This window comes from Cryptomeria japonica, chromosome 8 (assembly GCF_030272615.1).
Source record: "Cryptomeria japonica chromosome 8, Sugi_1.0, whole genome shotgun sequence".
NCBI classification, from domain to species: domain Eukaryota; kingdom Viridiplantae; phylum Streptophyta; class Pinopsida; order Cupressales; family Cupressaceae; genus Cryptomeria; species Cryptomeria japonica.
In genome coordinates, this window is record NC_081412.1 from 180,925,481 (window position 1) to 180,997,569 (window position 72,089).

At 36.3% G+C, this 72,089-nt stretch overlaps 2 protein-coding genes across 2 annotated transcripts; both read right to left on the reverse strand.

Moving 5' to 3' along the window:
- Positions 1 to 20,877: 20,877 nt before the first annotated feature.
- Positions 20,878 to 21,896, reverse strand: LOC131048404 (uncharacterized). Its single transcript, XM_057982357.2, has one exon. The coding sequence runs from the start codon at positions 21,799 to 21,801 to the stop codon at positions 21,070 to 21,072; it is 732 nt and encodes a 243-aa protein (XP_057838340.1). The 5' UTR covers positions 21,802 to 21,896; the 3' UTR covers positions 20,878 to 21,069.
- Positions 21,897 to 27,086: 5,190 nt separating this feature from the next.
- On the reverse strand, positions 27,087 to 27,680 carry LOC131857587 (uncharacterized). The gene has a single exon (XM_059210271.1). The coding sequence runs from the start codon at positions 27,678 to 27,680 to the stop codon at positions 27,087 to 27,089; it is 594 nt and encodes a 197-aa protein (XP_059066254.1).
- Positions 27,681 to 72,089: the final 44,409 nt, after the last annotated feature.

Here is a 72,089-nt window from a genome sequence, read left to right on the forward strand (position 1 = left end):
AAAATTAAACATAATGCTGATGGTAGTATTGAAAAATATAAGGCTAGATTTGTAGCTCGTTGTTTTTCTCAAAAGGAAGGCATAGACTATGAAGAAACATTTGCTCATGTTGCTAGATATACCTCTATTAGAACTATAATAGCTATTGCTGCTGCTAGGGGTTGGAAACTACATCAGATGGATGTTAAGACTGCCTTCCTCAATGATGTCATTGAGGAAGAAGTTTATATTGAGCAACCTGAGGGTTATGAGATTCAGGATAGATTAACTCATATGTGCAGGTTAAAGAAAGCTCTGTATGGTCTTAAACAAGCTCCTCGTGCTTGGTATGAAAGAATTGATAAATACTTGCTAAGTCTAGGCTTTTGTAAAAATGATGCTGACTCTAACATATACTTTAAGGTAGCCAATGATGAAATGCTAATTCTAGTTCTTTATGTGGATGACTTATTCCTTACTGGTAAAGATGAACTTATTATTAGCTGCAAGAAAGAATTAGCTTTAGAATTTGAAATGAAAGACATAGGTCTAATGCATTATTTTCTAGGTCTAGAAGTATGGCAAAGATCTAACGAAATTTTTCTAAGTCAAGGAAAGTATACCATTGACATTTTGAAAAGATTTATAATGATGGATTGTAAACCCATGTCTACCCCTATGGAATCTAACTTAAAGAAGTTAAATGTTTCTGCAGCTAACTCTGAATTTGCAGATCCATCCAAGTACCGGCAGTTGATTGGATCACTGATGTATCTAGTTAACACTAGACCAGACATATGTTTTGTTGTAAATGCTCTCAGCCAGTTCATGAGCATGCCCAAACATGTTCATCTTGTTGCAGCCAAGCATATCCTAAGATACTTGCGAGGCACAATTGGTTTTGGGCTGAAGTATCAACTCAACACTCCAATAACCTTGGAAGGTTATTCAGATGCAGACTGGGCTGGAAGCGTCAAAGACAGGAAAAGCACCTCTGGTATCTGTTTTAGCTTGGGATCCGGAGTAATCTCTTGGGCTTGCAGGAAACAATCTTCAATGGCATTGAGTACTGTTGAAGCTAAGTATATAGCAGCAAGTGTAGCTTCCAGAGAAGTAGTGTGGCTTCGTAAGCTTCTTGCTGGGCTGTTTGGTCAGCCATGGGATCCTACAGTTATTCACTGTGATAACCAAAGTTGTATTAAAATGTCTATCAATCTAGTATTTCATGATAGGTCAAAACATGTGAAAACCCATTATCATTTCATTCGAGATATGGTGCAAAGAGGTGCTATTTAGCTGAAGTATGTCAGCACTGATGAGCAGGTTGCAGATATTCTTACTAAGCCTCTATCCAAAGTGAAGTTTGTATACTTTAGGGAGAGACTTGGTATTGTGGAAAATGAAACCCTAATTGAGAGGGAGTCTCAATCTCTGTGATACTTTGTATTGTATTAAACCACCCTCTGCGGGCAATGTAAGGTGGTATTGTAAACTTCTCAGGGAGAAGTTTAATTATTAACCATCCTCTGCGGGCAATGTAAGATGGTATTGTAAATGTTAACCACCCTCTGCGGGCAATGTAAGGTGGTATTGTAAACTTCTCAAGGAGAAGTGTAATTATTAACCATCCTCTGCGGGCAATGTAAGATGGTATTGTAAATGTTAAACCATCCTCTGTGGGCAACATAAGATGGTATTGTAAAACTTCTCAGGGAGAAGTGTAATTGTTAAACCATCCTCTGTGGGCAATGTACGATGGTATTAGTGTAATTGATTGACCATCCTCTGCGGGCAATGTAAGATGGTCGAAAAGATCCTCTCCACCCTCTGCGGGCAATGTAAGGTGGATCCAGTCTATGCTTGTGTGCAAGCTGGAAGATTGTATTATGTAAATCCATTCCTTGCTTGTGTATGCAAGATGGAAGATTATAGTTATGTTCTTCTCCCTAATTAAGAGGGAGTGTTGATATTAATTAGGGAAAGGGCGGATTCAAATTGCCTTAGGCAACATTGGAATCCGCCTGGCCCCTCTTCCCCCTAACGTGGCCCTATCCCCCACGCTATAACAAACAAACACTCAGCGCACTATCCAATAGGGCCGACCCTATTAACAAGGCAAATAAAGGAAATAATTAAAAATTTAATTATTTAAAAGGCCGACCTAGTTGAGGAGTTCGCTCCATATAAATAAGAGATCAAGATTCATTTGTAAATCAATTAATCTGATCTGCTTCTTCATGCGAAACCTATATGCCAAAAGCGAACTCCAAGAAGTCATAAGAGATCTGCACTTAAAGCAATCTGCATAGTGAAGGTGGTGCGAAATACATGATAGTGAAGGTGGTGCGAACTACATGATAGCTACAGCAACATACATAGAAGAAGGTGCGAAATCATGACAGCAACAATGACATACCTCTACCATTAGAAGGAGGTGCGAAATCCATCACAAGGAATCAGTGAACTTCTTAAAAGTCTGCAATTTAGGTTAAGACGACCTCAGCATCCATCAAGTAAATGTTGAAGGCAGCCACCGTGATCTATCATACCTCCAGTGACAACAAAAATCTGAACCTACAAAAGCACATGAGATAAGTGTTGTATTGTTTGCATAACTATAATCCATAATCAGATCTGAGGATCTTTTATGGCTGGGTTTTTCCTCCTAGGAGGTTTTCCCAGGGTAATTGTGTCTTGTCTCTATTTCTTTATTTTCCTTGCTGTGTTAAATCTGAAACTATAAATCTCTAAATCTAAATGAATCTAATTAGTAAGTAAATTCTGATTTTCTGAGTCTTAGTTAATCTGAAAGTGCTAAAATTAACAATTCCAAGGTTTCTTTTGTCAAGTCTTGACGTGTGGATAAGCTCAATGGGCGTTGTGATTTGCTGGTAATACACAAAGGGACTTACGCTTGGATTGTTCAATTCACAATGAAGGTTTAGGCAATGAAGCTCTATCATGTGGGACTTGGATCATGGAAAAATTGAAAAGGAGACAAGGGTTTAGAAGTTCTAATCTATTCCTAGGAATTCAAGGGACGGTATTGATTAGGTGAACTCAATAAACCAAACTTTGTTCTGCCTCACTTAAGACAACTTACACAAAGTGGATGCAATCTTCAAGGGATGTGCTTATGATCGAAAGTTTAAGCATGCACAAAATGGAAAGCTCAGACTAACTTTGCACAGTGAATGAAAATCATCCATTCACCAAAAGTATGAGCGGAGATACACCATAAACCAATACTTATCAAATCTTTCATTCAATCTAACAACATGAAATAAATTCTAAACTGATGTGTTGAAGAAATTGAAAACCTTGCTTAATCACTCAAACAATAGGGATTACAAAGCCTTAAGAGAAAGCACACATGTAATATATTATCTAAAAAATGACCTTCATGCAACAATGTTTCAAAAACCTCACCACACTCCAAATGAGAGGAGGAAACCTTATATAGGTACACAGAAAGTTGAATGGCCGAGATCGAACAATGATCAAGGGCCCAGATTGAAAGATCAAAACCCTAATTAGGGTTTCCAAAAACTAACTACCCCTCGACCAATGAGAAAAATTACTATTGGGGACACTTGTCCTTCTTGCTAAATATGAACTAACAATAAAAATAGAAGGTTGTTGCATTGTGAAGTGTGCCCTCTAGAAGCTTAAGTGGATAAGTTGGGTCCATTGAACCTGGACATGCTGACTTGGAACAATCTGATTGGTTGGAAGATGACGAGGCGCCACCTCAACGTGTTGGATATCTTCCCTGAATTCTCCAATTTGTGTGAAGAAATTGTCTAAGTATGGAAATTTGTTTCTTCTTGTCACCATCTGATTCTGATTGGGAGCTTGTCTTTGACTCTTCAGGAGATGAAATCCTTCAAAATGTTGTCCTGATTGCTTCCATAGGTTTGGAATTGTGGATGAAATTTCCCCAAGAAGTCTGAAATTCTTTTCATCAAGTCTGAAGACTTTTCTTTCTTGGTGCCTTGAGATTCTTTCAAGTGCCTTGAATTTGGAGAAGAATTCCTCTGTTCTTTCGCCACAATGAAGTATTTCTCATACTTAGCCAAATTTTGGCCATCTTAATGCTCAGACGAACCTTGCTCGTGGTCCTGTCTTCAACTCCTCTGCGTTTCCTACGATGATCCTGCCTTCAACTGCCATTATGATCTGCAAAACCAAAAGAAATTAAGTTAAGCTTCTACCTTTGAGTGTAAATTTTGAAGATTATCAGCTAAGTGTATCACAATTTTACTCTTTCTCCAACACTTTAGCACTTTAAAGGGGGTCTTTCAGTACTTGGATATTCTGAAAATCTCAAGAAAATCCCTTGAATATAACCAAACTCAGGAAGCTGCATGTCTGATTAAAATCGAAAATCAGAACTAAGTCCAAGACAACTTGATTGAGATCATACTGACTTATTCACAAGGCAGAAAATGAGAAAGAAGATAAGGATAATCTGTTGGATTCATTCTTTCTTTTTAAAACTTTGAAGAAAAACCAGGTTGAGAACCCAATACTCTGCCCATAGAATCCATTTTCACCTTTGTGTAATTTTTGTGCCGTAGATCAGTAATCAGATTTATGTCCTTTAATTATGCCCCAGTTTGTTAATCAGATTTGTAACATTTTAGTAAACCATAATTCAGTAAACTCATAAATGAAGGAAGTAAACAAGAGACAAACACAAATACCCTAGGAAAACCTCCAAGGAGGAAAAACCCAGCATTAAAGACCCACAGGTCAGATTATATATTCTCCCTTAATATCACAAATACAATACTTAGCTTCCTTTTCAGATCTGATCCCTTTTGTATGACAGATCTGCACTTCTAAGCTCTTCAAGTCTGCACCAAAACGGCCTATGTCCTCTTGGACAAGTTCGCACAAGCCTAGACAAGTTTGCACCCTCCTTGTGTAAATTCGCACCTTTTACATGCAGAGCTGATTCGCTGAATGCTTGAATGAGTGAATTGTATTTGCAAGATGTCTTTATTTATATGTGTCTTAGCTTTTATTAATTCAAGTCGGCCTCCTCCTTTTTTGGCACCAATATATTTATTGTGGCGTGGAGTATTTAGGGTGGCGTGCAAGTTTAGGGCTGGGCTCAATCTTGGGGGCACGTTACCCTTTAGGATAGGGCCCAGTCCTAAATGAGTTCGGATGTTGCCTTAAGGCAATCCGAACCCATATTGACCTAGTTACAAACAACACTTTGGAAGAATGAGGAAGAAGGGAAAAGAAGCTGCCAAGGAGGTAAAATCAGAAGTTTAACTCAGAAAATCTGTGAATTTGCTCTTCAAACAATCAAGAATCTTCTCCAATCTGTGTGTAAACTTATTGAAAATCTCAGAACTGCACATAATCTTCCTCAAAAACCCTTTCAACCTGCACAAAACCTCTCAGAAACTCTCTCCTCTTGCTATCCAAAACTCGAACTTCATGTGAAAAAATGAAAGAATGAAGTGTATTTGTATTTTGTATTGGAGTTCGAATTCTTCACAGAAGATCTTCTAAAATTTGTTTATTCATTCGCCAGCAACCTCTCGTATTTTCATTCATACATTGAACTTGGACATTCAGTTAATGAGCTTGATTTGAATCACTTAAAAAGTTTCCATTTTGAGTTTTGAGTTGAGTTGAATCACTTAAGAAAGTTCTGATTTCTAAAATGAAAGTTTCTATTTTGAATTTCAGTCTGCACATCGAACTTAATCTTCAAATTTCCATGTTGAAAAAACTTTCTAAATTTGCCTTAGTTTGAACTTGATCAAGATCTTTGCTGACAGTATGAGGGAATATTCTTTTACTCCAAATTTAGCATGTTTCTTTGAGGGCGGACTTGGTTGATTTCATAACCCAAACTTTGCTGATCAGATTTATCAACGTAGGGCGGGCTTTGGGGAATACTTTCCCAGCCAAGGCGGAGTTGAGCAAAACCTTTCCATATTGCAAGTATAGGGGTGGACTTGGCAACTTTCTTTCCCAAATGAGGGCAGACTTCATAGCTTTCATTCCCTTCACCAAGTTGATGAAGTGCTGATGTAGGACGGACTTAGTCCATCCTTTGCACCTCTTTGCTTGTTGCCTCTTTAACCATTAGGCGGACTTGATCACACCTTTGCACCATATTCAATCTTCTTCAAGGCGGATTTAGTCATGTCTTTGCCCTTACCACATGGCGGACTTTCTTAACTTCATGCACCTTATACTCAATCAAGGGTGGACATGGTGAATGTTGGGAACCAAGGAGAGTGGACTTCATAAACTTCATGCCACATTGCTTGCTTGCTAGGCGGACTTGTCTTGACTTTGGAACCTTTCCCAAGCTAGGGCAGGGTTTGTCATCTTTGCTCCCTTCATGACTCATCAAACACTTCTCAATAGGGTGGACTTGGCTAATTCTATGCACCATCTTCAAGGCGGACTTCAACATGGACAGGAACCATGGAGAGCGGACTTGGTAAACTTCATGCTCTTCAAACACTTGCTAATTCCTCCTTAGGTGGATTTCCTTAACTTGATGCATCTCATACAAAGGCGAACTTGAGGGGAGTTAAGAACCTTTCACTAGCATGGCGGACTTCATCACTTCCTTGCACCTTCTTGTTCATAGTGGAACCATAGTGGGCAGACTTGGTAAACTTCATGCTCTTCAAACACTACTTCCAAGGCGAACTTCCTTGACTTTGTGCACCAACTCATGGCCGACTTGATGAATTTCAGGAACCACAGGATCAAACTTTAAAATCTTCATAACTTGTGCAATTCTTGCCGGATCATCTTGAAATTTGAAAACTATACTTCATTCATCCATCGAATTCCTCAAAGTCCCCAAAATTTAGGAAATTGGCTTTTTGATCAACACTCGAATTTTGGAGGATTTTAACGATTGTTTTCAGTGCATCTCAGTGCTAACAGTGCAAACCCTAGATCAAAATCAAAAGCAAGGTTTCCCTAAAATATAGGAAAAACTTTCTAAAAATAGTCATTTCAGGGATCGTGCTCAAAATGCCAAAAATGAAACTTCCTAAAAAATAGGAAAAAGCAAAAAGCATAGAAAGTTGTCGAAATTAGCTCAAATCAATTGCGATCTTCATCCTTTGGGCTTTCTAGACACAATGACGATGTCTAGACTCTGTTCTAACCATGGCTTGCACACACTGACTCATAATGTTCAAAACTCAAGTCGTTCAAAACTGACAAACTTTGGCAACACTGATGCCAGAAGGTCACAAGGCCCTAACAAAAACCCTAGAAAGCGGGAAAAAGGGAGGGTCCCCATTCTCAATGGGGCTATGTGTGAAAAAGGTCACAACAAGTAGCATTGAGCTCCACAGAAGCCGAGTATATTGCAGCATGTGTGGGAGCACGAGAAGCAATGTGGCTTCGGAAGCTTCTTGCAGGATTGTTTGGACAATCCTTAGAGCCTACAATTATCCATTGTGATAATCAAAGTTGTGTACAGCTTTGTGTCAATCCTGTGTTTCATGACAGAACGAAGCATGTGGAGATCAAGTATCACTATGTTAGAGACATGGTGGAAAGGAATGCTATTCAGTTGAGATGCATTAATACTGATGAGCAAACGGCAAACATTCTCACCAAGCCTCTCTCCAGAATAAAGTTTATGTACTTTCGAGGTAAGATTGGTATGGTGGAGAATGAAGCCCTAGCTGAGATTGAGTCTCAGCTTCATCGATTTGTTTATATATATACTAATGTATTCTTCTCTTCAAAAGATGTTTAAAGTGTAAACTCTTGTTAATGCATTTCTCTTTGAGAAAGACTTGAGGTGTAAGCCCTTATCTCCACCCTCTGATATGGTTCATGGTGGATGCCATGTGTGTGACGCCATGACAACACCACGTGAGAGAGTCTGTGGTGATTTTCTTGTACTTGTGTGTTTACCCTCTGGATGAGCCATGGTGAATATCATTGTGAGGTGATGATCTCACAATGATGAACACTTGTGCATCTTACCATCATTGTGAGGTGACGATCTAACAATAATGGTTGATATCTTTGAGGTGATATCTATGGATAAGCCATAATGGAGCCATAATGGTGGATATCACATAGAGGTGATATCTTTCCTTTCCACATATGGATGTAGCCATTGTGGTCAATCATCACAATAAGGTGATGTAACTTGTAAACATTAAGAAGGATTTCTCCCTAGCTAAGAGGGAGCGTTGATTATATAGCTTTAGTCCGAATCCGATAAGGCTGACTATGCAGATCAAATGTGTAAGTGGCCTATCGGCCTTACACATTTGATTATATCAATCAATCTGCATTCACCCTTAATATTATTATTAAATCCGATTATATATTATCGGGGTTTCTATGATTAAATTTGCCTTAACCGAAACTTACTATTATCGAGTATGTTACTTATCGGGTTGATTATTATTATTCTCAGGTTTGTATGAATCGGTTTGTACAACCGATCATGATTATAGAAAGATGTCTTATGTTATGAAGGGTCACGGTCTCTAGAAGGATGCCATTTGAATTCAATATACTATTATACGTCTCTCCCTCAGTTGGTGATGAGCGAATAACACACAAGCATCCGTGAATATATAGATCGTGGGAAATTGATATAGTGCAGTCTGTGAACATATACTGATCATGGCATATAGATAGATATTGCAGATTGTTACCTTCAGTATATCGTGGAAGATAGATATTCAGTGAATTCAGAATCACGCATACAACATATCGTGGATTATACACTCAGTGAATTCAGAATTACACACAGCAAATTAGAAGGATTCAATTGATATCATCTATTGATATCAGATTGTGATCAAGGTGTAAACAAAATTAAAATTGCCTACCATTCAAATCTGATCGAAACTTAACACTTGCAAGATTACTTCTATATTTAACAAATATTTGAAGGACCCAATCCTAGATCTTAATGATCACCTCAGGTTGTGCAACTGTTTAAATTGGAAAATAAACAGCACAATAATTCAATGATCTAAACAATTTGATCCAAGTACCTATAAAAGTAAACCTGGATTAATCTTTAATCTATTTAAATCCGCAGTATATACTGTTTGTAAATTATGGTCAAAATGTGAGTGGTAACCCACTAAATCTACCAAAAGAAAAAACAAAGCATGTAAATGGTGGCACAGCTTTTTAACGCCATTTTTTAAATTTGCTACCATTATGAGTACATTTATTGATGCATATAACTGGAAAAACATGTCACGTTATTTTATAGGATATAACACAAGTCCTTGAATTTTAAGGTTCAGACTTTCTTAGAAACATACTTCTATATACTATGCACTCTAGTCATTTTGAGATACTTCCTGTTCCCCTCAAATCTTCCAAAAGCAATACATTAGTTTATACATTTGACTTGCAACTTAATCAGATATGAACATTTTTTTCCTGATAAGATCTTTTTAGGAAAACCTACAGCAAGAAGGCACAACGACTGGGCTACTAGTACATGTAAAGTTTAAGGGGCACCCTCATTAACATAATGAACGGTGCAAATCTTATCAAAAGATGTTGCTTGCAAAATTAAATCACACAAATCCACCTCCAGACAAGGGAAAACTATGCAGATGTCTGAACAATTAAAAAATCCACAATGCATGACAAATTTGGTCTAAATTATGCAATGCTTGCCCTTCATCATCATTGCAATCAATAAGAATTTTGAAGGCTGTAACATATTGAAGATGATCTTTGGTCCAAAGATAAAGTTCCATGAAAAACCAATACTTAACTATTAAATGGCACAAGGAATCAGGAAAACAGTAACCATTCTTAACAAATGGTACTTAATAACACGGAACAATAAATGCCTTCACAGAGTTTTTAAAAAGAACAAAACTTTAGCATTGACAGACAGAGAGAAAGGAAAATTGAGTTCTTACTCAGACGGACACTTTAAATTCATGACATAAAAAAAGATACAGATACCTTGTATAAAACAATTAAACAAAAAACAGAAGAAAGCATGGTCCTACACTAAATGCTATAAGCCGAGAACAATGATTGAAGCAAGCAGCCAACCCAAGAACTAAATGTGTTTTGGATGACTTTTACACTTCGATAGAAAAAATATAGTACAAAGGCAGACTGAATGTTTTTGGTTTAGGATTGGGGTAATATAAAAATTAAGAAGTTGAATTTTAAACCACGATGAGGGTTTTCCTTTTAATTTATATCCTAATGAGCATTTAGAGGTAAAAAACACAAGGCTGCCCCTAAAATAGTGGGCCATGCTTTATGACAGAGTGACCTCCTATTTTAGGGCCAGCTATTTGTTTTTTATATAAACACTCTTCAGTTAAAGTAAAATATTCGAAGGACCCAATCCTAGATCTTAATGATCACCTCAGATTGTGCAACTGTTTAAATTGGAAAATAAACAGCACAATAATGCATTGATCTAAACAAATAGATCCAAGACATAAAAAAAGATGCAGATACCTTGTATAAAACAATTAAACAAAAAACAGAAGAAAGGATGTTCCTACACTAAATGCTATAAGCCGAGAACAATGATTGAAGCAAGGAGCCAACCCAAGAACCTAAATGTGTTTTGGATCACTCTTCAGTGAAAGTAAAATAGCTTTTAAAAGTTCTTATAATTTTATACAATTAGGGTATAATCAATAATGTTTATTTTTATCTATATGCAACTATATTTGACATAAAATAATTAAATTAGTTTTTCTTACTCTATTTCTAACTTTTACAAATAGTATATCGGTTTTGAGTTCCCAACTTTTTACCGAGTTTTTCCTATTTTAAGACCAGGTAATTGAATTTCATTTATACTTTCATGACATCGTGTCAATGCCCTGTAAATGGGAGGCTACCATGCATTGAATAGCAATTTATGCTAGCTCCTCATGTGGATCTTTGGAAGAACATTTTTACGATGACAATTCACATAATGTACAGTTAAACAAACTTGAATTGCCCCTTCAAATTATAAAATCTCAATCAGTATGCTTTACACTATTAAATACACCAGTGAGAACTATATATTATGTTTGATGTTAATTCATATGAAGCTTGAAAGACTGTGGTTTAGAGGAGATTATGCTTAGAACACAAATGCCACCCTATGCTTGAAGGAATGTCTTAGTTCAAAGTTCAGCAAAGGGGCCAACACACCACAAACTGTTTGATTTGCCAAGTGAATCTGCTGTTTCTAGAATTACCCCTGATCGAACTAACAGGAAAGCTGAATAATCTCGATTCTCACCTATTACTACCTTGCAAAAGGGCTGCCCCTATTTATCTGGCATCAACTGTAATTCCAATAAGAGTTTTATAACCATTTTACGTATTGCAACAAGAATGTGTTGAAAAAACAGGCCTATTTATTCCAGGATGAAAGCAGATAAATATGAAAAACAAAAGATATGAACAAGGAAACAACTTGAAACATACAAGTTTCAAACTTTCAGCTGACTAATGAAGGCTTACGCTTTGACATTTCAGTAAACGAGTAAAATGATCCAGCATACCTTAAATACTAAAATGTGCAGAAATAACAATGGAGCATCAATAGTTAGAACCAAGGTTGAAAAACTCGGACTCGCCAACGACTCGGCAAGCCCAAATTTTTTTTAAAACTCGGGACTCGCCAAAACTCGGAGAAAAACTCGGCAATAACTCAGCAACTTTATCAAACATTTGAAAATACATTTTTTTTTAATATTCTTAAAAAACACATTTACACCCTAAAGTTTAAACTTTAAACAATTCCTAGCTGTATTACTAATTTCCTTACATTTCTAAATGCTGCATTATTAGGAATCAGGATTATCTTAAATTCTTAATATTTCTACAATATATATATTTAATTTAATCTACTTTTTTTTTATATAAATTGTTCTTATAATTTAATCTCTACTCTTTTTCATAGATTGTTTTTTATATATACATGTAAAATACAACAATTTAGTAAAATAAAATTTACATTGTTCTATAACTATTATTAAAAAGAATATAGATTATTGTATAATTGTATTTGATATCGCAATGTGTCTGGGCATGAAACTTGTTAATATAGCCTATAGAAATTTTCCCTTCTCGGTATTTTGTGAATTTAGCCTAAAATAACATATACAAATCTGAAATGTACACAAAACGATGAGCCCATAAACCGTGCATTTTTGTTAAACATGTAGCAAGTAATATGCGAAAGCTATGAACTCTACAAATCCTAAAGCGTTAATGTAAACTAACTGAAATTTTACAGTGGGAAAGAGTTTAACTTTTAATATAGATCAATAAAAATTTGTTTGAAATCTATTGGAAATCGATTAAAACTATTCGCGTCAGCGACCGTGCAAATCCTATTGTCGTGCCCTATTCGCGTCGGCAACAATGCAAATCCTTTCCTCATCGCAACAAAAGACAAAAATATGAAATCAAAATTAGGTTTTTGACAGTTTTAGTAACCTTCATTACTTTTTAGCGCCCATTTTTCCCATGAGTTTTTGCGATTTTTGGCGATTTTCTGGGGTTCTACTCGCTGCATATTTTTACAAAACTCGATGCCGAGTTTAACCATGAGTGACTCGTGGCCAACTAGGGCTTGCGAGTACTCGCGAGTCTTTTAAAAGCACAGAGTTTTTCACTTAGAACCATTCCTTGGAAGGAAAGGCTTATTAAAAAATTTAAAATCCCATTCCTTGAGAGGCAAGGTGTGATCAACCTACTTCTTAAGAAACAAGAGGTAACCTAAACAGCATTTGCTTCAACCTAGGAAAGACAAAAACTGAAAACATAAGACCTTAAAAACCTGCCATCCTTGTAATTAAAAATGAAACATGACCTGATCTATATTTTTCTATAGTCCAAGACTCCAAAAATTATAAAAAAATGTCATGTCCCCTTTCCAAAAATAGAACTTACTATTTATAGTAAGCCCGGTTGTCCAGAAATAGTAGATCGGGGCCTACAGTTAAATCGAGAAATTTTGTCCTTCATGCTTAAAACATTAAAATATTATTTATTAATTTAAAATTAAATAATATTTGAATTATTTTGGAGGCAAAAGATGGATTGGGAAATTAGAAAGTACATTTTAGCATGTTAAGTGGCAATTGGTAAATTTTGACGAAACGGGCAAGTGGCAAGTTGCAACCAGGAAAGTTGGGAGGTGAAAGACAAGTGGAGGAGGTACATTCTTGGAAATGCAAGGAATCTCCCCTCTTGGTCTAGGTTTTGGTTATTGTTATTATTTAAAAAGGTTTTGGTGTTAATGTTATAGCTATGGTTGGATTCCTTAAGGCCGACATAGCAAATGAAAATGTGTAAGTGGCCTATCGGCCTTACACATTTAATAAGTTCGATGTCTATATTATGCCGACTTTGTATTTGTCAATTAAACAACATATAAACCCGCCACCCTTGAATTCCTAATGAAGATACGTGTTAATTAATATTATAGCCGACCCTTGGAGAAGTCCTGTTGGCTGAATGCACACATGATCGGGTATATATATAGTTTGTCTCTCTCTCTCTCTCAAGGATTATCGAATCAATTATACATCAAGCAGATCGAAGATTATATTCTTCAGCAGATCGTGTATCATCCTCTAGCATATCGTGTATTATCTTCAGCATATCAGGTTTCTTCTTCAGCAAGTTGTAATCTCACATAAAGGCAGATCGAACCTATATCATTCTTTGGAAGTTTGGACTGCATCTATTAGTCATATAGCTTCAAAGTGTGAAGCAGACTTTGTAAAGACATATTACTATTCTGTTTAATATACTAAAAGACTTTTGTTGCTGGGTTTTTCACCTTCAAGAGGAAGGTTTTCCCAGGGTATATACTGTGCGATTGTGTTTGAATTACTGTCTATCTAATCTGATCATTAAAACTTAACATGGTATCAGAGCCATGGTGAAGTAGATCGTGAGCAGATTTCCCTATAACTGTGAAGTTCTCCTTCATCTCTCTCCTTCAAGAAGAATCATCAAAGCCTCGAAAATGGTGAACGGTCTTAAAGTCAAGGATAGGCTTGAAGGCGCATCAAACTTCACTTCACGGAAGTTTAGAGTGCTTATTGCACTTGAAGAAAATGATCTTCTTCAGTTTTTGGAGGAAAAAGACTTATCCAAGCCAGAAGATCAAGAGGAGAAACTCCAATTCAAGAAGAATGATATAAAAGCGAAAAAGATATTGATTGTCTCCGTGAGGGATCACTTAGTACCTCTCATTTCCAAGATGACAACTGCAAGAGACATGTTCAAGACCTTGGAAGCCCTATATGAGATCAACAACACAAGTAGGGCTCTAGCATCAAGGCAACAACTTCATCAAGTCAAGATGGCGAAAGGAGAATCAGTCATGCCATTCTTCATGAAGATCTCCGAACAAAGGGATCAACTAAGCGCTATTGGAGATCTAGTGGTTGATAAAGACCTTGTCATGTTGGCATTGAATGGCCTTCCTCATTATTGGGAACCATTTATTCAAAGTATAAGTGGGAGATCCATATTGCCTAAGTTTGATTGTCTTCGTGCGGATTGCATTCAAGAAGAATCTAGATTGGCTGCCAGAAGAATTGTCAAAAGTTCTCAAAACGAAGACACTCATGTTCTTGCCACTCAATCCACTAAGAAAGGAAGAAATTGGAAGAAGGGCAACTTCAAAAGGAATAGAGATCAAAGATCAGATTATGCACCTGATTCAAAGAAGAAGAAGAAGGATCTCTCTCACATCCAGTGCTTTAGATGTAACAAGTTTGGTCACTATGCAAGGGACTGTTTGACAAGACCTAAGCAACAAATGGCAAACATTAATGAAGTCTCAACTCAAAAGGAAGCAGAAGACAACTCTAATGGATTCCTCTTCATATTTGTCTTATCAAGTAACGTTCCCACAAATAGTGACACTTGGCTAATTGATAGTGGAGCTTCTCAACACATCACAGGCTATCGAGAACATCTTTCAGATTTGGTGGAAAGGGAGTTTAATCTCCTAGTGATCATTGGAGATGATGCACGATATTCAATGAAAGGATTTGGTGCTACATCACTCAACCTAGAATCTAGAATTTCTCTTCATCTAAGTGATGTACTATTCGTGCCAGGAATCAAGAGAAATCTTGTGTCCATTTCAGCCTTGGAGGATAAAGGTTATCAAATAGTTTTTTCAGAAGGAAGAGTTCTTGCATGGCCAAAGAACTCCAACATCAAGATTGCTCGTGTGATTGGAAATCGGCATGAGAGTTTGTATAAGCTTTCCACTCATCCAATTCAAGCTCTCCTACATGACTCTTTCAGTTCCAACAAACTATGGCATAGAAAACTTGGGCATCTACACTTCAGGGCTCTTCCATCATTGGAGAAAATGGTTAAAGGTATTCCTAAACTTAGTCATGTACATGATGGTACTTGTAAAGGCTGTGATATGGGTAAAAATATTAAGAGTCCATTTCATAGCAGTGAAAGTAGGTCAAAAGAAGTTTTAGATCTTGTACATTCTGATTTATGTGAACGTCAATAGAATCCTAAGTGGATTTTTGTATTATGTAACTTTCATAGATGACTACTCTAGGAAGACTTGGATTTATTTCTTAAGGTCTAAAGAGTCTGATGTTTATTTCTTAAGGTCTAAAGAGTCTGATGAAGTCCTAGGTAGATTTAAAGAGTTTAAGGCTCAAGTAGAAAACTTATCTGGAAAGAGAATTAAAGTTTTAAGGTCTAATAATGGAGGTGAGTACACCTCTGGTAGCTTTTGTGATTTATGTATTGAGAGGGATCAAGAGGGAGTTTTGTGTCCCTTACAACCCACAGCAAAATGGGGTCGCAAAAAAAAAGAACAGATCTATTGTTGAAGCTGCAAAAGCCATGATCCATGATCAAAACCTTCAAACCTTTCTTTGGGCAAAAGCTTCTAGAACAACAGTGTATGTTCAGAATAGATGTCCTCATCGGATATTACAAAATATGACTCCAGAAGAAGCCTTTTCAGGGATTAAATCTGATGTCAGTCACTTGAGGATCTTTGGTTGTCCAATGTATGTTCATATACCCAAAGACAAAAGAACCAAGTTGGAACCTTCTGGCAAGAGAGGAATATTTGTAAGTTACAGTGAAACCTCTAAAGCCTTCAGAATTTACATTCTCGGTCAGAAGCAAATAGAAGTGAGCAGAGATGTTACATTCGAGGAAGATGTTGCATACAAAAAATCTAAGGGTTCATGCATGGAGATAGATGATGAAAATCATGAGACTCCTCAAGACATGGGCATTGATCATACTCCTGAGAGTCAGAGGGAGACCACTGAACCTGTAGTAGATGATGATCTAATTGAACCTTTGGATCCTACTGATGGGCCTAGAGATATTGTTGTGAATCGAAAGAGACCTCTTTGGGCAAGGAACACTATGCAGGAGGCAGAAAAGTTTGCAGCTCCTAGAGGCACATTCAGAGAAAGTAAAAGACCACAGAGATTCTCTAGCTATGTTGCATTGATGTGTAATCTAATTGAGACTGAACCTTCCAGTGTTGAGGAAGCCTCAAAACAACAAGTATGGAAAGATGCTATGGATGAAGAATATCAATCCATTATTAAGAATGACGTTTGGGATATTGTACCTAGACCTAAAGGAAAGTCAGTGGTATCTTCCAAATGGTTGTACAAGATTAAGCATACAACTGATGGAAGCATTGAGAAGTACAGGGCTAGATTTGTGGTTCGTGGTTTCTCTTAGCAAGAAGGAATAGACTATGAAGAAACATTTGCCCCTGTTGCTCGCTATACTTCCATCAGGACCATCATTGCCATTGTAGCAGCTAAGGGATGGAAGCTACATCAGATGGATGTGAAGACATCTTTTCTCAATGGTGTGATTGAGGAAGAGGTCTACATTGAGCAACCTGAAGAGTTTGTGATTCATGGGAAAGAGTCTCATGTATGCAAATTGAAGAAACCATTATATGGTCTTAAACAGGCTCCTCGTGCATGGTATGAAAGAATTGACAGATACTTGGTGAGTTTGGGTTTCTACAAGAATGATGTTGATCCAAATCTTTACTTCAAGGTATTCAATGGTGAAGTTTTAATCTTGGTGCTATATGTTGATGACTTATTTCTTACTGGGGAAGATCATCTCATCCATAGATGCAAGGAGGAGTTGACTTCAGAATTTGAGATGAAAGACCTAGGACTCATGCATTTCTTTCTAGGTTTGGAAGTATGGCAGAGGCCTAATGAGATTATCCTGAGTCAAGGAAAATACACCATTGACATCTTGAAGAGATTTGGAATGTTAGATTGCAAATCTATGTTCACACCGATGGAAACTAACTTGAAGAAATTGAGGGAATCTGCATCTAGTTCAGAATCTTGTGGATCCTACTATGTATAGGCAGTTGATTGGATCCTTGATGTATCTAGTTAACACTAGACCGGATATTTGCTATGCAATGAGTGCACTTAGTCAGTTCATGTATGAACCAAGGCGGATACATCTAGTTGCAGCCAAGCATATCTTGAGATACTTGTGTGGCACAATTGGATATGGCTTGAAATACTCTTCCAGTGTGGATTTGAAACTGCATGGCTATTTTGATTCTGATTGGGCAAGGAGTGTTACTGATCGGAAGAGCACCTCTGGTTGTTGCTTCAGTTTGGGATCTGCTATGATCTCCTGGTGTAGCAGGAAGCAGTCTTCAATGGCACTAAGCACCACAGAGGCAGAATACATTGCAACATGTGTGGCAACTCACGAAGCAATGTGGCTTCAAAAGCTCCTTGCAGGATTTTTTGGACAATCGTTGGAGCCTACAGTTCTTCATTGTGATAACCAAAGCTGTGTGAAGCTATCTGTCAATCCAATATTCCATGACAGAACAAAACATGTTGAGATCCAATACCACTACATCGGAGATATGGTACAGAGGAATGTTGTTCAATTGAGATACATTTGTACTAAGGAACGGACAGCTGACATTCTCACCGAGCCTCTTGCCAAAGTGAAGTTTGTGCATTTTCAAGACAAGCTTGGAGTTGTGGAGAATGAAGCACTTGCTGAGAGGGAGTCTCAGTATCAGTAATTTCTTGAGATGTACTATAATGCATTCTTCTCTATGAGAGAGAAGTTTGAGGTGCAAGCCCTTGTTAATGCATTCTTCTCTGCGAGAGAGAAGTTTGAGGTTCAAGCCCTTGTTCCACCCTCTAGGAGTAGCCATGGTGGATGTCATGTGAGAGACTCCATGACTTAGCACTTGTGTTTATTCACCCTCTAGGAGTAGCCATGGTGAACGTCATGATGAGATGACGACATCACGTTGAGTGATTCCGTGATGAGCACTTGTGCTCATTTGCATTTTCATCATGGGTGTAGCCATGATGGTCCCACCCTCTGTGAGTAGCCATGGTGGATGTCACTATGTGACTCTGATATCAAGAAGGATTCCTCCCTAGCAAAGGTTTTGGTGTTAATGTTATAGCTATGGTCGGATTCCTTAAGGCCGACATAGCAAATGAAAATGTGTAAGTGACCTGTCGGTCTTACACATTTAATAAGTTCGATGTCTATATTATGCCGACTTTGTATTTGTCAATTAAACAACATATAAACCTGCCACCCTTGAGACGTGTTGATTATAATGTAAATAATTCCTAATGAAGAGACGTGTTAATTAATATTATAGCCGCCCCTTGGAGAAGTCGTGTTGGTTGAATGCACACATGATCAGGTATATATATAGTTTGTCTCTCTCTCTAAAGGATTATCGAATCAATTATACATCAAGCAGATAGAAGATTATATTCTTCAGCAGATCGTGTATCATCCTCCAGCATATTGTGTATTATCTTCAGCATATCGGGTTTCTTCTTCGGCAAGTTCTAATCTCACATAAAGGCAGATCGAACCTATATCATTCTTTGGAAGTTTGGACTGCATCTATTAGTCATATAGCTTCAAAGTGTGAAGCAGACTTTGTAAAGACATATTACTATTCTGTCTAATATACTACAAGACTTTTGTTGCTGGGTTTTTCACCTTCAAGAGGAAGGTTTTCCCAGGGTATATACTGTGCAATTGTGTTTTAATTACTGTCTATCTAATCTGATCATTAAAAGTTAACATTTGGTAGCATTTTGGCATTCATTCACTTGATATTTTGCTAATTGTTTGCTGTTTTTCAGAGGCTGTCAAACCCGTGGAGGGGGAGACTGAATAATGGGAGTTTGAAGGTTTCCGGGAAGGCTAAGGACGGGAGTTTGAGGCTCTTCCAGGTGCAAGCTCATACAGAGTTTGCCATTGTGCAGATTGGTATTAATTCATCACTTTATTTCAGCATTTTATGTAAGGGTTTGGTTGTGGGTTTGTGTGAGTTGTGTGAGTGTGTGTTTCCAGATTTTGTAGAAGCTTTAATGACAGCAATAGAGTCATACACTGCAGTTATGTTGTATTTGAATCAGATATTATATGTTTCATAACTTGGTCTTGGTTTGGGTGCAATTTCTATGCATTATGTGTTGCCAATTAGCTCCAGAAATTGTAAGATTTCAGTGATTTGCATTTCTGAGTTAGAATAAACCCTTGGCAGCCTTGAGGCCGTGGATTTACTGTTATTAGAGCTTTTTTATCATGTGTTTTTCTGTTAAGAACGATTATTAAGCACTTTGGGAATTTATTTGGAAGCTGCAGTGGTTTCTCTCTATGTTTGAGCTCCATATTTGGGGTTCTATTTGATATATTTTGCAGCAGGAGTTTATTACAGTTATCAGATGTATTTAGCAGAAAATACGATGTGAAAACAATGTCAAAATCAGTAATACACATTTAACATTGGCCTCATTAAGTTTCAGACCCATTTGGTGGTGTTTTGATGTACATTTAGGTATACCCGATTTCACTGTTTTTCTATTCTTTGCAAACCTGTGATAGAAGTTAAGGAATCTCTTTGAATCTGATTCAATATTTTATCAAGGGTTATTACAAAAAAACCCAGCATACATGCAAAGAACTCCTATGTAACATTTAAATTTCCAGAAAACAAAAATATACCCCATGCATGCTAAGTTTTTAGCACAAAAACAAGACTCCATATGGGTGAATCATTCAAAACAACTTAATCAAGAGAAGATCTTGGTTTCAAACATAGAAGCTTCTAACCCCATCTAAATGCTTAAATTTTACAAAATTGCTAAGCATACCAAACGCCACCAAAACCATTTAAATTAGTCCAAATTTCTGAATTCTAGGGAACAAGTAACCATCTCACGTTTTAAAGGCAAAAGATAACCAATATAGCATTTCATTTGACATCAGAAAGACAAAAAATTAGAAGTGTACCGTTCTTGCAACAAACATCTGTGATATGGACTATGCATAGCAAGTTGAAGCAAAAAAACATAAGATTCAAATAACAAAACATCTCCACGGACAACAAAAACAAAAACAAATAAGTGCATAAACTAAAAACTAAGCTGCTTCTGGTTGCCTTCACATTTTCTTGGTAGAGAAATTATTATTTAAAGCTCTTGCGCAAAAACAAATAAGTCTCTAACGCCATCAAAATGCTGAAAATTTACCAAATATAATATACATACCAAAACACTTGAAACTAATACAAATCACAATATTTAATAGCACTACAAAGAACTAAACCAGAAACACAGACACCCACAAGCAAAATACTTAGATACTTTTGGTTGTCTTCTCAATATTTTGGGGTGAGGAACTGTCGCAAAACTCGATTATTACATTTAAATTTCCAAGGAAAAAAATGGCCAAAAAACAAAATTTCATATGGGTAAATCAATGATAACAATTTAATTTAGCGAGGATCTAGGCTAAAAAGCAAAGAAGCTTCTGACCCCATCAAAATATAGAAAATTTGCCAAAAATGTTAAGCACATTAAACCCTACCAAAACCCTTGAAATTATTTCAAATCATATAATCTCAAAACTCCTGATAATATAAGTGAGAAAAACATAAAGCCTGCCTTACGCCTAAAAACTTGGCTGCTATTCAGCTTCTTCATTAAATCCAAATTATAAAATCTCTTTGCTCTTCAGAAACACAAAAATCCAGATGCAAAAAACTTAGCTGTTGCTTTTAGGTGACTTCTCTTTTTTCTTGGTATCCACAGCATCAGTTACAAGAGAAATTGGCCTGTGTTCAATAACCTCATCCACAAGCCCAAATTCCTTGGCCTCGTCGGGAGACATAAACATGTCCCTCTCCATGCACTTCTCAATCCTATCAATCTCCTGGCCGGTATGTTTGGCATACAAACCATTGAGCCTCTCTCTGGTTTTAAGGATTTCTTTAGCCTGGATGGCAATGTCAGAAGCCTGGCCACTTGCCCCACCAGAGGGCTGGTGAATCATGACCCTGGCATTGGGCAGTGACCTCCTCTCCCCCTTAGCCCCTGCTGTCAACAACAGAGACCCCATTGAAGCAGCCTGCCCTACACACAGTGTGCTCACTGGGCTCTTTATGTACTGCATAGTATCATATATTGCAAGCCCCGCAGTCACAACCCCACCAGGAGAATTTATGTACAGACTGATAGGTTTCTCTGGATTTTCTGACTCTAGGAATAGCAATTGGGCTACTACTAGAGATGCAGTGTCATCATCTATGGCACCATTGATGCACACTATTCTTTCTTTGAGGAGTCTTGAGAATATGTCATAGGCCCTTTCTCCTCTGGATGTGTGTTCTATCACCATGGGTACTAAACCATATTGTCTTGTGACCTGAAAATTTGAGCGTGCATTGTTTCTGATCAAGATTGACGACAGTGCTGAGAAAATCCTGTTGCCCTTCATTGCTTCTTGCTTTCGCAAGAGGGTTGGTCTCGGGGGACCAAATTAAGGCCTGGAAATGGATTTTTTTTTTTTTTTTAAAGTAGGTAATGGCCGTGTTTAATGGTTACCTGAAAATTTAAACTAACGTCCAGATTTCGTTCACATTGCAGCTATTGTTTTGTTGATAGTTCCGACGAACGTAGTGGTGAGTATTTGCTTTGTAATATTGATATAATAAAACTAGCCTACTTATATTTTAAAAAATTTAAGTAACATATATTGAGAGATATTAAATTATGAACATATTTAATATTCATATATAATAATAAATATTTTTAAATAATGGCCTGTTCATGTGCTTTTGAGGGCTTAGGGGTCTCAGAGAGTGTTTGGGGTAAACCGGAGCATGGCTGGGTTAAAGTTAATTTTGATGGGGCTTTGAGAGGTAATCTGGGAATCTCAGGTGTTGGATGTGTAGCTCGTGATGAGGAAGGTAAAGTTTTAATCAAAGGAGTGCAAAGATTGCAAAATGGCACTAATAATAAAGCGGAGACACAAGCAGTGTTGCTTGCAGTTGAGTTGGCTGGCAATCTCAGAGTTTTGAAGCTACATTTGGAAGGAGATTCCAAAATAATTGTAGACGCAATCTCGAAAGGTTCTTCTCCGTACTGGTGGATTAGTAAATACATTTCAATTATTTATTCAAAATTGAACTCCTTTCAAGATTTTCGAATTTCTCACATTAGGAGGGTAGGGAATGGGGTGACGGATGTGTTATCCAATGTAGCATGTGAGTTGGCTCCTTTAGTTACACGTTGGTGGGGTAGCGATGATGAGGAAGTTGTTTGGCAGTCCTAGTGGTAGATGATGCCAGGTGACTTGACGGCTCGAAGTAATGAACTTAGGCTCACACCTGTGTACTTGAGGCGAATTAGTTGCAGTGGCCTTAGGGAATGATCTTGAGAGATGGATGATGATGCGATTTTAATACGGTGCATTTATGGAAGTTTTGTGTGGGATGGCATTTTAATCTTGTACCCTCTTTCATTTCTAGTGGCTTTGGTGAAGTCATGTGCGGAAGGAAAGCATCTACGACAAGGAGGTGGGAGGTGGCGGCACTACTAGAAATGGAAGCAAACTTCACACTCAAGTCTAGGAAACAATTGTGCCCCTTTCTTGGCCCTGTTTCAGAGCGTAGATTGTTTGGTATGTTTCTGTCCAGGGATGAAAGATTAATAAAATGTGTTCAATTGATTTTGGGTGACTCCTTTGGCAATCTAAGACATCACTACAAGACGAACATGGATGTCTACTCACTGATAATGGTGTGGGGGTTGGATTTAGGAGACTCAATTGAGGTGGTGAAAGGAGTAATGGAAGCAATTGTGCCCCAAGAATACTTGGAAGGAATGGGGACGATAGTGGAGTGGGTAATCCCTAGTGTTGGCTTCGATGTGTGAGAGGGAATTGAGAACCTGAACCATGAAGTTTTTGAGAACTGTATTGCTTTGTGAGGTGGCTAGAAGGTCGGTTTAAAGCTTGTTGCAAATATGAGGCTCAGCAAGGTTGGGAGGCACTGAAGGTTTTCATCCAGTCAATGGAGGTTGAAGTTGAATTGCAAAGGTTGAAGGCAATTGAAGCTGAACAAATGCGGGCGAAGGAGGTGGTGGACCTTGAAGGATGTAAAGCCAGAAGACCCAGAAAAGAGGAAATTGGCGTCAATTCAAGCGTGAAGGTGGCACGGGTAGATGAAAATTTTGTTTCTCTCTATGTTTTCTTGTTTGGGGTCTATCCCTTTTTTCTCCATTACAGACTATGATGTAAGTAGGGTAGATGTTTAGATACTCTGCACTGAGTGGTTTGACATTAATTCTGGTGGTTTTGAGTGTAGTTTTTGATGCTCAAAACTGTGGTTTAGTGGTTTGGGAGGGTGGTATGCCAAGTAGGTTTTCAGTTGCTTGGCCAATTTTATTTTATTTTTTTGCTCGGTAAAAGGCCTAAGCCATATTTTATTAATAAATTTTATTACAATCTCCGCTCAGTGTGGGCACCGGTAGGAAAGAGCAGAGAGGAGAAAACCTTCGGCCTTGCCTGAGACCATAGGTCCAGTTAGTGACTACTAAATTTTAATGATTTACATATAATCTTTTACAAATTTTGCATTCTGGCCGATCTAAAGCCCTTCACATGTAGCATCCTAGTTCATTGTTTCCATCTTTTACAAATTATGCATTCTAGCTGATCAAAATTCCCTTCATAGGTATCATCCTAGTTCATTATTACATCCTAATTCACTTCTGTCAAATTTCCTAGTTCACTGTTGCCATATTTGCCATCTTTTGATTATCCTGCAAAAACAGATTTTCAAAACAATCCTTCTGCAAAACCACTTTGTTAAGTGTTAGTGCCAAAGAAGAAGGGCCAATATTATCTCTGCATACTTACCCCTATTGTTATTATAGCCTAGGTTTCTTTCATATTAAGTCAGCATCAGAAATTGTGTGTGTGTGTGTGTACATATGCATACTAATAGAAATAGAATCTCGAGAGGCTCTTAGAGATGATCTTAAGAAGAAATTAAGCTTTCTATCTAAAAGACCAAAGAGCCAAAAAACAAAATCTGAGAGCTCAGAGACAGGCTTAATAAATTCCTCGATCTGGGGTTAGCCCCTCCTAACTAATGATCTGCCCATCAGCTTCAGCATTAGCTAGTTCATCCGCTATGGAGTTTCCTTCTCTGTATATATGGTTGAAGGTCATTTTTATTGAAATCTTTAAGGATACCATGAGCTCTAGATAAGAGCGCATTCAACTTCCAATCAGTTAAAGAACCTTTCCTTAGGCCACTGATAATAATGGTCGAGTCTCCTTCAATGGCCAGTTTGCAAATACCTCTATTTTGAAAAATAAGGAGACCTTCAATTAGGGCTAAGATTTCAGCCTTGTTGTTGGATTAAAACCCTATGGGTTTTGCTACCCTAGCCAGTTCCCTTCCACCCTCATCATGCAAACAACATCCAATGCCTGCAGGACCTGGATTCCCACGGGAAGCACCATCGAAGTTTAGTTTAAACCAACCCTTTTTAGGGGCTTGCCAATTGCAGGCCTTTCTCAACTCCTAATTGTTAGAGTTGCCAATTCCAATAAAGGGAGGGATCCTCAAACCAAACCACCTCCCCCTTATCTTCTCATCCCAGTAGGTCATCTATGAGAGATTACTAGAAAATTTAGAGGTTCTACTATTTAAAGTCTCCACTATTGAGGCTTCTATTTTATTCACCAAAAGAGTCTACTCCATCTTCTACTCCTTAAAGAGCCTCCTATTGCGTTCCTTCCAGAGTTCCCAAATAACCAAAGAGGGGGCAAGGTGCCAAAGATCTCTATAAAGGGAATTCTTAAAAAGGATTGGCCATGCCTGAAACATCTAAAGGATGGTATTGGGAAAGGTAGAGGACCACCCTAATTTGTTGCACAACCATAGCCAGCACTTAGAGGCATAATTGCAATTGAGAAGGATGTGGTCTTTGTCTTCTTTAGCCTCTTCACACAAGGGACATCTGCTAGGGCCTGCATAGCCCATCTTTTTGAATCTATTTGTTGTTAAAATCTTATTCTAGAGGGGTAACCATGAGAAAAATCCTGCCTTTGGTAGACACATCTTGTCCCAACACAAGACTGCAGGGACAGAGGTGGAAGAGGAAAGCTGCTGACTCAGGAGGAGATTGTAACCATCTTTTGAGGTATATTCTCTTGATTTCGACCCATCCCAGACAAGAGAATTTGGCCCTAAGTTGAAGGTAACCATCCTATTCTTAAGGATGTCTTGAAGCAACAATTTATCCCTGACAGGGATGTTTACCTGAACAAGGGATCTCCAAGACCAACCCTTAGCTAATTCCCCCTCAGAAGGCATGATGTAGTCCTTGACATTCCTACCCCACACAGATTCAAGCACTTCTCTAGATGATTCCAGGTTAACTTTTTGTTGAAGGACTGGAAAACCTCCCCAAGAGTCCGACCAGAAGAGGGCTTTATCCCTCTTTCCCATATTCCATGATAATTTGTCTAAGATGATTTTCCTATAGTCCAACATAAATTTCCATATACACGAGCCTCTCGGAGGGGAGGAGTCCCCAAAGAGGCTCATATGATCCCTACCATGGAGATATTTATGGTAGAGGATTTGGGCCCACTTAAGATGAGGGGATCTAAACATTCTCCATACTAATTTGGCCCCTAACGCCCTACTCTGGACCTTAATGTCCTTAATCCCAATACCCCCTTGCCAACTTAGGCCTACAAATATTATCCCAAGCCATTAGGGAGATACGTTTCTTCTCTTCCACCCCTTTCCAAAAGAAAGATCTTAGATGTCTGTTTAGTATTTCCTTTTTGGACTGGAGCAGGTTGAAACATGAAAGTTGGTAGATAGGCATAGCGGCCAGAACTGATTTGACCAGAGTAGCTCTACCTGCAGAGGATAGCCACTTACCCTTCCAGGTTGCTACCCTACTTTTAATCTTTTCTACTACTCCATCCCACATATTAGATGACCCTGAGCCCTTATCCAAAGGCAAGCCTAGATACTTACATGGAAGGCTTCCTAGATTGAAATTCATAATACCACAAATGTCTTTTTGTATACTTAACTTAATGTTAAAAAAGAAGACTTCTGATTTAGCCGGATTGATTTCCTGACCTAAAGCCATTGAGTAAGAGTCCAAGACTTGCTTAAAAGCTCTAGCCTCGCCTAGATTGCTAAGCCCACATAGCATAGTGTCATCCACAAATTGTTGATGCGTAATAGGGTCAAGGTTGCTAGTGATTCTAATACCTGACACCTGACTATTCTCCTTGGCCCTAGAAATCGATCTCCCCAAGGCTTCAGCCATAATAATGAAGAGAAAAGGGGATAGAGGATCTCCTTGCCTCAAACCCATTAAGGAACTAAAAAATCCTTCAGGAGTGCCATTAACCAATACTGAGAATTTAGGCGTGGAGATACATTCAAAAACCAAATTAATCCAAACAGGGGGGATTCCAAAAGCTTCTAAGCATCTGCATAGAAATCTCCAATTCACCTTATCATATGCTTTCCTAATGTCAAGCTTTAAGAGCATACTGGGATTGTCATTCTTCTGGACAGAGTGGATAGCCTCTTGAGCTATAATAACCCCATAATAAATAGATCTTCCAGGAACAAAACTCGTCTGTTCCTCACTAATCAACAGGGGAAGGAGTTTCTGAAGCCTATTAGGTAGAGTTTTAGAAAAAAGTTTATAGATAGTATTGCACAAGCCAATGGGTCAAAACTCATCAAAACGCTCAGGTTTATCCTTTTTAGGGATAAGGGCCAAAAAAGTATTGTTAATTTCTTTGAGGATATTTCCTGAGTTCCTCATTCCTTCCAAAGCTGTCGTTACTTCCTCGCCTAAGAAGGGCCAACATTTACGAAAGAAACTAGTCGGAAAGTCATCCGACACAGGGGATTTATCTGGGCTCATCTGCATAAGAGTTGCTTCTACTTCTGCTAAAGAAAATTTAGCAGTAAGAGAATCAGTTTGATCTTTACTTAGAAGCTTTGGGATACACTTGATAAACTTGTCCTGGATAGAGCCACGATGGCTCCAATCAAAATTGAGGATAAGAGAAAAGAAGTCTACAACCTCTGTCGCAATGGATTTAGGATTAGCCACCTCAAAGCTGTCACTTAACTTTATCTTGGAGATATGATTTATAACTCTTCTCATCCTCACACTATTATGGAAGAATTTTGTGTTCTTATCACCCTCTTCCAGCCACGTCTCTCTAGATTTTTGTTTCAAGACTTCTTCTTTGGCAAGAATTGATTCATGATCGGCAAGGAGTTTCTTTTCTCTGAGAAACGAGGTCTCATCCATCCCAATGTGTTGGTGTAAATAATTATTCATCTTGGATATTATTACACTTACTTGAGTTTACTTAGGAAATGTATTTCATAGTAGTTTGGGTATGAGACACTTGGGTGTTTGTGCCACATTGGGATAGTGTGTGTAGGAGAATTTCCACCTTTTATGGTGTTGATCTTGTTGTTCACTCCACATTCAATGGGTGATCTACCTCATGTGGACTATTATATTGTTTCTCCTACCTACCCACACCTATTTCCTACCTACCCTTGTTTCTTATTGAGCCACATGTCATGTTTGTGTGCTCACATATCCCTAGCCTTGCCTATACAAGCAGGCTCATCTACATTGTATGTAATTGGAACAATTGATCATTTATCTATTGATGAGAATACAGTTTATTCTTATCCTATATTTTGTCTCTCTATTGTACTTTTCACTGAGCTCTTGATCTTGGCAAAATCTCACACCATGTTGCAACACTTTCTCATTAACTTCGACCAACTCAGATTCCACTTGGGCTTTATTGTCAAAAATATTGCCAAAGTGTTCTTTATTCCAATGAATGAGCTTCTGCTTAATAATCTTAAGTTTGTTAACAATCTTAAAGATCCCAGACCCGAAGACCTTGGCTGCATTCCACCACTCCTTTAGAAGCTCAAGGATGTTATCATCTTTCAACCACACATTCTCGAATTTAAAAAGGCATCTTTTTGGGCCAACCTCGCCCTGAATGTCAAGTTGAATAGGAAAGTGATCTAATCCTAAGAAAGGTAGAATAGAGGCATCCAAGGTATAGGGAAAGTTGATGAGATTGCCCAAGACAAAGAATCTATCGAGTTTCTCTGCAATGTTACTAAACCCTAACCTACGATTGTTCCAGGTAAAGGCTTCCTTAACCATAATAATTTCACTCATGCCACTACGATGGATCCAATCTGCAAAGTCAAGAGAAGCACGAGCATTTATACCTAAGCCTCCTCGCTTCTCATGCTGATGCAAAATTGCATTGAATTGCCCACCTAAGAAACATATCTGATTAAGGGTATTTGTGAAATTCTCAATTTCCTCCCATATTCTTTTTTTATCCTCATTAAGGATAGGCCCATACACGTTAATAATGACAAAATCTATATTATTTTTTAGGCTAGTTACCCTCCCGCTCATCCAATTATTGTGAGATTCCATACATGAAAAAAGGATGTTGCGTGGATATCAGATTATAGCAAGTCCTCCAGAGGCCCCATTGGTTGGGGCCCCTATAATCTGTCTAAAGCCTAATCTCTTTCCGAAAGAGACTAAATCTTCGTTCCCTAATTTAGTCTCCTATAACAGAGCTAATTCTGGACTGAAAGAGGATAGACATCGCTTGACTAACCTATGTTTGTTAGGGGAATTTAAACCCCCAACATTCCATGACACAACTTTCGTGGTGCCTTGGGAAGGACCTTCCCCTTCCCTGCATGAAACATGTCTGTGAGTTTAACCTGACCTTCTACTGAACCATCATTGGCTCTTAGTTCCGATAAGGATTTCCTACCTCTCTTTTTGCAGGACTTGGCACAATCCGGAGTAGATTTATCATTTGCCCATAGTTCGATGCCTAAGGATTCATTTTCCTTGTTATCTAAATCTAAAAGAAGTTCCTCCATGTCAGAGACCACAAGGGGGGGATAGGGCCAAAACTACCTTACTAGCTTGCAATTTTTTCTAAAGACTAAGTTCGTCCTTATCTATTATTTCATCCAATAATTTGTTCATGATTTCTCCAGTAACTAAGTCACATAGATAGTTAATAATGTTGTTAACCTCTTCCTCTTTGTGGGCTAGATCCTCCTCTTGATCAACCCTTTCCTCAATAATCTCCCCTTCCTTCAGATGGGGAGAACCATTAAAGTTCCTTCGATCATCCAATCTTGTAGCCTGATCTGAGGAAAGAGGCAAATCTTCCAATGGAGATTCCTCAAGGGGGAAAGGAGAGGAGGGGATCAACCGATCATCCCTGCTCTAGTCTACTATAAATTCCCCCTCTTCCATCTCCTCAGGTTGCCTAGGCAGCAGAGAAAATTCCCTAATCACAAACCCTCCTAGCTCCAAATTGAAACTAATGTCTACCCCAAGAATCTTGCTAGATCTAGATTGGGAAGAGGGGAATTCTGGGGACAATGCGGGAGCAGGGTCTAAGTCCAGGTCTCCTTTGTAAAATTTGGGATAGATAAGGAAAGACGACATCCCTGATTTAATTTCAATAGGTTTTAAAGTTTTAACACTAATATCCATGTTAATTATCATTACAGAGTTCAAGTATTTCCTATTCTTATCACTAAGCTCTATAAATTTACCCAAGTGATTACCTAGTTTCCTAATAATTTCGATGTCCATTAATTCTACTGGTAAGTTAGGGATTAAAAATGGTCTATCTATTTTAAAAGATTTCAAATTGTTAGGGTTAAAATCCAAATGCTAGTTTAAAAAATTAAAATCAAAACCTTTGAAAGTTGGAGATTTACCTGTTAAGAATTCTTCCTTATGTCTTGAATTTCCACAATCAATATATAGAAAGCCTTCAGTCAAGATAGCTATACTTACTATCCATGTAAAGAAAGACATAAACCAGTCTACAATAACCTCTAGCGGAATTCTGAGTCCCTACCATCTAGCGAAAACCCCAAAAGCCTTACAGGATTGTTGAATCCTCTTAACCAAGTTCTCATTAATCTCTAAAATATTTGCCACATCTGAATTAGGGTTCCTATTTATAACCGGCTTGACTCTTGAGGTTTTAGGAGGCGTTGCAACTATCTTGCTCTTGCCCTCAAAAGCCCTAGGATGGATATCCATTGATCTTCTATGATTGATATTGCTTCTTTTACTAACATTATTGGAGTGAGAGCAAACCCGGGGAGCTGGTTTTATGAAACCTTCCTCAAGATTCTGCAATTGATAAAACCTATTGGAGATGGTTGGCTTAGTGTTTCCATGGCATCGGTCAATGCCATTCACAACCCTCAGAGAGTTTTTCATAGCTGCCCTGTGTGACCTCCTAGGTTTCACCACTTGCCAATCCGACTGTTCCTGAGGCAGGGGAGCCTTGATCCCCGGATTGCAAACCCTGATCGCATATTTGGTTCGCTCAAAAAACCACTTCTGTTGGGCCAAGTCTGGCACTTTTGGCAGCAGAAATTGTGATGGATTCGCTCGGTTTTTTTGTTGCATTTTCGCAGAGCCTTTGTTGTGTTTGTTAAATCCAGTTGCTTGGCAATTTTTTATACTGGGTGGTTTGTGGTTTTGCTAAATTCCATGCATGCAAGGATGTAATTAATTTTATTATTAATAAAAAACTTATTACCAATAAAAAAATTTAAATAATAATAGTTTTTATTAGTAGTAAGTTTGAAGTGAAATGGTTGAATAGATCATTTAGACATTACAAAAAATATAAATTTTCAAACAAAATTTAAATTATGTATTAATAAATAGATACTTAAAATTATAAATAGTATTCAATTGCATTTTGTTTGGATAATTTTGAATAAATAGTTAAAAAAAATAGAATGACTCTAATCAAATTATTTGTCACAATATAAGTCATCAATAAAAGTAAAAATTAGGGAAAATAGAAGATATTGGAACAAAATTTCAATTATTTTTTATATTAATAAGCAACAAAACAAGGTTGGTGTTACTATAAACAATTGCCCAAAGGATGTAAAGTTAACACCAAAAACAACAACAACAAAAAGATATGTTACATCAATTATCTTCTAAAAACTTTAATCTATTTTCTTTGGCCTTTCGCTTTCAAGTTGTCTACTGATTTTCATTTTTTGGTAATGCTCATATGTGAATGTTGGCATTATTCTGAGGCCTTCTAGAGATTTTACTCAAAACGCTACCACAAATGTCAATCTTGTTCTTTCTGTTGGTCCTATATCAATTGTGGTTTTTGATAGAGTCAACCCCTGAGATTTATGTATAGTCAATGCCCATGTCAATCTTAATGGTAATTGAAATGTCTTGCCCCTTTGTATTGGTGTTATTGGAATTATATTTGGATGACAATCTTCAAATGGTATTCCTATATAATTGTCAAATTCAAACATGACATATGATGATGGTTCAGGTGGAGAACTTCCTAGTTTATAGATAATCTTTCAAACATATCCCAGAGCTCCATTTACAAGTCATGCTTGTATCCAAAGATTTGAATTCAACATCACCCTTGAATTCTTGTTGATCAACATCTCTAGATCAACTTCATCAATTGAAAAATCTTTTGCTTGATGTACACTTCCTACTTTTGTTGTGAGAGTATGCACAATAGGATGTTTCAATGTATATAACATTTTTTGTTATGATTATGAGAATTTTCATTTGTGGAGAATAGATGGAAAGTATTGTCAAACTCAACATTAATTGTAGCATCTATGTTTTACTTGTAGCATCTATGTTAATAGGAGTTCTTGTCAAAAGTAATCTTCAGTCATCAATTTGTGGGCTTGCATCTTTTAGATTTGTCAAAAGTTGACGAAACCTTTGTTGTTGATTGTTTTGTCCAACTTGTCTTGATATTTTATCTAATGTAACCATAGTTTTGAATTCTTGGCACAATAACTTTGCCTGTTTGTTGCTATCATATGGTGGTCTATCATCGACTGGAGGCAATTGACCCAAATCTCTAACAAAAATCATAGATATACCTAAAAGAGGACAAACCCAAATTATTTTAAAATTATGTAAATAAATTATAAAAATTTCATAGATATGAATTATCATAAATATAATATAAAATAGTTGTCTTGATTAGTCATAATGAAAGATCAATTTGCAAAGCTTATGTGTGCATATTGTGGGAGTGCTTGTCGAAGTTAAGAATCTATATTTTCCACATGTTTTGACCAATAAAGCTTATTTCATCTATCAAAATGTATTTGATATGTGTTATATCTTCTTGAAAGCTTGTGAGTTTAGTTCCTTCTAGTTGAGAAAAAGTCTCTTATTGAGATTCTCAATTTTGAATGAACTGTAGAGGCTCCTATATTGAATGTTTCAACTCTTATTGGTGCAAGTAGTAGAAGGGGAAAACGACCTGGCATTGCCTCATTTTTGAGGGCTTGACTGATGACACCAATCAAATACAACTTTCTTGTTCCTTGTACTCTTTACCTTGATGTTCATGAGATCAATCTATATGTCTATCAATGTCTCTTATTCCCAACATATCTATTTCAGAAACTTGTATATTTTGACCTTGATGCAATGTAGATAAAAAAATCTTAGTCATGCTCTATGGTATTTTTTTGAACAGGTTCATTGTCTTCAATTTCAAAATCATTGTATTTTCAACATTTTCTTCAGCCATTGTTCGTTCCATGTGCCAAGCATTATAGTTGAATGACTCTCACTTTGCTATTATGGAGTCATGATCATGACCAATATCTCTTTCTATGTCAAGAAATGGTTTGTACAACAATAACTCTAAAAAATAGAAGTCAATCTATTTATCTGAGTCACATGGAGGAATGGATACAAACCTAGGGATAACTTTGACAATGGATGCACTTTGCCTTGGCTCCCATTTGTTGTCTCTTTTTCGTTTAGGATTATAAATCCATGATCTAGCCAAATCAATCAATGGGACATGTTCCATAGAAGGAGGCCTTGTTTTATATCCATCAATGAGAGATATTGTTTGTTCTTTATTGTTCTCTTCAATATGTACAACTATAGGTTTAAACACCTCACGCGAAACATTTAGTTTATCAAATCTTCTACCGCTTTTCACTAATGAAAGTTCTAACAACATGTGATGTTTCTTGAGCTCCAATGTCTCTTTCTATGATTGTCTCAGTTAGAAGCCTTTTATATGCTCATGTAGCTAAATCATCAGGATTTTCCATGTTTTAAAGACAAATCAACACTTGGCTATATGTTTTTGATCTTTTTTTCTGCTTTTGCACCATACTTTGGAATATATTTGATTACAACATGCTTGAAAAGAACAGGTTGCTAATATATATTTTCTCTCTATAATTGCAATATACGGCTATTATGTGAATTCACTCTTTCATCATTTCTTGTTGGTTCAAATTTTTTGTCTCCTGTCTCTATGTCTTCATATAATTTGGATCCTTCTAGATTCAACAGCCAAAGGGCTTTATACCTAAAATGAATATGAACTTGTATATTTCATTAATTGGCATAATTTTTATATATTTAAATATGTGAATTTTTTTTACTAATTAAATAGTTACCTGCAAACCATCATGCCTCCATTTTCATTAGGCATGCACCCTCCCTACACCACCATGTGTCACTCTATAGAGTTTGGTATCTCTTCATAGTCGCACTCAATATCCATGTCTGCAAGTTGTGTTGAATTTTGTAAACATGGATGTTGATGATAACTTTGGAATGCCTACAATTGAAAATATCAAGTAGTTTATGCGATATATTGGATATTTATGAAAATATTTATGTGATGTAGATCTTGTTTAATTTAATTTAAGTTAGTTAAGTTGTTTTATTTGATTTTTTAATTCTTATACAATTTTTAAATTTAACTATGTTTAAATTACTTAATTTCAATTAATTTAAATGATTTACTTTAATTTATTAGTTTAAATTATGCATGTAAAAAAATTTAACCTTAGCTTCTTTTTCTAAAGAAATAAAACTATTTAATTTCATTTCATTTTAGTTATTTAATTTAATTTATTTACATTATTTAATTTAATTTAAGTTGTTTTATTTGATTTTTTAATTCTTATACAATTCTTAAATTTTAATTAGCTTAAATTTTACTATGGTTAGACTATTTAAACTAAATTAAGTTACTTAATTTCAATTAATGTAAATTAGTTAATTTAAATGATGCGTGTAAAGAAACTTAACAATAGTTTCTTCTTTTTTAAAAGAAAGAAAACTATTTAATTGAATTTCACTTTAATTATTTTATTTAATTAATTTAATTTAATTTCAATCGTTTAATTTAATTTAAGTTAAGTTGTATTATTTGATTTTTTAACTCTTATAGAATTCTTAAATTTTAACCAACTTAAATTTTACTATGTTTAAATTATTTTATTTAATTTAAGTTATTTTACTTTATTTTATTTAAATTATTTAATATTGTTTAAGTTATTTTAATTGATTACGATTTAATTTAATTTAATTTAATTATTTTATTTAAGTTAAGTTTTTTAATTTAATTTTTTAATTCTTATACAATTTTTAAATTTTAATTAACTTAAATTTTTTTTTTTTTTAATAAAAGGGTAAAAACTTTATTGAAAATTAGAATCAAGAATTACAAAAGAGAACCATAGTCTCAAAACCCCTGTAGGGAACCCCAAGCCCAACCCAAGATGAGTTGGCTTCATAACTATCCATATCCTCAGCAAATATCTTATGGAAGTCCTAACAGTAATCCGGGGAAAGTTGCTCCCAACCTTCAACTTTCCAATCATCATCATGTTTCGAGGCCCACTTAGCCAAACAATCAGCTGCTCTATTCCATTCATGAGGAATGTGGATGGAAGACACCTTCTCCATCATAGAACTAATTTGAAGAATCTGGTGGATGATCCTTGCTAGCTGCCAATGAATCACACTCACCTTCTGTTCAATCAACAAGTTAACAATAATTTGTGAATTTGATTCGCAAATAACCTTCCTCCACCCCAACTCCAAGGCACGCTCCAGGGAGTAGAAAATTTAATTAACTTAAATTTTACTATGTTTAAATTACTTAATTTAATTTTAAGTTACTTAATTTCAATTATTTAATTTAATTTAGGTTATTTAATTTAATTTATTTAGTTTAAGTTAAGTTGTCTTATTTTAATTTTTTTTAAAAAACTTTTAATCAACTTAATTTTATTTTTATTTATTTTTCGATAAGAGGCCGAGGCCAAGAATTTTATTAATCATTTTGGAATTATACAATACTCCACTCATGCGGGCGCCGGTAGGAAAGAGTGGAGGCGAGAAAACTTTCGGCCTTGCCCGGGACCATAGTCCAGCAAATCATTTATAATGGTTTCAGATTTAATACATCATCACCCCGGGCCAGGGTGATCAGGTGGGGGGTATTTTATTTTCCCTTCCCTTACAAGCCCGAAAGTATTGTTTTTAATGATCAATTAATCCTTTCCTCAGCTTCCGATGGTTTGGCTTAGAAGTTGTTCTTTGATTGTTTATAGTCTCTCCATAATTGTCCAAGATAACCTGTTTGGCCTGCATTGTTATATCTCAAACACTTGGCAGATCTGTTAGTGATATCCAAACATTTATATCATATGAAAATTCATCTGTAAAATTAGACTCTTACCATCATGCAATTCCCTATGAAAACCAATCCTTTCACATCATACAATAAAGAATTTAAAGAAGCAGAATTGAGATTCTGATTACGATTAGGCTGGAACAAGATTGACCAACCAAATAATCTTCAGTCTACCAACTCTTGTTTATGCTCCTGAATTTTGTCCTTATTAAAGGATAAGACCCAGGCTACAACAACAAGAGTTGGTGAAGGAAATTCAGTCATACCAACCCTCCCAGCCCAGTGGATTTATAGCATAAAAGGTGAATGAATAAATGAATATTCAAATTTGTATATTATCCACCTATAATCCACCATCTTCAGCAATGACAGGGGGATGTCCAGAAATAGATAACTTCAGTAGGTGGCATTTGAGTGCTACAGTCATTACTTACTATTCAAAATAAATAAAAATTACTCATTCTGATATGATTACTACAAATGAGAATAAATACCAATAGATGCATGCATCCAAATGCTTGTAAGTATCTATAGTATCTATTAAAATTGTTGGGTATTCATAACAAAATGCTGATATATGTCTATATAATAGATATTCCTTCATACCTATAAAGTCTCAGTAATTTAGGATAATATCATTCTAATTTAGAGTCCTATATGTTACTTTAGTTTGTTATTTAAGATTCGATGTTACTTGCTATCTATGCCCTGTTCTCTGTTAACTGCAAAATAAACCCTGTTTTACTTAGAAACAGTAATCTACTATGATCCAAGTCTTTACTTACACTATTATCTCATGCAAAATAATTTTGACTAGTTTTTAAAAATGGACCCAAGCACTTGCCATAAGGCCGACCCAGAAGATAATCAACTTAAATTTTATAATGTTTATATTATTTAATTTAATTTAAGTTAATATATTTAATTTTAGTCATTGTGTTTAATTTTTTAATTCTTATTCTTAAATTTTAGGTTATTTAATTTAATTTATTTAGTTTAAGTTAAGTTGTCTTATTTGAATTTTTTTTTTAATTTTAATCAACTTAAATTTTATAATGTTTATATTATTTTATTTAATTTAAGTTAATATATTTAATTTTAGTCATTGTATTTAATTTTTTAATTCTTATTCTTAAATTTTATTATGTTATAGTTTTCATTATAATTTTTAGTTATTTAATTTAATTTAATTGACCACATTAAGTTTAAGTTATTTAATTTAATTTTAGTTATTTAATTTAAGTACATGACACTCATATGCACGTCAAATTAAATGGTTTTAGTTTTTATTAACACATATTTGTGCATCCATTATGTGAGTGCAATATGCCTCTCGACGTAATTATGGTATAACATTAATATAATATTATAATTATTAATATTTTAAAAATTAAAAAAGAAATTATCATTAATAATAAGTAAATAAATCTAAATAATTATTCATTAATTTAATATTAAATAATTAAGAATATATCTCAAAAATAAATATTAAATATAATTATATAATAAATTTATTAACAAAAATACATATATTATATAAAATAATTAAAAAAGTCAATTTCAATTTATTAGCAAATTATTATATAGATGATATTATCAATTATAATTACATAATATTAGTAAATAAATATTTGGAATAAAGGGGTAAAAACTTTATTGAAAATTAGACACAAGAATTACAAAGAGAACTAGAGCCCTAAGGCCCCCAAAAGAACCACAAAACCAGCCCCAGATCAGCTAGCTTCGTGTCTATCCATATCCTCAACAAAAATCTTTTGCAGGTCCTGACAATAATCCAAGGAGAGATGCTCCCAACCTTCAACTTTCCAATCACTACCATGATCCGAGGCTCACTTAGCCAGGCAATTAGCTGCTCTATTCCATTCATGAGGAATGTGGATGAAAGATAGTTGCTCCATTAAAGAACTAATTTGAAGAATTTGTTGAACAATCCCTGCCAGCTGCCACTAAATCCCACACACCTTCTGCTCAGTCAACAAGTTAACAACAATTTGCGAATCTGATTCGCAAATAACTTTCCTTCGACCCAACTCCTAAGCACGCTCTAGGGCATAGAGAATCACAAATCCCTCCATAAAATTATTAGATTGTCATCCTTTATGCACCAAAAAGAGGAAAACCACCTCCCCCAAGCTATTCCTACCAACCCCACCAACTCCAGCAGGGCCTGGGTTACCCCTAGAGGAGCCATTAGTGTTAATCTTGATAAACACATCCTGAGGAGGTAACCACCTTCCCACCCTTTGAACCTTCTTCATAGCACGTCTACCTCTTTTGACACAAGCAGAGGCGGGAGACAACTCCTACAAACCCAACCTATTCAAAGTCTTCGCCTCTTCTCTACCTAGAGGAAAGTTCACCTCACATTTAGCTTCCACCGTCTCCCGGATCATAACAATGATTCTATTCCACACTTGTTGAACAACCAATCTAACCTCATGAAAGATCCTCATGTTCCTCTCGAGCCAGATCTACCACAAAATGAAAATGGGCCCGATATACTAGACAGTCTGGAGGACAAGATAGGAGGTCTGCCCAAGCTGCTCTAGAATTCCACCAGAGAATCTGCATGGACACAAGGGTGCTTCCACACCCCCCAAAAATAGTGCCAAATAAGCATAGACAAGGGACATTTGAAGAACAAGTGTGAGGAATATTCTTCCCCATTACCACACAAAACACAAATAGAAGGCCCCAAGAATCCTCGCTTGCGGATGTTGTCCCATGTTAAGCATTTATTCAAAGCCAAAGTCCAAGCAAAGCAGTTACACTTCGGCCAAGAAAAATTATTCCACACCTGTTTCCACCAGTGCACCTCTCTTCCCTCCAGTCTTTGGTTCAACAGTTCTTGGTAACCACTAGCCACAGTAAAGACCCCCTTAGGATTTGGATACCAAGCAAGTCTATCCCTACCTTTGAGGGAACTACAGTGTCTACTTGCTAGAATGTCATGTAACTCTGCACACTCTTCCTCCATCCCAGCAACCAACCACTCATTAGGAGCCTTCCACCGCTCCAAATCTAGCCGCCCGCACCTGTAAACAACCTTGAAGTCACTCACCCTTGACCACCCTACCTCCAGAAACCTCTGACACATATTCCCAAGGTTAGGAAACTGGTCAAGGATGGGAGAGTATCCATCCCAAGAATCGTTCCAGAAAAGGACCTCTTCCCCCCTTCTGCAAATCCAAAAGAGACATGCCTTAATGAGAGAAGCCCCCCTCTTGAGAGTATACCAGATCATTGAACCTTTTCCCTTATGAGGATATCTAGGGATTTCCTCCATCGGGATCCTCTACATATATTTGATGGCCAAAATCCTAGCCCAGCCTCGATCCTGCTCAACACACCACCTCCAATATAGTTTAGCCGCCAGAGCTTCCCCAAATAAAATAGACTGCCTTAAGCCAAGCCCCCCTGACTGCTTCAGGCTACACACCAAGTCCCAATTGACAAGAATCCATTTGAAAGAGGACAGATTGCTTGCCCATAAGAATTTTCTGGCCAGGGAGTCCAAACCCTTCAAGAACCACTTAGGATCCACCTGAAGCATACAACGATAAATTGGAAGAACCTGAACCACCGCCTGAATCAGTTGAATCCTCCTAGCAAAGGATAACTACCTATGAGTCCAGTGTGTAACCTTCGTGCGAAATTTATCCAAGATACCCTGCCATGACTCCCTAGGAGGGTTCCCAGGAGAAATAGGGATACCCAAGTAGGTCAAGGGTAGAGAGCCAACTTGGAATCTTAAGATAAGAGCAATCCTCCTTTGAATAGTTCCAGGAGTGTTGAAAAAGAGGATAGATTATTTATCCTCATTGATCATCTAGCCTGAAGCCGCAAGATAAACATCCAAGACCTTACGTAAATCGGTAGCTTCTCTAATCCGAGCAAGTCCCATAAGGGTCGTGTTATCAACAAACTGCAAATGAGACTGCGACTGCAAATCATTACCCCAACTCCAGCCCTAAATAATACCCAGACCCACATTAAAATTGATCAGCCTCCCCAAACCCTCAGCTAGAAGAATAAATAAATAAGGGGAGAGGGGGTCTTCTTGGTGTAGACCCCTAGAAGCACCAAACAACTCAATATGATCTCCATTAATTAGCACAAAGAAGGAAGTAGACGTAACACAACTCATAACCCATTGGATCCATTCATTAGCAAAGCCAAAAGCTCTGAGGATCTTCTAGGGGAAGTACCATCAAACTTTATCATAAGCCTTAGCCATATCCAACTTGATAAACATAGCTTTTTCCTTGGAGGTTGCCATAGAATGAATGGTCTCTGTAGCAATGACCACACCATCCAAAATTTGGCGTCCTTCCACAAACCCACTTTGCTCCTCAAAAATAACATCCCCTAGACACTTCTTCAACCTATCTGCTATCATCTTAGAGATGATCTTATAAATCACATTGCAGAGAGAGATAGGGTGGAACTGGCCTAACCTGTTGTCTCCATCACACTTGGGCATTAGAGCAATGAAGGTCACATTCAAAGCCCGAAGCATCTGCTTATTCTTCTGAGACTCCTGGACTACTTCTAGTAAGTCCAGTTTGATGATATCCCAGAACTCTTGAAAGAATTCAACCAGGAACCCATCCAGTCCAGGGGCTTTTCCTTTCCTCATGTGAAAAATAATCCTCTCAAGTTCTTCCAACAAAATAGGACCCAAAAGCTGCTCATTCATCTCCCTAGTGACAAGAGAAGGAATGCAAGCAAGAACTTGATTCTCCTCCACCGATTCCCCTTGAGAGTCTTCACTGAAGAGGGATCAAAAATATTGTAATGACTCGCTAGAGATCTCCTGCAAGGATAAACACTGTTCACCTCTACCATTGACCAGAATAGGGATGGAATTTCCATGTCTTCTTGCTTTCACTGAGTTGAAGAAGAAAGCAGTGTTCTTATCCCCCTCTTGAAGCCAATCAATAGGAGCTCTATGTTTCCAGTATATTTCTTCCCTAAGCTCCCACTCCTCTACCACCTTGAAAGCCTTATCTTCCTCCCTATGTAAGGCCTCAGACAAACCATGCTCTTTGATTTCACTGGTGATGCCATTCAGCACAATTTGAGCAGCTTTCTTAGCCTGAAAAATGTTCCTGAAACCCTGACGGTTCCACTGTTTAAGTTGAAACTTAACAAATTGTAGTTGCTTGGCAAAAGTGTACATAGCAGTGCCAAAGGCCAGCCTCCCTTTCCTCCACCACTCCACTACAAGAGCCTGCAAAGCAGGATCCCAAAGCCACATAAGTTGGAATTTGTATGAAGGAGAGCGAGCAACTCGAGCCGAGGAGGAAACTAGCTTGATGGGCCAGTGGTCTGACAATCTCCATTCAAGAATCTTAGAACTTGTGGTCCAACCCCCACCAATCCAAAAACTAGAAACCAGAAAATGGTCCAGCCTTTCTGCAATCCAATACTCCCCCACCCTCCTATTGTTCCAAGTGAACAAACCATTACCAAGCTCAATGTCAACAAGATGCAACAAAGATATACTCTCCTGAAAAAGGACAGAAGAGGGTTCCAAATGCATAACACCCCCCTTCTTGTCGCTCAACTCAAGGATGGCATTGAAATCTCTCGCCATAATCCAAGGATGAAAAGGGACTAGCCTTCATATACAAGAAATATGAGACCATAAGTTCTGCTTACCCTGAAGATTAGTAGGGATATAGATGTTAGAAAACAAGATGAATTCTCCAGTCTCAAGACTTGAGACAATCCCAAATAACGAAGATCTGGAGGCAACCCACCAAACAGGGCGAAACCTTAAAGGGTTCCAAAGACAGGCCACCCCACCAGAGGAACCCGCTGCCCCAATACACTGACACTCGCCTCGTCCCCACAGCTTTGGTACCAGACCCATCATACTCTCCACTAAGAGTTTAGTTTCTTGCAAGAACAGGACATCAGGTGAATGATTCCTAATCAAATCCTGAACAACTTTTTGTCTAGGGCCATTGTTCAAGCCCCTCATATTCCAAGAAAGCACAATCATTTTGGAGGATTGGAAAAGCAAGAATCCAGAGTCTTTAGTGACCCTGACTCAACCAAATTATCTCCCACAATTTGATCTTCTCCAAATCCTTCTTTTTGCCGACCATTGAGAGCTTCTCCGAAGCACTTTTCTTAATATCTTTATGATGAAGACCCAGGTGAGTAGAGGGCTTATTAATTTTACCCCCAACCGGATCCAATTTTAGAACTATCGAAGAGCCCTCCCCCCAACCAAATTCACCTCCAAACTAGAAGTGAGTCCCAACTGGACCCCTACTGGTTGATCCATCTCCATATGTTGGCTTCCAACCACTTGTAGAGCCTGGGAAGGGTCCTCAATCACTCTTTCTAGAGCCCCCCTAAGGCTCCTTGGTCCAAAGGGGTAAACCTCGGGTTCACCTCCTGCTGGCTAAGGTCATCCAAGGCCTCGAATTTGTTAAAGGTATCCTCCTCCTGTCTCTCCTGAAGGGGCCTCTTTTGTCCTCGATTCCTGTTCTTTGTCTTAACTGAGACAAAACCATCAACACCCGCACCCTCAAATGTCATGGCAGCTTTTCCTTTAGCAGCCCCATCTAGGTTGTGGGCCAGCCTCTGAGGTTGGCACTCCACCGGTTTATATCTAGGACACTTGCGCTATAAATTTCCATACTCATGACACAGACGACACCAAAATGGTAAAGTCTCATAATCTAACTGCTGAACCCATGAATAATAACCCGCACACATATCTATAGCATCTGGAATAGGTTTACTAAGATCAATTTCAACACAGATACACGCAAAGGTCATTACCTTTCTCCCTAGGGTTTGTGTTGAAGATCCCACTGGCTTCCCAAGCAGTGCAACAAGCATCCAAAGCACATCCTCCTGGCAACATTCCACTGTAAAGCATGGTAAATGAACTAATACTGGAACCCTATTCGGGAGCTCCTCCAAAGGGTTAAACCCCGCATGCCAAGGTTTGATGAACAACCCCACCTGGTTGTAAAAATACGAGCCTCCTTCAAAAACCCCATTGCGATCCACCATGCAGTTGAAGGTAACCATAAAGTAGTTGTTTGCTAGCAGCATAATCTCCATTTCCCCTTCCAGAGCCCAAGTCTTCTGTGCCCAGTTTTCCAAAAATTGCAAGGAAACCCTCATTCCCAAAAACTTGCAATATAGCGAGTGTTTTGAAAAGTACTCAACGTCTTCGGCTATCATCTTTGGAGGAATAACCAGCTTCGATCTCTCATTGCATCTCTCCAACCAAACATTAACCTTCAAAATGCGAGATCTACCAGCACTACCAGACCCTGAATCTGAGGAGAAAAGGTTATTGTTAAAAGTCTTCATGCTCCGGGATGGGGATTTTGAGCCCACCGCAGCATGAAAATCCATGGCGAGCGGTACCTTCGAGGCCTCACCGCCAATACTCAACATTAGATCTCAAGAAGAAAGGAACCCACACCCCAAAGGGGCCCACTAGACTGAACTGCACCCAAAACTCCACCCCTCCCAAGCACCCCCGGGATGGAGGTCCAACTGAGGCCCCCATCCCCACTGGAAACCCTCGGCCCGCTTGAAAAAACACCCATCGCGCATGCCACTGCACGACTCCCTTGATCTCTCGGCTACTCCCCACTCTACGTAAACCTCCACTGCACACCCCCGACACCCTACGTGCACTTGCACACACACTCGATCATAAGCTAGGGCATTGGTGCCCTAGCTCGACCCTCTGCGACTCCCGCTCGCGCGATTCCATCACCCAGTTTTTCTCCAATTTTGAAATTAATTAATCAAAATTAACAAATAAATATTAAATATAACTATATAATAAATTTATTAATAAATAATACATATATTATATAAAATAATTAAAAACGTCAATTTCAATTATTTATTAACAAATTATTATATAGATGATATTATCAATTATAATTACATAATATTAATAAGAAATATTTTGTATATAAATATGATTTTTAGTTGAACAATTATTACAATATTTCCATGTTAGTATTTATAGAGAATAATGAAAAAGAGTTGAAAATTTATAATTTATATAATTTGAATTGTCATAAATATAGAGATAAACAGAAATATTATATTATTTTAGGAAATTTGTGTTGAAAAATTAATTATCCTTCACTATATCAAATAATTAAATTATTTTTTTATTTCATAATTATTAATATGTAATATAGATTATAATTTAATTATCACATTATTTAAATATTTATAACAATTAATTAATAATAATAATTAAAATAAATATAATTATTAATATATTTATTATTTAACAATATGTTTAATTAATCATTATCAATATAAATATTAATATTAATTTTATGATGATATTATTATAGTAATTGAATTATAATTAAAAAATTATTTACCAAAACTGAAGAGTGTTGAGTTTGAAATAGTCTGATTTGCAAGTACTAGGACATTGGAACCCTGGGTCTTTATAAAAAAGAGGATGGCATTTTTAACCAAAAAATATATATAGACACTCTTAGTTATGGGTAAATCATTGAAGTATGCAATTCACATTAATTGTCACATAACAATGTACCTTTCTCCACAATGTTTTAACAATTGAAGTGTAAGCAAACAATGTCAACAACTGGATTGATAAAATAAAATAATATTATGATTGTAGGGATACTTCAAAATAGAATAGGATTAGAGAATAGGTTGCATTGCATATTTATTATTTTCCTCTTGGGTTTTGCAATCTATCCATAATATGACGTATCAACAGTGAGTAGAACATTAAATGACATTGGAAAATCAAAAGGAGGATGTACATTTAGCTCGAAAGTCATATTGAATTTGTCACATTTAAAATCAATGTTAAATTGACTAGAACTAAATTCCTTGCTCAACTCCCTGAAAAAGAGGTGGTCACGCTTATCACCTTTTGTTTCATATGAGAACGGTTACACATATTCCATGAATTTTTAATAATGTTATCTAGAATTTTGCCTAAAAAATTGGATAGTACTAGTGATTCTGTGAATTTCGTGTATAAGAGGTCAATTATATGAACCAATCAGTAAAATTTTTTTAATATATATTCTAAACTTAAAAATTTTACATATTGATTTTAGAAAAATAAAAATATTTGAAGAAAAAAAAGAAATATTTGTTTGTGATTGGTTCAATTAAATTTTATCAATAACTAGTTAAGTAATAAAAAGTAAAGCCATTACAATAGCACTCAGCCTAAGGGCAAATACTAATAAGGAATGTTCACACACTGTTCATTAAATGTTAAAAGAAAATAATATTTTTATTTTATAATTTTTTTTTTAAATTAGAGTTATTTTATTTTGTATATGGTTTAATTTTTTTTATTATTTTTTTAATTTTTAGTTTAGTTAATTATTTTACTTTTATTTCAAAATTTAAATTATAATTAATAAATAAATAATTTTAAATCAACAAATCAAAATACTTTTTTATTCAAATGTCTTTAAAAATGATTAGTCTTAAAAAATGAACACATGTGCTCTCTCTCTCTCTCTCTCTCTCTCTCTCTCTCTCTCTCTCTCTCTCTCTCTCTCTCTCTCTCTCTCTGATTGATTCCTTTGTAGTTTGGGTGGTGCAAGATGAACTTTGATGGCGCTACCTAGGGCCCTCAAGAGTTTTAGGATTAAGGTGTCATCTACCTTGTAAATTTTATGACATGGTTCCAACATCTTTGAAAAGTTTCCTAAGGCACTTAGGATGTACTGGGAAACTAATTTGTAATATTTAATTCTCACCGTTATTGTGATAAATACATAAGGGGTGATGGGTTTCTTTAGCAGCAACAAAAGTGGGTTGTGAACACAACTTTTTAATATTGTTTTCCCCACTTATGTACATCTAGAATAAGATAATTAATGACTTGGGAAGTGGACAAGTGAGCATCCTCTGGGCTTCTCCAAGTGGGCACTAGGAAGAGGCAGTATGTGTCTCTTAGAAGAGGCAACAAGTGTCTCTTCGTATTCTGTGACTTATTGCATTTGATGTAATATTTATCTTGCAAGATTGGGCGCCCAAGTTGGAGGAAAAGTATTGAAGCCAAAACTAGTGTGTTTTTTAGTTTCATGGAGGCATTCCAATGGTTGTGGTCATTAGAAATGAAGAGGTTTTTTTGGACATCTTTATTTGTGGGTGTGGAGCTCTTACCATTCTATAAATTTAGCCTTTTGGATGTAGAATTATATGAGAAACAATTGAATGCAGATTTCTTCTATAGGAACAAGGATGGGTGGGACACATAAGGAGTTTGTTCACATGTACATAGGTGTTGCTATGTTGTAGGCAAATATGAGAAAGGAAGTGATTTTATTTTAATCACATTTATTGTTGATAATGTAAGCTTGACCTCTCTTCTCGGTGGAGTTTTTGTTGGAGTAATTAGGACAACTTATCTAATTATATATTAATTAGGTCCTTAATTACTTTTTTGCTTAAGCTAAACATAGGTGCTTTCTTCATCTAGAGTTTTTTTTTTTTTATCTTTAATTCAGTTGTAGTTGAGCTTTATTTAGCTCCTCTTTACTTTTATTTGGTTCTCCTAATTTTACGATTAGGGCATCTCTTGCTTTCTATAAAAGAAAGTCATTCATTCATTGTAACTAAATCTTCAATATTCTTGTGTGCAATAATACGAATTCTCAGGTTGTTATCGAGCATATTACCTTTGCTTGATCTTTTTTGTGTGACAAGTGTTTTTCTTGCAAATGATTCTTGGCTCCTATTGTTGTATCATCAACTTCTACATGGTATCGGAGTGTAATCTTTGTTGGACTACATGGTGTCAAAGCATCAAATTTGTTAATTTCATATCCACATGTTTGAGGGATCCAACCTTAACTAATTTTCCTATGCACATTAGGCTCAAATGGAGGTTGTCATCATGTTCACAATGTCTCAAAACTCTAAGATTGACTATCGTTTCATCAAAATTTGTGCAGTTGAAGTTTTGGGTCAATTTAGTTGAGGGCACAAAAATCAAGACAAATTTTGGGCACTTCGTAGCGAAACAAAGGTCACCATCACACTTAGAAGGCTCGAGAACCCTCAAATTGCTTGTTAAATCATAAAAATAGAGCAATTGAAAAATAAATTAAAAATTAGGGCACAAAATTTTGTACCATACCATACTAATATGCACGGTTGTATGAGTTTGTACCTCAACACACCATGTCTACAAAAAAACACGCAAGTCAAAGTTTTTCTCCATCACTCAAATTGATTTGCAAATTTTTTTGTAAATTTTTGTGTCAAAAGTCAATTTTCAAAAGGCAAAGAGTCTATTTTTTTGTGAAAAGCACTTGTACCTTTTGTGCAAGCGCAATACAAGCCTGCGCAAGCCCTTTGTTAGGCCTACATCAGCAATGACATAAGTGGTCTTTTTCAACTTTGGAAAATTTAGTAAAATTTAGGGGTTCCTCTATTTTTAGCATCCCTTAACTAAATTTGGTTGTAGCTATTTTTTGATACAAGGAATCTGGGAGAATACTTTGGCGGATATATGGAATATGCTAGCAATGTTTTTTTTTACAAGCGTCTACTTTTTTGGCGAAGGGGAACATTTTGTTGATGTCAACAGTATGGTCAACCCTTTGACACAATCAAAGCCTCCAAACCCTAATGGACCTAGGTGTGGGATTTTGGCCATAACTTCATCATACTAGCTCAAAATCATGCAAACAAGATATCATTAGAAAGTTGGTTCTTACACCAATCCAAATCTATAGGTAGTTCTTTTAGATTTTGCTTTAATTTTTTTGTACCAGACCGCTAAAGTCAGCCTTAAATTTGCCCCTTCGAGGCCATAACTTGCACATACAAACTCTATTTTTTGAAAACCAAACATCATTAGAAAGATATCAAAGCCCTCTATATTTTTTAGATTTTTTCCTATGTACATTTTATTCATATTTTTGCATTTTCACTATTTAGTCAATTACTTAGATGTTTTGACACTTAGGATGGATTTGTTTGTTGGATATGTTATATTTGATGTGTTTTACATGTGTTGAGATTCTTGGGATCTAATTATTTCATTTGGCGTATCATGGATTTTTTTGTACATCTTTTTGTTAGATCAGCTTGGTAAAGGGCAATTATGAGCCTTGACAACATGGCATCCTGACACATCTTATATGGCTCTATATTTTGCCTTATTTGTATGGACTCACACCTAAACCAATGACTCTAGGAGGTAAATCAATTTGGGGTAATATCACAAACCATGTTGCAGGTGTGATTTGTTTCTAGTGTTGATTATGACACTATGTGTGTTATATCAGACCATGAGTGTCCTTGCACACTTTGGACTCAACTTTGGGAGATGAATGGAGGCACTCATATCTCTTCATTCTTGAGAGATAAATCAATTTGGGGCAATACATAGGTCATGTTGTAGGTATATAATTTGTTATAGTGTTGATTATGACACTATGTGTGTTACATCAGACCTTGAGTGTCCTTGTGCACTTTGGACTCAACTTTGGGAGATGAATGCAGAACCTCATATCTCTCCATTCCCAAATGATATATCAACATACTGTCTTCTTCACCTTGTGCATGTATATTTCATACCCTTTGATGATGATACTTTAGAGGAGCTTGACTATATCAAAGCTCTTGCATGATTTAATGGATCAGAGACCTGCCTTCATGTTCCTACTCCTAACATTGAGATCTCATCTCAATCATCTTCATCTTATAATCTTAAAGAGTTTGGCATGGCTAATGCATATCCCCCATTGATTTAGTGTAGCAAAACATTGTTCTTCCAGACACAACTACTTAGGCTTCGTAATTGTGATGGTGGAAATTAGGGTTAGGGTTAAATTAAGATAATAAAACCACTAAATGTCCTAATAAACTATCACATTAGGGAGGAGAGGAATCTAATAGATATAGCCTTGATAGACCAAGATTTTGATCAGATTCTAGCCTCTTGGGATAGGGCTTTCTCCTCCTTGAATTGAATTGAATTGTATTGAATTGGGAAAGATAGTGAACTATTGAAGCAATCTGACATAAATAGTAAGCTATAGATGTTGTACAGAGCCACCAACTTGGATATGAGCAGAAGAATATGTTTCAGATCTATTCCCAAAATTTTGGCCTAATTTTTTAAAACCAAGTAGTATCAATTCACCATGGTCCTTTGAATTTCTCATCGTCCAAAGCTGAACATGTTTGTCTCTATGAATTACGTCGATCCTCTTGATTAAAACTTTGTACCTATTCATGCACATAGTGAAAAGGGGAAATATGTTGGGAATAGGGGTTTGCCTTAAGTAACCCCGATTTTGGAATTAACCATGAAATTGAATTGAAAATGTAAATGAAAGACTGGAGTAAATAAAATGTTTTCCTTTTGAGGGAAAGGCTAAAAATGAGTGAAACACTAATGATATACCTTCATGAAGTTTTGTTAGTCTACACCAAGGAATTAAGGTTTCATGTAGGTTTTCTTCATAAAACAAAACATGAATGCCATCTACAATACTTGAATCTTGACTTCACTTCTGCTCCAATGATTGATAGAAAATTGATTGCTTGCTCACTTGAATTTGCTAGAGTGTAATTGAAATCTTGAATGAACTTTGTTAGTTTAAAATGAGAGGGGTAGACCTCCTTTTATACTTTCTTATCGAAAATCTAATTGAATATTTTAAATAGGTCAACATAGGGCTATTTTCTCACTCATAAAAGGTGACCATTTGAGGGGGCTAATTTGGGGCCTAAGTCGTCTATGCCTTGATCCTGATTTACGACAAAGGAATGGTTTGTCCTAGTCCTAATTTGGGACCAAGGCATGGTATGTCCTAGTCCTACAAATCAAGACTTCCATACTGAGGGCTAAGTTCAAAATTTGGTGAAAATGTGAGGTAAATGAGTGGTGTGAGCTAAATCAAAATTATAATAAAGACTTGGAGGATAGAATTCCAAAGTGAGGACAAAGTTGTAGGTGAGTACAATTTAGGATGCTACATTTAGTCGTTATTTTAGTGGGAGTATGAGACTAAGCATACTCATGATAAACTACAAAGGCCTACAACGAAAAACTTTCATTAAGACATCAAAGAGACAATACACACCAAGCCCCCGGGGACTTTAAGATCTTACTACTCCAATATCAAGATAAAAGGGACATCATAAGAAAGACGAAAGAGAAAGAGAACACGACTGCTATCTTAGTAAGTTTTTCTTACTATGAGTCATGAAAAAGAAAAATACCAAATTACAAAACAAAAGGCTCAATCTGTAAAGTAACTTGAGTATCAAAACATGTCATGGTGTGTGCATAAAGTATAACATTGAGCGAAGTGTATGCGCCCACGTTAAAGTGATTGCATACACCTTATCGGGAGCAATTTCTTTAAGGTAGCATGCATCCAAAAGACTAGCATGTTACCACAATGAAATACCCACAAGAAAGGACAAATAAAAGGATAATGATCACAAAATATAAAAACACATAAGGGATCCACTAACTCTAGGGTCAGTATGTTCTTATGATAAATAATGCATATCATGAATATTTGCAATGAATTGACCTCATTCCCCAAAGGTAGTGGAACCATAAACACAATGGAAGAAGGGAACATGTGTCTTTTGAGTCAACATGGAAGAGACCAAAAGAGATCCCAATGCTTTACATTGTCCCTAAGTAGACAACACAAGGTGCAACATATAGAAGAATGTCCCAATGGATTTACCCTCTTTATTACCTTGCACCAACAGAGTAACAAGGATCATCTAAGGAGAACCAAACATAACACAAAAACACATCACAAGGGAAACACATTACGAACAATCAAGAGAGGATCTATGCCACGAATGAAGCTAATCAAGCATATCATTTGCCCCCCAGTCTTTTTGAACATTATTTTGGGAAGGTGGACAAGATGCAAGAGGAGCCACTTCAAGCATGGTAGATGCAACTACTGCAAGTTCCAAACAAGGACCATTCTCTAATGATGAATCACTTTGTTTCTCACTAGGAGCTAGGGTTAATGCTTTTGAAAAATATGAAGATAAATCATTATTGACATCAACAAGTTCAACATATAATTAAAATCATTAGAATCAATATTGTTAACATGAACATCATCATCATCCATTTTATCATCTAGACTAATAAAAATAGGATCTCTAACATGAAAAAGGTATTAACCGTCATTTTTCTTAAGCATTTAAAATCTTGGTGATTTAGGTTGAACTTCCTCCCTAGGGTTAGGTGAAGGCTGGACAAATGGGACCAAGTCAATATTTTGTGTCTTTGAGGAGGAAATGGTTTGGGAAGAAAATTCACGAGCCTTAGCATGATGTCTTCATCGACGTTCTCTCGTACAACGATTCCTTTAGTTTTAGCCAAAGGTTGTGAAGGCTGAGTATCAATGGACATAGGTTGTTTTTCTTCCTTTGAAGGAGGAGGAACATGAGAAGCCACATTAGGTTGAGACATAGAAGATGCCAAGCTTTATAAGGCGTAGGAGGTGGGACTATGACATATATGGGAGGAATAGAAGGTGTGGGAAGGATACCAAGTCCATCATGAGGAGGAGGAATAGTTCTAGGATCTCTAGGCTTACTCAAAGATATGATCATCTCATTCTTCCACTTTTGATAATATAGAAAAAGGACATCATTTAGAGGCTTGAGAGGCTCAAGTTGTTTAGGCCAAAATTAATTAAGGGTGAAATTGTCACACTTCACCGTGGGTTAGTAAAGGCTATGATTAATTGTTATGATAGTGTCATTATGAGGGAATTTTAAACATTTATGAATAGTAGAAGGATAGCTTTCATGGAAGAGAGCCAAGGATGTCCCAGATTCACGCGAAATTGATCCGATGTAGGAATTTCTAAGCACTTGGTACCAACCTCAACAAGAAGAGTTATAGAGCCAATAGTAGGGCAAGAGAACTATCATACACCTTGACTATAACATCAATTTTATCATATGTTACTCGATGTAATTATAAAATATAGAGATATTCTTTAGAGATCACATTCACCATACACACTGGATTAATGAACACCCCTCATGAGAGTGTGTCTTTTATCTTTGTAGTGATATATAATGGGCCATCAGATGCAACAATAGTGTCACTAGGATCAAAGGGAATGCATAGGTCCTTAGGAGGTGTAGGTTTGTCAACAAGATTCACAACATTATTAGACTTAATACCAAGGTCATTAGGAGAAAAGGCAAGAGACTCAGACTCAATAACATTAGTAGAATGCTCGAAGGCAAAGGATTGGTGAATATTTGGATATTTTGATTAGTCGAAGGAGCTATAGATTTATTTCCTTTGTCATTCACACCAACTACAGATAGGGTATTATTATCAATGAAATCTTTAATCTTTCTCCTTAAAGTATGATACTTCTCAATACCATGACCTAGTTGATGATGATATTGGCAAAAGGCTTTGGGATTATGATAATATGACAAAGGTTTTGAGGTATCAATTGGCTTGATGTGAGGAAGTTTCAACACATTAGTATTTAACAATCTCGACATTATACCAAGCAAAGGCTTGAAAAGAGGAGTAAATTCTTTTCTAAAGTATTTGGATAAAGGGGCCACACCTAGTGTCATGGTTGCCACTTGAGTATTGATGTTGCTTTTTATCTTGATGTATCCTTTGTTTAATATAAAAATCACAAAATAATGTTGAGCACTCTCATTCTTATCAACCAGAGCCATTGAAGGAGATTATTCAAATTGTCTCACTCGGAGCTGATAATTATGAAGCACTGCACACAATTTTGTAAAGGAAGTAAACTCAGAAAATAAAAGCTTATCTCTAATATCTTTTTGTAAATCAGTAATAAAAATTCTTTGAACATCATGATCAAGCATAGGATAGGAAATTTGAGAATACAAATGTTTATCTACCGATAAAAGCAGTTACTTTCTCTTTAACTCCTTGCTTACAATGAATCAAATCAGTAAAAGTAATTTTAGGACCAATATTATTGTGAAACTATTAAATGAAAGCATTATCTAATTGTTGAAATGATGTAATAAAACAAGGAGACAAAGAACAATACCATTGCAAAGCTTTATCCCTAAAGGAGTAAACAATTTAACCATAAGTCTTTGGTCATGATCAAAATCACTACACAAAGTTTGAAATGTTTTCACATGAGTCAAGGGGTTACCTTTTCCATTGTAAATCTCCAATTGAGAGACTACCATATGTTTAGGAGGGACAACACAAACAATGTCATCGGATAATGGGCTTGTTATATCAAATGTGGGCACATTAAACTTGGATTTGGTAATGGAAGCCAATTGTTGTTGTAGGGATGTAACAATCTGGGAAAGATTATTAATGGATGGATTGAATTTGGACATATTGGATTGCAACGAAGGAGTAACATTGTTGTATGTAGGTGGAGGTTGAGAATAAGGAGGTGGAACACTATGATATGTGGGTATAAGAAATAAATGGGATACAAATGGGACACTCATGAAAGAAGAATATTGATTAACGAGATTTCCCCCATGACTAACATGTGTAGGATTAACATTTTGTGTGGAAGTAGTCATGACATAAGATGTAAATGTAGGCACAATATGCAAGGATGTAGCCATATAAATGGAATGATTTACTTGACTAGTGGGTTGAGAGTAACCAAGAACTTTGGCACAACTTTTGATTTGCATGATATTACTATCAATAATATGAGCAAGGTCACACAACAAATCAACACCAATTTTATCACTTTGCACTATTTTTTTTAATCCTTCAATAAATGGGATTGCCTCAGTTTCTGGGTATTGTTGACTCATCCATTGTTGAATATTTTCAAATTCATTGCCAATCTTCTCCAATTGGTCAATGGTAACCCTAGTTAGTGATTCATCCTCACCGTGAGAATTATGAAGAGAATGGGGATAAATAACATCATCTGTTGGGTTGGAGGAAGCACCAACATTCTCATGAAATAAGTTATCCAAATTAAGCTCCATATCCTTAGTAGTTAAACCTTGGGAAGCCTTAATTCTACAACTTCTTCTCATGGGAATATTGTAGGTAGGACTAATGGTAACAAAACTCATGCACAAAGGAGGGAAATTTGAATGCACAAATTGAAGATTATGATTAAACAATGCATTTTTTTTTATAAAAATGATTGATTAACCAATTAATTAAGCAATCTGAATTGTGATTTTGAAAGATAAATGCCTCTAAATCATAGCATAGCATATCATAAAGATCACATCTGAAAATAGACTTGAAAAATCATGCAACCCACAAGTTAATTTTAAAACTATAAATTAGGATTTTTGTGAATTTAACCTTTAAATTTATGTAATTCAATTGAAGATGGGATCTACGAGTGCAAATAGGAATTTGAAAATGCATAAACAATCAAATTTGAGATGATCAATCAAAATTATGTTACCCACAAGTTTTAATTTTGAATTGTAAATTAGGGTTTTTTGTGAATTTAACCTCTAAATTTATATAATTCAAATGAAAATAAAAATTATGAATGCAAATTTGAATTTGAAAATGCATAAACAATCAGATCTGAGAACACAAATCATAAATTTAGGTGCTTCACATCAAGTTCACCAAAATGTGATGGTGAAAATTAGGAGTAACGTTAAATTAAGATAATAAAACCACTAAATGTCCTAATTAACTATCACATTAGGGAGTAGAGGAATCTAATAGATCTAGCCTTGATATACCAATATTTTGATAAGATTTCAACCTCTTGGGATAGGGCTTTCTCCTCCTTGAATTGAATTGTTGAAGATTGCGGCAAGCTAGTGAACTATTGAAGCAATCTAACAAAAGCGGTAACCTACAAATGTCGTACGAAGCCACCAACCTAGATTTGAGCAAAAGAATATGTTTCAGATCTATTCCCAGAAGATCAGCTTGATTTTTCAAGACCAAGTAGTATCAATTTGCCACGGTCCTTTGAATTTATCGCCATCGAAAGTTGAACCTGTTCATCTCTGTGAATTATATCGATCCTCCTGGTTACAACTCTCTACATGTTCTTGTACATAGTGAAAAAGGGAAATATGTTGGGAATAGGGGCTTGCCTCAGGTGAAATCCTAATTTTGGAATTAACCATGAAATTGAATTGAAAATGTAAATGAAAGATTGCAGTAAAATGCTTTCCTTTTGAGGGAAAGAGTGAAAATGAGTGAAACACTAATGATATACCTTAACAAAGTTTTGTTTGTCTCCACTAAGGAATTATGGTTTCATGTAGGTTGTCTTCATAAAACATAGAACATAAATATCATCTCCAGTGCTTGAATCTTGACTTCACTTCTTCTCAAATGCTTGATAGAGGACTGATTGCTTGCTCTTTTGAATTCACTAGAGTGTAATTGAGATCTTGAATGAAGTTTGTGAGGTTTAAAATGAGAGGGGTAGACCTCCTTTTATACTTGCTTGTCGAAAATCTGATTGAATTTCTGCAACATGCTGACATGGGGATAGTTTTCCCACTCATCAAAGGTGACCGTTAGAGGGGGCCAATTTGGGGCCTAGTTAGGAGGCCTAGGGTGTATATGCCTTTGTCCTTATTTGAGACCAAGGCGTGGTATATCCTAGTCCTACAAATCAGGACTTCCAAACTAAGGGCTAAGTTGGAAATTTGATGAAAATGTGAGGTAAATGAGTGGTATGAGCATAATCAATATTGCAATCAATCCTTGGTGGACAAAATGCCAAAGTGAGGCCTAAGTGAAGACAAAATTGTAGGTGAGTACAATTTAAGACACTGCAGTATCTTATAGACATATCATCTTTGTTTGTGGAGATTTGGGGGGTTATTTTAAGGACATTCATCTCCTCTTTATTGTTAGCCACATCAGTGTTTTTAGCTCGTCTTTATTACCCATGGATCTTTTTCTTCATTAGTTTTTGTAAAGTCTTGATTTCTCACCTCCTACATTGATTGGACACGTACCTGATTGGTTTGTGGCATCATCATATTTCATGAACACAGAAACATATGAGTAGTTTCTAGAGGCATATAGTATTTGGATTTGGATTCTTACATCTTCATGTTTATGGGAGTGGCTTTTCATATCTCCAATGGATTTGTTTCTTCCTAAGGGGAGAAATTTTGTTTGCAAGCAATGAATTATGTTTTATCTTTAGGCAATCATAATTGGCACATGAGCTACTTCTTCATTTGGTGGATTCCTATCCTCATTTTCTCTCTCTTATGAGGGAACATTCATTGTACTATTGTGACAAAAGCATTCCTTGGGGGGTCACATTGAGTCCTCCTTCTTTCCTACTTTCTCTAGTGCATTTATTATATTTTCTCTCTTTTTGAGAGGAGTTCTTCTTTTGTGAGAGTTGCATTTGTTTGCATTGGTTTGTATTGTTGAACACACTGTGGGAATAAGAGGGGGGGCGAATCAATTTGAACCCCAAAATACTTTACTTCTGATCTATTAAACTTGAAATGATAATTAACTTATTACTATAACTATGAAGCATAAAAGAACAATGCACAACAATCACATGAACAAAAAATTTAGGTGGAAAAAATTGAACAAGAAAAAGCATGAAGAGAATCACACTCTATTGGAATCAGGGATCACTGAGAGGGGGGGAGGGTGAATCAATGATCTATCAGTTAAGAGATTATCAAATTTAAATTTTAACCACCGAAAGCATACACTTAAAACTGAAATGCAGACAAAAATAATAACAAACAACCACTAGATCATAACACCAGCATTTTTATGTGGAAACCCAAATGAAAAAAAAAACCATGGTGGGATTTGAACCCACGATATTATTCCACTATGGCCAGTAGAAAAATAATATTACAAATGGGAATGCACAAGCATTCAGGGACACTGCTTAGAGCTCATTGCTCAAATGTAATGGCCCAGAGGGCTACAATCCTCAGGGAAGTCTCACTGACTTATATAGCCGATTACAAAGATTAATTACAATGTATGAACTCTGAAATAGCATCTACTATGCTTGGATGAGTTCTGGTTAGGCAAAAATTAACTAACTGGATCACCTTCTCTGTTTTGCCCTGTACACTGTCTCAGTCAGCTACCGGATCAAGAATGCTCATGTGAAACTATGCCAAAATTGATTCTTGATCACCTCTCGCTCACATACAATCGCATCATCCACCAAAAATATCACCCACCCCAAATTTATATACCGGTAACCACAAAAATAGGTTATACATCATGTCGGCTTGAGAGTGTAACGTGTAGATATATGTCGGCTTGATTGGATCCAAAAGGATAAATGCGGATCACCAAAATAATAATAAGATGATATATCTAAGTCGACTCAATCAAAAAAAACATGATTCGATGCACCGCAATCACCGTAAAGCTTCTAGACCCAAAAATGCTCTATTCTTCCTAAAATACCGGTTAACACCTACTTCCGGATAGGAAGAATCACAACTGTTGGATTTGATCTCCATGAAGAGTTGCCATCAATGACAACCCTAAACCAAAAATCAGTCACCAAAAACCACCAAAAATCATCGGATGAGTGTTAATTGCCAACAATATCCCCCTTTGACATTGATGGCAACAACTATGAAAAATGACTAAGTGTTGAAACCTATACACCATATCGAGAATGAAAGAATTCTAAGGCTCCCCTTTAGATCAACAATCCAAAATCTGCATCACCGAACTATATACTCCATACACAATCAGCCTGTACATTTTTCACCTTATCTCTCCCCCTTTGACAACAATGCCAAAGATGGGGTGTTGTCCAAAATTTATATACAGATGACAAACACTTTACATATACTTGAAGAGGTCAGCATAAACAATCTTAAAAAATCCTAGGTGAGTATCCCACCCACTCTTCAAGTTGCCTAAAATTGTGATAAATGCATTAAATACAGTAGCATGAATTTCTACTCTCTCAAATCTGATGATGCAAGTCAGGCCATCTCATTCATACAGTCCACCTTATTACTTAGCATAGTGTCTAACTAGGTTGCAATCAGGTTCCGGAGTTCACCTACTTTCCTCAAAAATTTATCCTTATCCACTTGAAGGCTTGAGATCTAATCATTTAAGGCTATAATTTGTCCTTCAATACTTTTGGTTAATGTTACATCAGGGTCAAAAGACTAAGAAATGCTAGCAAGCTTGCCCTAGCAGACACCTATTTGTTTATCAATATCAACAATTAACTTAGGCAAAATAAGACAAGATTTATACAGTTTACCAACTTTTAACAATGTGTCAGAATAGTCCGCAATCTCTTATTCAATGTTACCCTATCATCTTAAATCATCTTTTATGAATGTTTGTTTTCTAACCTCCTTAAACTTGTCCAAAACTTTTTGAGTAGCCATCTTCTCCAAAGAATCAAAATTGGTATTTACACTGTTAATCAATTGTAATAATTTACCGAAGGGGCTGTTATTTGAATCTAACTGTACACTAGGAGTCACCTTCTGCAAAACATCTATAGACATCAAAATTATGTTTTTGTCTTCAGTCTCTAATTTCACAAGATCTTGACTGGCTTGGGCTTACATTGCAGCTGCAAGCATAAGCTTCTCTGCAGGAGACATCTTCCCAAGATCAACTGAACCATCAAGAGTGATCAGAATCTGAGGCGGGATCCTTGTAACCGGAGGAGTGGTAATTTTTGGATCAGTTATGCCTTTACCTTTGTCAACCTCAGCTACCTTAGCCTCTGCTGGCACAACTTCCTTCTTCTCTCCCTTATCCCCTTTATCTGTTGCACCAGTGTTGCCACTTGGTGCATTATCAACCTGTTGAATCGCAGGGGCTGCAAAGCTATCTACCACAGGAGGATTATCACCAGTCTCAACATCAAGTGTGGTATTGCCTTGGTCTTTTGGTTGATCTTCAGACTGAGTCTCAACCTTCTGAATTTTGGAAACACATTGCTTATCATCCGACTAAGATGGTTCAAATGCATCTTTATATAAAGGGTCATTCTGAATAATCTTTCTCCATATCTCCTCTATTTCTTTCCTTACCTCCTTTACATTGTCAATCATCAATATGTTGATCCTGTTTTTACTTCAGAATTATTTTTTATTTGCCTCTTCAATTAGTCTCTTTGCTTCATCATGAGTAATATAAGTACATACGTTTACTAGCTCTCTCTCCTTCATCTCTCTGTCAATTTTGCTTGCATTCATTCTTCTAGCATCTATTAAACTGTACAAGTCCTTTGGAATGGACTTTTCTAATTCAATTAATGCCTTACTAAAATTATGTAAGTATAATACAACTTCTTCCTCAACTTTCCTTTTGTCACCTTCATCAAAATACTCAAAATTTGCTTCAAGATTCTTTAAATTGTCATCCACTATTATTTCATCTATCAACTGATCTGCTGATAGTGGAGGAATAATTGTGTACTTGCCTTGTATGTTTCCAGACTTAAGGTCTTTTTCAAGTTGAGTTTTGACTTGTCTACCTCTTTGGGATCTTCTGGTAGGAGCAGGATCTTACTTAGCCTTTTTGATTTGTTGTGCCCCACCGGCTTGAGGCTTCCTTGCTACTTTGAAAAAATCTCCCTTTTTCTTAGCTCTTCCCACCTCTTCCTCAGATTCAGTTTTTGAGGCCAGCAAAGATACTGCAACATAGGTTCTTTTTGGCTTTTCTTTTTGCTTCAACACACCTTTTTCGGATGGGCTTGGTTTTGCAGATTGTGTTACCAGAGTAGTAGCAGACTTTGTCAATTTATGTTTTTCCTTGGAGGGAACCTAATCAACCTTGGGCTTCTTGGTTATTGCTTTAGTCTCCTTTTGTGCATATTTATCTCTTGCTTTCTTTACTTCCTCCTTGGTGAAACCCATCTAAGCAGCTACTTATTCTGCCATCTAAGTGACTTTTCTCTTCCGGGCAGGGGCAATGAATTGCATATGTAGGTTGAGTTCTTTCTCCTTGAATGTGCCAAATCTCCCTTCCTTGGGATCCATTGATTGACTCAGAAGGTGTTGTGCATATGCCTCAAGTGTATCAGAGTCAACTTCATACCCCATGGGCATGATCCAAACTATCTGAGGCTCTACTGCTTCCATCAAACACTGATCCTTATCCACCATGAAGCAAATAGTTTGTTCATATTTTTCAACTACCTTCTTAGGAATCCTTTCCCTGTTCTTCATTGCAGCTTGGAAGGTTTTAAAGTATCCCCAGAGAGCAGATATTTTCATGGTTGTATCACCAACTCCCCATAGACCTTATTTGATATGCATGGCCATCGGTCTATCATAGGCCCATTGTACCTTACCTTTGATACCAGGTATCTTATTCAGGAAGTACAATGCCAGACAAATAAGGAGTGTACCATATTTAAATGTATGCTTTTTATCTTGCTTGATCTTCTTCAGATTACTCAACAATTCATTCAGAAGTGCAGTGCATAGATCATACCTCTTATCTTCCTTGAGCATTTGGTACATAGAGTAAATAGCAGTACCAAAGACAGAGTTGTATCGGCTGGACTGGTAAACCTTGTATCCGACTACCATTGATGCAAACTTCACATCAGTCTCCAAAATATCATTTACAGTCATGGCTCTGCTGTCAAATTTGGATCCTGTGGTAGCAATGACGATGTCATTTGATACTTTCCTTAAATTGGGCACAACACTGATTTCTGCTAAGCCAATTACATCACATATTGCTTGGTTGGTGATTTTGTGTGGCCTATCAAGCCATATAAACTAGTCGTGCACATGACTCAGGATGTAGCGGATCCATTATTCCTCATCAAACAACGAAAAATGCACAAACTATGAGAAGCCCTTATCCAGTAGCGCCTTACACTGAAATTTGAGATTTCCCAAACCGTCAGCCAAATGCTTGTTGTATAGGTCTAACATGTCTTCATTTCCAAGCTCTTCAAGGTCACAATGAATATAGGCCCTGATATATTCATTGTGCAACACACCGTATGGCACCGATGAGAATGCACCTTCTGGATCATCCTCAACCAATTTAAAAGGATGTTTCTTGAAGACTAAATGAACCCTATCCTTAATCTCAACCATGAGAGGAGTTGTAATACCAGAAATCAAATCCATTTCAAATCCTAGGGTTTACGAAAAATTGAGAGTCTGAATAAATAAATACCTTGCTTCACAACTGGGTGTTGAGATTCACTTTGAAGTCGCTAAAATAGCTATTGAAACTGCCAAGTTGCTTTGCTCTCTTCTCTACTCTATTCACTTGATCGCATTGTGACAAATAAGACTTCAAAATGCACTTATATCCTTCAAAAACATAATTTTCCATTGTAATAAATGCAACAACCAGTTATCATGATCTTCATGAAATTGCATACCAGAGCACCAGATCCTTTAGAAACTTCTGGATATCATCAGTACATATGATTTAGTCCTTCTGCAATCTTCCAGAATTGATTGTAGACCATCGAAGAGGGGGTTCTTGGAATTTGCATGAAAAGCTCCCCCTAAGGCATAAATCCCTAGTTACCGGATGAAGATCCTGCATCGGATTCAGGTGAAGACCCATTGTTAGCTCCAGATTCATCCTTTCTTACCCACATTTTCTCATGCTTCTCCTTGATCTCTTCTACTTTCACTTTTCCTTTCTCATTTGATTTGTTCTTATCTACCAGAGTACTATTCTTTCTTTTGCATTACTTTGCAATGTGACCGGTTTTATTGCATGCTCAACAAACAACATTATTCTGCATAGGTCTGAAGTTCATCTGATTTGGTCTTGTCTTGCACTGATTAGACATGTGTCCAAACATTCCACAAGCATAGCTCATCTTTTGTTCTGAAAATTATTCATTACTACTCTACATATATTTGACTTGTGACCAAAATTATTGCATATAAAACACTGACCGGGAAAGGTAGGAACATTGTTCATTCCATTACTCATCCTACTTCTACATTGATTCGCCATATGAACAAACCTATTGCAAGTAAAGAATCTACCATTTAATTTATGTGCATTAGGTTGCCTTATCGGAGGATTCTTTCTCTTCTTCTGATTAGGTTTTGCATTACCATGTTCAGATCCAGAGGATTCACCTTTCTCAAATCCTAAACCTCGCATGTCCTTTCCATGTCCCTAACTTTCCAACATCTCATCAAGCCTTGCTGAGCTAGCTTTGAATTTTTCTTTGTATTCATTGGTAGTAGCAAGTTCATCCCTTAAAGTAGCAGCCTATCTTTCAAGTTCTTGACCATTATTTCTTGATTGTGTCAACTCAAGCTTCAACTGATCATTCTCATAGGTAAGCTTGAAGCATTCATTTGCTCTTTCTTTCAATAATTATGTCAGATTCTCTTCATTCTTCTTTCGGTCCTCAATCTCCTTAGGCAACCTCATCACAATGGATTGCATCTCATTCTTCAAAGAAGCATTCTCTCTCTCAAGCTTGTTAACTTCATCAACTTTATCCTAGTATTCCATGATCTGATCTTGTTTCTCCTTTAACTTGTCCATCAATTCCCTCCTCTTCTCTCTAGAGATGTTTGCTTGATCTTTCATGTCATTAATAAAATCATCAGCAACATTCAAGTTCTTCTTCAAGGTATAGATCTCATTTATAGCTGTATCAAGATCCTCAAGTGTCACACTGAGTTGTCTTTGAAAACCAGAATCCATTGAATCAATCTCCCAGATCTTCCTCAAGTTGTTAAGCTTTCTCAAAGGTACTTGGCTCTGATACCAATTTTTGGAATTAGGGATCACTGAGAGGGGGGGGTGAATTAGTGATCTACCGGTTAAGAGATTATCAAATTTAACTTTTAACCACCAGAAGCATACACTTAAAACTGAAATGCATAAACAAATAACAAACAACCACAAGATCATAACACCGGTATTTTTATGTGGAAACCCAAATGGGAAAAACCACGATGGGATTTGAACCCATAATATTATTCCACTATGGCCAGTAGTAAAACAATATTACAAATGGGAATGCATAAGCATTTAGGCACATTGCCTAGAGCTCACTGCTCAAATGTAATTGCCCAGAGGGCTACAACCCTCAGGGAAGTCTCACCGACTTACACAGCTGATTACAAAGATTAATTACAATGTATGAACTCTGAAATAGCATCTACTATGTTTGGATGAGTTCCAGTTAGGCACAAATTAACTGACTGGATCACCTTCTCTGTTCTGCTCTATTATGCCCCATACACTGTCTCAGTCAGCTACCAGATCAAGAATGCGCACGTGAAACTGCACCAAAATGGATTCTTGATCACCTCTCGCTTGCATACAATCGCATCATCCACCAAAAAGATCACCCACACCAGATTTATATACCGATAACCACAAAAATAGGTTATACATCATGTCGGCTTTAGAGTGTAATGTGTAGATACATGTCAGCTTGATCGGATCCAAAAGGATAAATGTGGATCACCAAAATGATAATAAGATGATGTATCTAAGTCGACTCAATCAACAAACACATGATTCAATGCACCACAATCATCAAAACGCTTCCGGACCCAAAAATGCTCTGTTCTTCCTGAAATCCCAGTTCACACGCTACTGGTTAACACCTACTTCTAGATAGGAAGAACCACGACTGCCAAATTGGATCTCCACAAAGAGTTGCCATCAATGACAACCCAAACCAAAAATCAATCACCGCAAACCACCAGAAATCACCGGATGAGTGTCAATTGCCAACACACTCACAATATGAATAATTGATTACAATATTTAGGCTCAAGGCCAAGGAGCTCACTACCCTTAATAGACTTGCAAGACTAAGGCACACAAGCTTAGGGCATGATAGAAAGGGTTGTAGAAACTACCAAAAGGAACACACCTTATTTCAATAGGTGTAGAGGATCAATGAATTGAAATGAATAAGATCTCTTGATCATGAAATTGTCCTTGAACCACCTCGTAACACATATGACATCAATCACTATCTCAAAACTCTTCACAAACTACCTTTTGCACTTCTGCTACACCAAATCTTCTTGTGCATCATTCACATCCACTTTGCATCAATTCACATGCATCCAATATTCAACTAATACATCCACACTTTGTACTATGGGCAAGCCCTTTTCTCTTTGGATCTTTGGGGGGTCCCTTCTTATAGCCCCAACTTCTCTTTTCTTTGTATCTGAGCAAGGACATAAGGTTTTCTTTCTGATTCTTTCCCTATTGAGCTCTTGAATCAGTTATCTTATATATATATCAGTGGCTTGCCACTCTTGCTTTAAAAAAAAAAAAAAGCTAATCCATCCACACTCCTATATACTATATATACAAGATTATTCATTTAAAACCTCAACTAGGTCGGTCATAAACATAATAAGCAAATTTACACAAATTAGGCCACCCAATCCAATAGAATCCATTGTGGTCCACTCATCGCGATAAAGGGAACACAAGCACATCACTACACATCCTGCCCAAATGATTCCAAAAAACCACACACGCTAACACACTCTCTAAAGTCAACATCAAATGAAACATGTAGATGAACAAGGAAAGCATGCCAACCGATTGACCCAAAAATATTCTCCAATGCATAAAACTCAATGCAAATCTGTACACGCCATGATGAGACCCTATATCAACATCCAAATTCAACCACCAAAGCATATCTGGACTAATAAGACATGATATAGATAGGATACACCACCACAATCAGCTAGAAACCAGACCAACTAACAACACTAAACTCAAAACACCATAACTTTAATTGTCGAACAAATTATAACTAGAAAAGTGAAATGGAACACTAAACAAACCAAATTAACATTCTCTCCAAGCTACAATATTGAAAACCATATATCAGAGAAACACCAAGCTTTCTCCAGACCAGTTCTGATAAACACCCCACTATTAGAAATAGAAACAACTAACTCTACCATCTGAGCAACAAAGGACCTATAAAATTATTAGAAGAATGTACATAGATCATATATATTATATATAGGAACCACACTCTATAATTTTCACATACCCGAGGAATGAAAATCATTCTTCCATTGGGACATTAAATACTCATTCTTGCATAAATATTTTTTCTTGCATATTGAAACTTCCACTACACCAACCTTCCGAAAATACCTCAAACTTACTCAATATCACTACTTAACCACACATCAATATAATAGCATTTACTTTTGGACCATCTACAACATCCACACTATGCACAACAACACAAATGACAACACCAAACAGGTTGACATCAGTGACAACATAGCCGAACATAACTCAAGTTTCCAACATGTACATGAGTACCTGATCAGGCCTTTGTTGTTGGGACTCATTCATGCATGCATTCATATTAGCTTTTTGGTTTATCCCTAAGTTAATATTAAGAGGGGGTGTTCAAGTAATTAGGACACTCTATCTGATTATTTATTAGTTAGCTCCTCAATTACTTTTTCACTTAAGCTAAACTTAGGTACTTTTTTCATCTAAGTTATGCTTTTCTAGCTTTAATTTAGTTGAGATTTATTTAGCTCCTCTTTGCTTTTCTTTAATTCTCCTAATGTTAGGATTAGGGCATCTCTTGCTTTCTATTAAAGCAAGTCATTCATTCATTGTAATTGAATCTCCAATATTCTTATGTGCAATAATACAAAATTCTTAGTTTGTTATGGAGCATATTATCTTTGCTTGGTATATTTTGTGTGACAATTATTTTGCTTACATATGATTCTTGGAAATTATGGTTGTATCATCAACTTCTACATGGTATTAGAGTACAATATTTGATCCTATAGTTTTTTCCCTCAAGGCTTTCTCTGTGTAAATCATGTATTATGCAGTGATACAATATTTTTGATTTATGTCTTATTATTGTTATCTTATGATGATGTTAATCATTATTTATTTTCGTTATAAGTTCACATAATATAGTTTTATTAAGCATAATATAGAAATTGATTTTTGGCATCATTAAGAAGAAGGATCTAATCATAGTTTTTCACATCAAGGCAACTTAATTTGTAGGGTTTTCGTATTGTAGCTATCCAACCCTTGTATCTCATCCTTTGATTAGTTATTGGATAGAGATTAATCTTCACAATATTTGGTATTGAACTTGTTTATTTCCCAATTATTGGTATTAAAGTCGAAGGTTACTAGCTATGGGTAGTCCTCTTTTTTTTTAAAGCATGGCAAACTTATGAGAATATATTAGAATGAATTAAAGGTTTCCAAAAGGCTTATGGGGCTTTAATGAATGATTTATGAGTTAACTTTATTTTATAGATTTGTAAGATTGAAAACCAGAGATATTGTCAATGTGATATATGTTGAGCATTTGAAGCTCATGATTGTGGATCTGCATGGAGTTATTGCAACTCTAGGAATAACAATTGGGATCTTACCATCTAGATGTATTGTCGTCATCTATGTACCCATTGGTGCACACTATTCATCTTTGAGGAGTCTTGAGAATATATCATACGCCCTTTATCCTCTAGATGTGTGTTTTATCATCATGGGTACTAAACCATACTGTCTTAGACCTAAAAATTTGAGCATGCATTGTTTCTGATCAAGATCGACGCCAGTGCTAAGAAAAACAATCATGTTGTCCTCCATGGTTTCTCGCTTTCACAAGAGAGTTGGTCTCAAGGGGACCAAATTAAGGCCTGGAAATGGTTTTCATTTTTAAAGTAATGGCTATGTTTTATGGTTACTTCAAATATTAAATGAATGTCTAGATTTCATTCATGTTGCAACTATGTTTTTTAGCGAAAACCAATTTGGCTTGAAAGAAATAGGGAATTTTCATAGTATTCTTTAAATGTTTTAAGAAAACAAGAGACACATTGCAATGATGGACAAAAATAATGTCTTGTTATAGTGAGTACAATAAGGGAGAAAATAAATTTCTTATTGTATACACATAAAAATGGCTATGAGAAATTAAATAAATATTTTATATTTATTTAATAATTATTATTCTATTAAATAGTTAATTTGAAAAGATTAATTTATTTAATTCATACCATATTCTTCTATTAATTAATTTAATTGAAACATTTTATTAATTAATTCATTTATCCTTTTCTTCTAATCAATTAATTAAATATCTAATATTTAATTATTCCTCTAATCAATTAAATATCTAATATTTAATGATTATTCTTCTATCCTATAGTCTCAAATATTAAATGATTTCTTAATTATTTAATTTCATTTCCAACTCATCCTTCCATCTCCACTTCATCTTTCATTTGCCAACTCATCCATCATGTGGCTAAATTAATTCAACAAAATTAAAATAAATAAAACATTTATTAGCCACTTATCTCCAACTTCCAAAATAAATGAAATATTGTGTACATACACATATTTCTTAACCTTCTTCTATATTCTCTCCAACATTCCTACATCTTAGGAAGGACTTGAGTCCATTTGTCCTCTCATGCCTAAATCTTCTCCAACCATCCCTAGATTCCCTCAGTCAGCAACCTAGTCAAGGTGAGATGAGTGGCACTTGTCTTCTCCTTCCCCCTTTCTCTCAACCTTCACCTTTGCTCATAACCATCAAATTTGCAGATTTGATCATGACCGTTGATCCAGGGAACATCATCTTATCCTCTCAAAGTCTATAAATGTGGGAGTTTGAGTTGAGAAAGAGTTAATCTTCAAGTGAGTCTTCAAATTAACAATTTGAGTAAACTTATGCATCCGTGAGTTTTTATCTTGAAGCAATTTAGCAATTTAGCATTTCTCATTTAGCATAATCATTTAGCCTTAAATCATTTGCATTGCATATCATAGTATCGGTTAACTATCAGTTATCAATCCATTCTTCATATGCCATCTTGGAATCTATCAGTGCTTGTTTGAGAGCACATCATTTGCAACCAGGAACAGTGGAGTTAGGACACAATGAGACTTAAATCATGAAGGTAAAAATAATGTTTTTATTTTAAATATTCATTTCATGTAGTTTCATTGGTTGATTTTGGATTTCCTATAGCATTTCCTTTGTATTTTGTGAAACTAATATGTTGCAGGTAGTATTCTGAAGATGAATTCAAGTTGACACATTTTGGTGCCCACCGTGGGGCTGGAGGCTCGCATATATCTTTCTAATATCCTATCTAGTCCTCGCAAATGTAAGTTTAACACATTTGTAATCCAGATTCACGCCTGTGTGAGTTCTGACTGTGCTTTTGTTCAATAGATTAGCGCTTTTGTCTCTCAGGTTAGCGCATTTCGCATTTAGATTAGCGCTTTTGTTAGAAAATCAACACATTTGACTCTTAGATTAGCACATTTGTCTATGAGATTAACACATTTGTCATTTTGGCTAGCGCTTTTGTATCACAGGTTTATGCCTTTGTCCTCTAGATCAGTGCTTTTAAGGTGGAAGACAACACATTTGTTAGGACAACGCTTTTATTTGCAGCTAACAAACTTTTATGCAGGTCTGAATGTCCAAGAACTAAAAATTTTCAAACTACTAACATATCTATGTGCAGGATTGTTTTTAAGCAAATTTCATGCATTTCCTCACATAGTTAATTAAGAGTTTTATTTTGGAAAGTAACACATCATATCTTTCTCATTTAGCTTAACTAAGGGATAAATCGACAACATGCAACTTGCATTTTGAGCGACTTCTTTAAAGTAGTTGCACATAGATTGTAGAGGGCTAAAATAAACTTGTGTTTTTCGTGCTTGATAAAGTAGTAGGTAAGTATGCTCTCACCCTCATACAATGATCAGAAAACTAGACCTACTCTCTTTTATGTGTAACATTTAGAGGGCCTGCCTTCCCGAGCTGCCTTGAGGGGGCCAGTGAGAGGGGAATGACCCAAATTAGAAATGGGCTAATACTGAGTCCTTCCGATCCACTCTAAATAAATCGTGTTTGTAACGAAAGTCACAAGCAACATGTGTTGATAAGTTCATACCGACACTATGTTTCCCCATAAACCCTATGGAGCGTAACCTCTATAGGATGGGAACCTTATGTATTTACAGAGCTGGAAGTGTCGTATGTATGGCCACATGACGGGAAGCCTTTACTAAAAACCACTTGTACTAGTTGCCAAAATCCTTCTAATTGTTGGCGTAGGAGGTCGGACCTCTGAAGCGGCTCACACACATACGGTTCTTAGTAGAGATATAAAATTTTCCATGAGGAGTTTTCATGGAAACTAGTGCTTGGCTTCCCCAGAGAAGTGAGTGCCGAGGGTAGAGCCAGTGGGGTCAAGCATCTAAATATACGCTTTGAATAGCGTAGCCTCAGGGGAAACCCCATGTGAGATTCAACAATTATTGTCTCAGCCTGCCATAAGATTTGTACTTGCTTATGCATTTTGTTTTTCAAACATTGTGTCTTCTATGTCTATAACATGCTTAGAATGGTAAAAAATTGAAGAAAATAATCATCTAAAAATGAGCAAAAATCCAACAATTTGCTGGAAAAATTGAAAAAAATCCTTGAAACATAGTCAGAGCAGCGCTTTCAAGCAACAAAATAGCGCATTTGTCCCAAAAAGTTATCACTTCTGCCCAAAAGTTAGCACAAATGCTTTCTCACATCTGAGACAAAGCATATCAAACCAAAATTTCAAAGTCAGTATCAAAACACTTCTTGAGTAGAATTGTCTTTAAGCTATCATGCATTTTCAAGCTAGTTTGATAACTGGGTTACCAATCCAACAAGCTATTTCCAAAAAGGTTTCCATAAGCATAAAACATTCAACAAGCTAGTTATTCAAACATCTTAAGTGCAAAAAATCAACATCATTATCAGTTTCTCATCAAGATATATCAAATCCTCTATCACGAAACTTGATCAATCTACCTTATGTTCATTATCTTGGATATATCTTTCCTATTTTGAACCTAGGTTGTATCAAAATCAGAATTGCACTCACCTTGGAATCAAGCAAGCTTGTTATTTATCATATGCTTATATGAATTTTAAGTATCGCCTTAAGAAAAGAAAGCCGAGTTATAAAGCTACTCAGAAAAGGATAGGATTCTTGTATATCAATTGCAAGATCTTGAACATAAAACATAGGACATTCCTACATCGTTTTCGTCACTATTTACGTGGCTACGGGACATAATTTGATGGAGAAATTTTGCAAGGACATGCTTTTCAACAAAGGAATGCTTTATCACAACGAACCAACAACAGTGGTAAAATCAACAAAGCATACCTTCCTAGACCAATAATCACCTATTGAGTTGTCTTTAGAAGGTCAAAAACTTCAAAATTTTTGAAACAATCACATGCCAATTTGGACTAGAGCTCAATACAAACAACTCATAAAACAACAAAAATAAATGGAAGAAGAAGATAATTCAACATTCCAAACTTTTGGGTATACGGCTGTTGATGAAGAAGTGGTCAATAACACCATTATAAACCTTGAGCAAGATTTGCAATTTGATAGACTAATGAAAAAATTGTTAGCAAAGCAAAAAGAAAAATATCTTTTGATGTTGGCAAAATCAGGAGCTAAATTGCCACAAGACTTTAACATAGAAGGCTTGAAACAAGATGCAAAGACAAGTAACACTCAAAACACAGATGATCCAAATAATGAAGATATAAATAAAGAAAGCCATGAAGAAACAAGGGGAGATAGAACAAGAAAAGAACATGTTGACACAAGAAGAGAGCGTAGTGATAGAAGAACTTATGAAGAGACAAGGAGAAATCGTATGGATAATCCGTTATTAAATCTCCCTCAGCAATTGCAAACTCTAAAACAACAAATACAAGATATGCAGAATGGAACAAGTTCTAAGAAGTATTCATTGGAAGATATCTGCTCGTATCCTTTTGATAAAAGTTTAAATATGATACCATTTCCACAACATTGTGAAATCCCTAAATATGATAAATATGGGAAATCTGATCCTCAAGATCACATTAGGGAATTTTGTACTACGAGTATGGAATTCGCACACGATGAAACTTACCTAATGTGTCTATTCCCTAGGAGTTTAAATGGATAATCAATAGAATGGTTCTCAAGATTACCATCTGGAATCAAATCTTTTGAAGAACTCGTGAATATGTTTATTTCACAATACTCCTACAATGTACGAAATGAGATAACAATGCTGGATTTATGCAATGTAAAACAAAAGAGTGGTGAATCTTTCATGATCTTCTTACAACGATGGAAATGAATGTTTAATAGGTATCCAAGAGATGTACATGATCAATAAAAAATGCACATATTCATTGATAATCTTATCAGTGAAATGAGTTATCGTCTAAAAATGCAATGTCCTCCTTCTTTCGCCAAGATGATTGAGAATGGTCTAAAAATAGAAGACGCAATGGTATGAAAGGAGAGCTAAAGCTTTACGATAATTCCTACAATAACAACCACAAAAACAACAACAACAACAACAACAATGACAAACCCAAGTTCTGGTCAAAGAATAGGAATGTCATCAATGGAGGAAATGATGACAATAAAATTATGAAATAACAACCAATCTTTAATCTATCGAGTCAAATCCCAAGCAATAACAATCAAGAAAACAATAAATCCAAGTCTTTCTTCTCCAATCCTCGCGGGAAATTCACAAACAATGGGGAACCCTTGGAATCAGCTTTGAAAACTCTTCTTGCGAACAAACTGATTATTTTACCAGAAGTAAGAAGTTATGAACCACAAGTCAAACCTAATTGGTGGAACGACAATAATTTTTGCAATTACCATCGAAATAAAGGACACCAAACTAATGATTGTAAAAGATTGAAGCACCTTATCCAATATTTAATCGATAATGGAACTATCATTGTGGATAGTCATAAGACAAACGAATCACATCTAGCCTTCAAAACTCCACTTCCAAACTATGAAAAAGGTGAACAATCTAAATCAAAACATGACAAAGGCAAAACCAAAGTGAACTACACTTATACATATGATGATGTGGTAAATGTCATCATCGTTAAAGATAACACCCCTTCAGAACCAATCAATGTCATTATGAGAAGCAAAGCGAAGGTCACATTTTTGGGTATAACAAATGAATCAACACCTACTTTACGACAATATAACTTAGTGGAACAATTGCAAAGAATCCCTGATCAAATATCAATTTTCCAACTTCTTAGAGTTTCACCTAT

What these genes read in the sequence shown, in the direction of transcription:
- LOC131048404 (XM_057982357.2), bottom strand. Translation starts at nt 21,801, where the DNA reads ATGAAGGGCAACAGGATTTTCTCAGCACTGTCGTCAATCTTGATCAGA.
- LOC131857587 (XM_059210271.1), bottom strand. Translation starts at nt 27,680, where the DNA reads ATGGATGAGACCTCGTTTCTCAGAGAAAAGAAACTCCTTGCCGATCAT.